General features: G+C 39.8%; 2 protein-coding genes across 2 annotated transcripts; one reads left to right on the forward strand and one right to left on the reverse strand.

Annotated features, from left to right (window-relative positions):
* Positions 1 to 29,052: 29,052 nt before the first annotated feature.
* Positions 29,053 to 30,191, reverse strand: LOC111911988 (uncharacterized). The gene is made up of 4 exons (XM_023907754.1): positions 29,944 to 30,191; positions 29,588 to 29,844; positions 29,297 to 29,514; positions 29,053 to 29,178 (listed from the first exon to the last, which is right to left on the reverse strand). The coding sequence occupies exons 1-4, from the start codon at positions 30,189 to 30,191 to the stop codon at positions 29,053 to 29,055; spliced, it is 849 nt and encodes a 282-aa protein (XP_023763522.1).
* Positions 30,192 to 52,113: 21,922 nt separating this feature from the next.
* On the forward strand, positions 52,114 to 52,965 carry LOC111911989 (2S seed storage protein). The gene has a single exon (XM_023907755.1). The coding sequence runs from the start codon at positions 52,114 to 52,116 to the stop codon at positions 52,963 to 52,965; it is 852 nt and encodes a 283-aa protein (XP_023763523.1).
* The last annotated feature ends 19,124 nt before the right edge of the window (positions 52,966 to 72,089 follow it).

A 72,089-nucleotide genomic window follows, 5' to 3' on the forward strand; every position in this document is an offset into this window, starting at 1 on the left:
AGATAAAAATATACTTTTGTATACATAGTTTAAAGAAAACCTGTATAGCATGCTTTAATCAACACATATATCACATAACAGATGAGGCATACACACATAACACATATCTCATAAAGAAATAAGCAGATCTATAAGATAGAAGAGAGTGAATACTCATTCACACATAACACAACCAAATATATACACATAGCACGTATTTTTATATAAAATACTTCGTATTATTGTATTAGAAAGAAAATAACTACACACTCACTTGATCAGAAGATGATCGGACAACACTACGGCTTATAGAAGTAGTAATCCTCAGCAGATCTGGAAGATCTCCTCGAAAATCGAACTTCTCGCGGGCAGAGCTTCGACTCGGGAACCGCACTTCTCGGGATCTTCGGGATCTCGGGACTTGCCTCGAGGCTAGAGTATGATACCGGGACTTCGGGATAGCTTCGGGGGTTTTTGCGCAGAGCTTCGACACGAAAATGAGAGGAAATTGGCAAAAGAACCCGGAACCCTCGCATCCTATTTATAGGAGGCTGGAAGCCTCAATTACGCGGGGCGTACAGCAGTACGCAGCGCGTACTGCTTCAAGTTCGTAAGCGCATGCGTCATCCGAAGCCACTTGCTGCGATGTCGACACCCTCGGAGTACGCGGGGCGTACTCGAGTACGCGGCGCGTACCTCGAATCAGATCAATGACTCGTTTCGGATAATGCTTCCGAATTTTGATTTAAATATAAATACAAAATGATTAATAAACTTCGAAAATTCATAACTTCTTCATACAAACTCCGTTTTCGACGTTCTTTATATCCACGGAAAGGTGAGACCACGCTCTACGACTTCTGTTTAGACTCCGTCGACTAATTTTGACTTTATTTTTATTAATTATTTTTAATAGGCCGGGACAGAAACTTTCGTTATAAATTCATAACTTCTTCGTTTGACGTCCGTTCTCGCCTAACTTTTTATCGTTTCGATACCAACAATGAGATCTTCGATTCTCATTTAGATTGCTTCGGCTAACAACCGCTCGATCTCAAATCGAGTAAAACAGACTGTATACCGCTAAGCCGGAACTTCGATAAATCATAACTTCCTCATACGAAGTCAGATTTGGGCGTTCTTTTTATTGACGCTCTTATCTTAACATATTCTACAACTTTATCCAATGATATCAAGTTTATTTTAAACTTAAATTTCGACGCTTATTTTTATTTTTAATTAATCAAACCACATAATTAAGCAATTAAGCACAAAACACATAATACTCAAATAATACATTATTATTATTTCAAAACGGGTTACAAAGTTAACCTAGACTATTACATTGCTAAAAGTGGCAAGCCCGGAAACACAGGCGTTACAATTCTCTCCACCTTAGAATGATTTCGTCCCCGGAATCACACATCGACAAACAAATGCGGATAGCGACTCAACATGTCACTCTCCGTCTCCCAGGTGAGAATCGGCCCATTCGTGTGTTTCCATCGGACAAGCACTAACCCAACCATTTTGCGTCGCAACTTCTTAGTCTTTCGGTCAACAATTGCCTCTGGTTCTTCAATCAACCTTTTGTTCTCATCAATCCTCAATTCAGAAATTGGAATTATATCGGGAACTTCTCCCGTGAACTTCCTCAAATAACACACATGAAAAGTGTTGTGAATTCCATTCAGTTCCTCGGGTAATTCGAGCTTGTAAGCTTGATTCCCAATCCTCTGAAGGACTTTAAACGGTCCAATAAACCTTGGACTCAACTTTCCCCTTTTACCAAATCTTATAAGTCCCTTCCACGGCGAGACTTTAAGCAAAACCGAATCCCCAACCTCAAAAGTTATCGGTCTTCGCTTCTTGTCAGCATAGCTCTTTTGACGATCTTGAGCTGCTAACATTCTTTCCCTAATTATTTTCAACTTTTCAGCAGTTTGATGAACCATCTCCGGTCCCATAAACTGCTTTTCCCCAGCCTCAAGCCAACAAGACGGCGTACGACACTTCTGTCCATACAAAGCTTGATAAGGTGTCATCTTAATGCTCGAGTGAAAACTATTATTATAGGAAAATTCTACCAACGGTAAATGTTCATCCCAATTACCTAGGAATTCCAAGGTACATGCTCTCAGCATATCTTCAAGTGTTTGTATTGTTCTTTCACTCTGACCATCAGTCTGCGGATGGTAAGCTGTGCTTAAACATAACTTGGTACCCATTTCCTCTTGTAGACATTTCCAAAACCTTGAGGTGAAACGACTATCACGATCCGATACAATCGTTAACGGAACACCGTGAAGCCTCACAATTTCCTTCACGTAAGAATTCGCAAGCTTTTCCATAGACCATTTCTCCCTGGCCGCTATGAAATGCGCACTCTTAGTGAATCGATCAACGACCACCCAAATCATGTCGTGACCATTCTTTGTTCTGGGCAGTTTAGTGACAAAATCCATAGCAATGTCTTCCCACTTACCCATAGGCACAGGCAAAGGTTCTAAACTCCCGTAAGGTTTCTGATGTTGTGTCTTCACTCTCGCACAAGTCACACACTCGGCCACATACTTTGCAACATCAAGCTTCATCGTCGGCCACCAGTAGTAAGGTTTCAGGTCCCTATACATTTTAGTGCTACCAGGATGAATTGAGTACATGGTTTTGTGAGCTTCTTCCATCAGAAGATCCCTAATTCCTCCTGACTTACGTACCCAAATACGATCTTGGAATACCTTCAGTCCATGACCGTTAGTACCAAACACCAACGTTTTACCCAAATGTTCCTCCTTTCGGTCATTTTTCTTAGAAGCTTCCTCTTGAGCTTTCTTTATACTTTCCACAATAGTCGAGACAACTTCAATTCTCAACGCTCTTGGCCTCTTCCTTTCAAGATTGACTTTCTGACTGAGAGCATCAGCAACAACATTAGCTTTACCGGGGTGGTAAAGTATCTCGCAGTCGTAGTCTTTAAGTAATTCTAGCCAACGTCGTTGCCTCATATTCAATTCTTTCTGATTAAAGAGGTATTGGAGACTCTTATGATCAGTGAAAAGTTTGCACTTCGTGCCATAGAGGTAATGCCTCCATACTTTCAGAGCGAAAACTACCGCTGCCAACTCCAAATCATGAGTCGGGTAATTCTTTTCATGCTCTTTCAGCTGTCGAGACGCATATGCTATCACCTTTTCTCTTTGGGTCAAAACACAACCCAATCCAACACCAGACGCATCGCTATAAACAGCGAAGTCTTCAACTCCATCGGGTAGAGAAAGTATCGGTGCCTCGCATAGCTTCTTCTTTAACTTCTCGAATGCTTCTTTATGCTTCTCACTCCAAGCATAAGTAGCTCCTTTGTGGGTCAAAGCTGTCAATGGAGTAGCAATCGAAGAAAAGCCTTGGATAAACCTGCGGTAATATCCGGCTAATCCCAAAAAGCTTCGAATCTCCGTGGGACTTTTCGGTTGTTCCCACTTCGTCACAGCTTCGATCTTCGCTGGATCAACCATTATCCCTTCTTGGTTGACCACGTGACCCAAGAATTGGACCTCACGAATCCAAAAATCACATTTGGAGAACTTTGCATAAAGCTTCTCCTCCTTCAAAACTTCTAACACTTCTCGCAAGTGTCTGCCATGCTCCTCCTGGCTTTTCGAGTAGATCAGAATGTCGTCTATGAACACTATCACGGATTTATCAAGGAAAGGATTACAAACCCTATTCATCAAATCCATGAACGCTGCTGGAGCATTGGTTAGTCCAAACGACATAACCAAGAACTCGTAGTGTCCATATCTAGTTCTGAATGCAGTCTTCTCGATATCTTGCTCTCTTACTTTCAGCTGATGATATCCTGACCTTAGGTCGATCTTCGAGAAATAGCTCGAACCTTGCAATTGATCAAACAGGTCATCAATCCTCGGCAACGGATATCTATTCTTTATTGTTGCCTTGTTCAGCTCTCTGTAATCGATGCACATTCTCATACTTCCATCTTTCTTCTTCACAAATAACACCGGAGCTCCCCAGGGCGATGAACTAGGTCTAATGAAACCTTTGTCCAACAACTCCTGAAGTTGCATCATTAACTCCTTCATCTCCGTCGGTGCTAATCGATAAGGTGCTTTTGCTATTGGCGTGGTTCCTGGTAACAAGTCTATTCTGAACTCCACTTGTCTATTAGGTGGTAATCCAGGAAGATCTTCGGGAAATACTTCCGGATAATCACACACCACTGGAATGCTCTGCATCACCTTCTTTTCTTTCTTAGCATCAACCACAAATGCTAAATATGATGTACATCCCTTAGTCAAACACTTTCTGGCTTTCATTAGAGAAATGATCCCAGAATTCACTCTGCGTTTGTCCCTATACACCATAAACGAATCTTTCCTAGGCGGGTTTATTTTAACTATCTTCTTCTTGCATAAAATTTCGGCATCATTGGCGCTAAGCCAATCCATTCCCAAGACGATGTCGAAACCATTAAGTTCGATAGGCAATAACGCCTCGTGAAACTTATTCCCATTAAGGTCGATCAAGACGTTTTTCATACGATGGCTAACAGGTACAAACTTGCCACTAGCTACTTCGACTAACAAAGCATTATCTAGTCTATCAATAGGCAAGGCTAGCTTTCTACCAAACTCATGCGAAATAAAGGAGTAGTTGGCTCCAGAATCAAACAAAATTTGAGCAGGTAATTCATTTACGAGAAAGGTACCTGAAGCGACATCAGCTTCATCTTTCGCAGCCTCAAGTGTCATCTGGAAGGCTCTCGCCTTCGGCTTTGGTGGAATGTTGGGCTTTGCTGCCTCCTTCTTCCTCGGACAGTCCTTCAAAATGTGCCCCTCTTCATTACACCCAAAACACATTCTTTTTTTGTTCGGACATTCATTGGCAAAATGTCCAACCTTTCCACACTTGTAGCAGGTCACATCCTCGCTACATTTCCCAAAGTGCTTTTTCTTACACTTATCACACCACTTTGCTTCGCCTCTTTTTCCTCCGAACTTTTTCGAATCAGATTTCGAAAATTTTCCTTTCTTACCGGAACCAGATGTTCCTTTAAACTTTCTTTTCTCACCAACCTCAACTTTGACGGTGGTTCTTCCCTTTATCATGTTTTCAACAGACTTGGCAGCCCAGATAGCTGCCTCTAGAGTAAGTGCCTGACGTACTGGCACCTCGTACTCCCATGGAAGTCCCTTCGCATACCGATCCACCTTTGTCAGCTCATCTGGAACGATACGCAAGGCAAACTCCATCTTATCGGTGAAGTTATTGGTGTATTCATCAACTGACATGCTACCTTTCGTCAATGTCAAAAACTTATTCTCCAACTCCAACAGATTTTGAGCCGAACAAAACTTGCGCTTGAACTGCACCAAGAATTCTGCCCATGTCAATTGCAGTGGCTCATTAGGGCTTAAGGTCTTCCCTAGAGTTTTCCACCAACGAACGGCTCCACCTCGGAATTGACGCACGACATAGATAGTTTGCAACTTACCTCTGCAGCCACAAGTCATGAAGGCTAGCTCCATTTCGGAGATCCAATCCATAACCCCAATCGGATCCTCCTTTCCATTGAAGGTCGATGGTTTGCAAGTCAAAAAGTCCTTGTACTTGCATCCCATTCCATCATTCCTTCCTTCATGGTTATCTTGCCTAACTATCGGTGGGTTGGCTGGACCAACAGACCCACTGAAGTTTCCACCTTCCGAGTGCCCTTCATTTAATTCAGGCTCTTCCACATGAATCGACAGTTCTTCACGATTTTGTTGAAGCAACCGTCTAGTTTCATCCATCTGATGATCCAACATCGTTTGAATCATCAATTGCACACCAGCCATGGTTATTGGCTCAGGCGCTGCTGCTACAACAGGTATTGGCTCAATCACTGGTGGTTGATTCCTGTTTTCGTCAGCATTTCCAACTCCACTTCTTGTTCTCACCATTTTGATCTACACACCGAATAAGGTGAAATTAGATCCTCAATCATGATAGATAATCAAATCATCCTTATCACTCCGAAACGTTTACATGCTAGTTCTAATATCGTAGACGTACGCTTAGAATCCTACACACATAAGGTTTCTAGATCCGGTCGGCAACAGACCATAGATCCGAACAAATAATATCATATATGGCAACATATAACATTTAGCACATAAAGCATTTTAGGCAACTTTCCTAAAATAAACTAGTGCTCGTGCCTAAATCACAACAGACACACATCTCAAAACTTCACTTAGCATTCTAAGTTTAAGTCTAGAAATCCTACAAATTCCTAGTTCGCTTAAACTAATGCTCTGATACCAACTGTGACATCCCCAAAATCTCGGCCAGAAAAGACCGATTTTCATTTATGCTTTTAAATATTTTCAGAGTAAATCCTTTTGATTTGAAAGAGTTGCGGAATTTGTTCCCAAAAACAAAACATGATAAAACATTGTTTACCGAAGCATTTCATAAAAGAAATGTATTTTCATTATAATCAAAACTCGGGGTGTCATGTTCCGATACAGACCAATAAGCATAAACGAATACATTACAAGTCATATAACAAATATAAACATATGCAGACTTGTAAACAAAACAACTTGATGGTTCGTCCATCTCATGCCCTTCCGCCACTACCTGTAATATAATTTAAAACTGAGTGGGTCAGGCTTGGGAGCCTGGTGAGCATATAGGGTTTTCAACCCACAATAAATATCATATTTAATTTTCACCAACCAACAATAACCCAATTACCCATTCCCGTTATTCTCACTTTAATGTCCCTAAAACAACTAACATAAGGGACCTAGTCTAAGAATATTTCATCGGGGCGACAACACATGCTTCGGGGGTACCTCAACAATATAAGTCAAATAAGGCAACCATGAGGGGGATGGAGTACAGCGAATGAACACCCAAGTTCATTAACACCTACAGGTGGCGAACCTGCTAATGTTTCCACAAGACTGTCTAGAATAGCCAGTGGTCGTCATCTAAACTCCGCTAGATGACTCAATCAAACAACAACGAGGCCTCTCATCTGTTTATTACACACCAACTGTCTACCCATGTTCTACCCAACATATTAGTAGATAAAAATATACTTTTGTATACATAGTTTAAAGAAAACCTGTATAGCATGCTTTAATCAACACATATATCACATAACAGATGAGGCACACACACATAACACATATCTCATAAAGAAATAAGCAGATCTATAAGATAGAAGAGAGTGAATACTCATTCACACATAACACAACCAAATATATACACATAGCACGTATTTTTATATAAAATACTTCGTATTATTGTATTAGAAAGAAAATAACTACACACTCACTTGATCAGAAGATGATCGGACAGCACTACGGCTTATAGAAGTAGTATTCCTCAGCAGATCTGGAAGATCTCCTCGAAAATCGAACTTCTCGCGGGCAGAGCTTCGACTCGGGAACCGCACTTCTCGGGATCTTCGGGATCTCGGGACTTGCCTCGGGGCTAGAGTATGATACCGGGACTTCGGGATAGCTTCGGGGGGTTTTGCGCAGAGCTTCGACATGAAAATAAGAGGAAATTGGCAAAAGAACCCGGAACCCTCGCATCCTATTTATAGGAGGCTGGAAGCCTCAATTACGCGGGGCGTACAGCAGTACGCAGCGCGTACTGCTTCAAGTTCGTAAGCGCATGCGTCATCCGAAGCCACTTGCTGCGATGTCGACACCCTCGGAGTACGCGGGGCGTACTCGAGTACGCGACGCGTACCTCGGATCAGATCAATGACTCGTTTCGGATAATGCTTCCGAATTTTGATTTAAATATAAATACAAAATGATTAATAAACTTCGGAAATTCATAACTTCTTCATACAAACTCCGTTTTCGACGTTCTTTATATCCACGGAAAGGTGAGACCACGGTCTACGACTTCCGTTTAGACTCCGTCGGCTAATTTCGACTTTATTTTTATTAATTATTTTTAATAGGCCGGGACAGAAACTTTCGTTATAAATTCATAACTTCTTCGTTTGACGTCCGTTCTCGCCTAACTTTTTATCGTTTCGATACCAACAATGAGATCTTCGATTCTCATTTAGATTGCTTCGGCTAACAACCGCTCGATCTCAAATCGAGTAAAACAGGCTGTATACCGCTATGCCGGAACTTCGATAAATCATAACTTCCTCATACGAAGTTAGATTTGGGCGTTCTTTTTATTGACGCTCTTATCTTAACATATTCTACAACTTTATCCAATGATATCAAGTTTATTTTAAACTTAAATTTCGACGCTTATTTTTATTCTTAATTAATCAAACCACATAATTAAGCAATTAAGCACAAAACACATAATACTCAAATAATACATTATTATTATTTCAAAACGGGTTACAAAGTTAACCTAGACTATTACATTGCTAAAAGTGGCAAGCCCGGAAACACAGGCGTTACACCTGTCATCAGGGAGTGACTGAAGAACCAAGTCAACAGCCAGCTACCTCGAGACTTCGACACCCGACTCTCCCGACTTGTCAAAATGTGGCTTAATCCCCAAGACCTAAGCACATATAGACTTTGCTTGCCAATAGGGATTGAGTGACTAAGAACTTATCAAGTCTTAAAACTTGTGGGATAGGGAGATTTATTGGAGGAGGTGGATGAAGTGAAGTATGATTTCTAGTCCCACAAATGCCGAACAGAGGGATTGATCTTTCACCTTCATTGCCATTTGGGATATCATCTTCATTAGGAAGCTTGTTCCTAAGGATTTGGGAAGACCATAGCTGTCTAAACTAGACATCTATAATGGGAGAAATTCAAGTTAGTTGATTTAAAGTCCTTAATATAACACCCAATATGAAATATTAAGGCTAGGACCCAACAACCTATTTATAACTGGAAGAGGGATGCCGTAATCCAAATTATAAAATAGTTGAAGGTAGGTAAATGACGATTTACCAATTTCCACCATGAAAAAGAAATATTTTATTATTAGGTTTTATTGGTTTTGAAACTCCTAGATCTTTTGAGATACATTGAACTTTTCAATGGCATGTTTGAATCTCGATTGTGCCCTCTCAAATTTGTGACTGGGATGCCGAGGATCACAAACAAGGTGTGAATAACCATACAAATTGACTTGGTACCCTTAACAATATTACCTAATCGATGTGCCGGTTAACCACACACGCTCCACCGATCTATAATAAAGTCAAGTTACCCTTTGCCACTCTTACTAGTCCATGTTAGTGTGTCGGTTAACCACACACGCTCCACTAACGACTTGGTAAGGTACAAAGTGTAATTTTATGGGCTAGCACCTTTTCACATTTTCCTAAGTAACTAAGATTGGGAATTTATAAGTGTTTAGTTACTTAGTATTTTTCATTATACTTTTAATGAAGGGAGAATTATAGTCCATTCCTACCCATTCGGCTAACGACCCGCCACCAGTCAAGGAAGCGGTGGGTGAGAGTGGACACCATTAAACTGCCATTTTATAGGCAGTAACCTTATACCCCCCTTATAGACCGGCTTCGTGAATGAGGCCTACTAACGGTAAGATTGACTTCCTCTTATACATATCTATATAATTAAAATTATAATAATAGTATAAGGGTTGAATTTTAAACTTTTTAAAATTTCAATGTTCAATTTGGAATTAAAGTATACATGAGGAGTAACTTTTCAAATTCCAAAACTTGAGGGCAAGTTTTGAAACTATTTCAAGACTCTTTAAATCATAACTTATGAGTTTAATGGTTCATTAAAATGAAGGTTCATTAAAATGAAGACTCTTCATTTTAATGTAACCCCTTATTCTTTAAAAACACCTTAAAGAAGTGTCTTTTCAACACCCATAACTTTAGGACAAGTTATGGAGTCATTAAACTATTTAATGGAAAAAAAATCTTACATTTTATGTAACCTATAAAACTTTTAAGAGTTTTTAAGATTCATAAATATGACTTTTCACATAACTTGAAGACAAGTTACAAAAACATATTTTATGAACTTCTTTTAGACTAATATGGATTGAAAACAACTAAAACATAATTTTTTCATTATCAATCTAAACTAACTCATAAATCAAGGAAACATAAAATTCTTGAAAATTCATAACTTGAGGACAACTTATGAACTCCATACAATTTTCAACAAGATCATGAATTATATCAACAAACAATTTGCACACAATTCCTATGATCTAGCAAAACTCATAAGCATGATCATTCATAATCAACAATTTTCAAGAATAACATGAACACATATAAACTTGAAACTTTTATTATAGCATTGAAATTGGTTTAACATAATCATTACTACATTCAAAACAAGTTTTATAAGCCCAAAACAGTCAAAGGTAATGATTCTAGACCAATTCCAGCACCAAAACTCGAAGATATGCTGTCTGGGGATCCAACTCATCGAGTGCATGACAAACTCGGCGAGTTGGATGCATTTTGCCTTGGACTCGTCGAGTCCCTTCATGGACTCGGCGAGTCTGCTGGGCAGACAGCACCAAAAGTCAATTTTAAGCAGTTTAAGCAAGTACAACAAGAAAACAAGCCTAGGCTCTGATACCACTGTTGGGTTTTGAGCAATCTAACACTCCTAAGTGTACATGCAACCCTAAATACATTGGATCTATGTTTTCTCTATTATACATGCAAATATCAACTTTCCAAGGTATTGTTCTATTCTAGCATACAAAACATTGAATAACACAAGTTAGAATAACATACCTTTTGTTGGTGCTTGTCTTCATGAAGCTTGAGTGCCTAATGCCCCAAGTGTGACACCTCAAATGGTTCACACAACACCATAAGCACTTGGAATAACTTAGAGAGAGATTAGAACACTTCAAGAATCGGCTTGCCCTCTATGCATATCCTAGTCGCCGATTTTCCCAAGAAAGAGATCATTATATAGTGTGTTACAATTGGGGTAAACCCTAATTGTCATGGCTATCCATTTCCATGGATCCATGGGTTCAAATACACCATGGAGCATCCAATGGGTTTGAGCCCAACTTGATAATCCATGGAGCATTCGCCTACTATATAAGTATGGATGATTTACACAATCAACCCATATATTTAATTTGTCTTATTCTGATCACATAATTAATTCTAAATTAATTATTGATCAATACTAATTAACTAATCTTATTAATATATTAGAACTTATAATATATTAATAAACCTTAAGTGTTATTTCTCTCATTTTAGTCTATCCAAGTGCATGATGCCATGCAACCCAAATGGACCATGCCGGGTCGGGTCAAGTCTTACCAATTATAGTTATGGACTTAGACATTAATCCAACAGTTTTCCCTATTGAGTATTGACCCAAAAGCATCACCATTGGTTTGGCATTAAAATCATTGTTTGTCTACAAAAACATATTAACATGGTAAGTTTCTAACAAAATATATAACAAGGGTCTTCAAAAAAGGACAACATACAAATTAGGAGTTGTTATAAAGTAAAATTGCAAATATATATTTCAGGATAAGGGAATTATAATTCTTGATTTGTTAGATCAACTGAAATAGTTAATGATGCTATATTTTCTGTTTCATTGTGATACAGATGAATATTTTCATGAGTAGCTGTGGTTTAGGAAATTTTGAGGGACAGAGAGAGCAACAGTAACAGAAACAGACACCATTAATAATGACAATGAGATTGCTAATAACATGGAACAGGGAAAGAGAAAGTACCCTAAAAGATGCTTCCCCTGTATACGGTAATTTGTATTTTCTTTAAAGATATGGTTTTTAGAAGGCTAAAACAAAAGGACTTCAACAGCTCTTTCAGCATTATCTTTATAATTGATTGTAGTAGGCATTTACTGGATGTTGTGGTAGTTATAGTTAGTTAAAGTTGATCTACATTGACTTCACTCAAGTCTTTAGTAGTTTAGTTCTACAACCTCCGAAAAATAAAGAAAGTAATCTACACCCTAAATCTTAAATGAGTTAACACATGTATGCTAATATGAAACTTTTACTATCATTATATTAGAGATCGATCGACTTTTAGCCGACACAACCTAAACGAGAATCGAAGATCTTGACAATAGTATTGCAATGGTAAAAAGACAGACAAAAACGGACGTCGGATGAAGAAGTTATGAATTTTTAATCGACTTTTCTTGTCCTCGCCTGTTAAAAATGTAATTTTAAAAATAAAAGTCAAAATTAGCCGATGAAGTCTAAACAAGAGTTGTAGAGTATATTCTCACCTACGCGTGGATATAAAGAACGTCAAAATCGGAACTCGTATGCGAGAGATATGAATTTCCGAAGTTCGGGACAAGAAACCCCACACTGTCAGACGACTCACGACGTGAGCCAGTGATGGATGGGTTCTAGAGTCGGGCTGTCAGAAGTCGAGTCAGCGGATGGATAAGATTGAACTCACGACGTGAGCCACTCCATGCTCACGATGTCAGCTCCAAAATTACTCCCTATAAATAGAAACCGAAGGTCTCGGGTTTAGGCTGCTCAACTCTACTTCCCTTTCTACTTTTACTCTGTGTTAAGCATCCCGAGACAACCCCAACGCCCCGGTATCATATCCAAGCTCTGAAGGAAGTTCGAAGCCCTGAGATTTCCGAGAAAATGACTTCTTTCTGGTCGATGTGCTGCCTGAGCAAAGTATCATTTTCACCAAATCGTCACTTCTACCAAGTGACTTCATACCCCTATCACTACACTTTCAAATGCTTTTAAATAATTTTAAACACTTTTAAAAGGGGGAATACAAGTAAATACACGGTTAAACTCGTGTGGAAACATCAATCTTTTGCTATACTTTTCATACTGTTGTTATAACTATCTTACAAAAATGTTAGCATGCAAAACATCTTACGACACCACTTTACCCTCTCGGTATGAAATGTGTTTACAAATAATAACATGCTTTATTAATATGTTTCCATAACATATCATGACAAGAGTAACCATTTCAACTATAACATTATGTATAGATAAGAAAATACATATCATTATTATACCTTTATCAACACTGTAAAAAGGGTAATCATTTCAGACATAAACATACACATTTCAAAATACGTGACTTAATTGAGAATATGTGAGTTATTCGTCTTCATCGTACCTATCAAGGTATACAAGAAAGCCATGTTTTATAAACGGAGTCTTCGTCCGGAGAATGTGATAAGTGTGTATAGATCTATACGAGACTGATGATCCCGCACCCTGACTGTTAGGTACAGTTCGCGGGATGACAAATATCATAACACTTCGATGCCTGAAGTGATGGGTTTTACACAAAAGAACTTTCCTATGTGCACATGTAAACCCTAATACTTGGATCTAGGTTTCTCTATTGTACATGCAATTCATCCAAGATTTATAACTCTAGAACTAGCATACATATTACAAAAAATAATGTAATTGATGAGATCTAGATGATTACCTCTTCAAGAACTCTTGATCTTTCTTCTTCCTTGAGCTTAGAGTCACAAGTGTAACTCCTCTAATGGCTTTCAAACACCAACAAGCAAGAGGTTAGTATTTGAGAGAGGGAGGAGGAGGCACACAAATTCGGCTCTAGGGTTCTAAGAAAAAACAGTGGCCGAAAATTGCATGCATATAGTCCTATTTATACTGTGGCTAGCTAGGGTTTCAGTGAAAACCCTAATGGACAACTTAAACCCTAAGCAGCCCATGGAACCTTCTGGAATACAGTCCATGGACGAAAATATGATGGGCTCCCATCATAATTTCGTTCACTCCTTTAATCCATTAGGTTTCCCAGCCCAAAATTCAACTGTCACACATTTGACAATTTAAGTCCCCTTTATTTAATTAATCTCTTTTAGTCACAAAATTAATTACTAATTAATTTATGACTAATATTAATTAAATAATATGATTTCTCTTTTAATATATTATTCTTATAATATATTAATAAACCATAATATCTTCTCTCTCTCTCTCTCTCTCTCTCCATAAATCACCCTGTCAAGTTGTTATGGTGAAGGCAACCCAAAAGGACCATGCACAACCGGGTCAAGTACTTACAAAATATAGTTACGGGCTTAGACACTAATCCAACAATCTCAAACTTTGATAAGTCTAGTAACTACAAATGTCAGCACAATCCGATTAGCAATCGTAGCTCTCAAAGATGCTGTCAGACTCTGATCTTATCAATAACCTGTCCTTTAGATAAGGGATCGTATAGTCCTCTATTCTAGATACCGTGCGGACAATTACATGGAACATAGTCATACTTATTGTCCAGTAGTTTGTTTCTCGATCTCTAATTAGTTTGACATAGAACTTAATTAAACATATCAATTTAGTCCTGACTGGGCCCGACACATAAGTCAAACCAAATCATCGAGGGGCCCTAACATCGCTTTTACCCTCTTAGGATAAAAGGAAAAGATAAACTTCGACTTATATGCATTTCTTATTCACTAACCATATATCTAGGTTTTAAGACCATATGATATTATCGTCTTGCGATCACTCGAGATAAATTCCATGAAGTGATTCCAGCAAGCATGGGTTTATTCCAATGCTCAAATCAAAGTCATAAGCACTCATGAACGTTGTAGCAAACTTTTGCTATGTATAATACATTTTAGACAATCTACACACCAATTCATGACAGTCTTCATTCATACCTACTTCCAACATATGAACGACTGTGGACGGTTCGAATAATTCTTATTATTCAGGAAGTCAAAACATGCAAATTGAAACAATAGGTAAACAATTAACATAAGACAGTAACGTTACTAATAAATAATACTCTTTTATTTAATCATCAAATGTTAATTACAGTTTAATCTGTTACACGTTTCTAAACTATCTAATCTAAACTAATATCGTCATTGATGCTTCGCTCGCTGTAATGTACTCTGATTCACGTGATAAATCATCCACGGTCTCTTGCTTGGAACTTTTCCAAGTCACTGATCCTCCATTAAGGGTAAAGACCCAGCCCGACTGCGAACGGTAGTTGTCCCTGTCGGTCTGAAAACTGGCGTCACTGTACCCTCGCACCTTTAAGTCAACACTCCCACCAAGGACTAGAAACCATTCCTTGGTCCTCCGAAGGTACTTAAGAATGTTCTTGACCACGGTCCAATGCGCTTTGCCAGGGTTCCCTTGATATCTGCTGACCATGCTCAAAGCGAAGGCCACATCATAGCGAGTACAAGTCATAGCAGACATAATCGAGACAACTGCGGAAGCGTATGGTACTCGGCTCATTTCTGCTATCTCGACTTCGGTACTCGGACTCTGAGTCTTACTCAACTTGGCATTACTTTAGATTGGTAACTCCCCCTTCTTTTAACTCTCCATACTAAAATGTTTTAGTACCTTGTCCAAGTAAGTATTCTGACTAAGTCCTATTAGTCTCTTATTTCTGTCTCTCACTATTCTTATTCCCAAAATATAGGAAGCCTCTCTGAGGTCCTTCATAGCGAAGCACTTCCCGAGCCTAGACTTAACCTCTTGCAGTGTCGGGATGTTGTTTCCTATGAGTAGTATGTCATCGACATACAATATGAGGAATCTAACTATACTCCCACTAGCTTTGACATATACACATGATTCATCCTTGCTTCGTAGAAAACCAAACTCTTTGACTTTCTCTTCGAAACAAAGATTCTATCTGCGAGACGCATGCTTAAGTCCATAAATGGACTTCTAAAGCTTGCACACTCTATTGGGATGCTTTGCATTGACAAAACCCTCTGGCTGAGCCATGTAAACATCCTCAGCCAACTTCCCATTAAGTAAAGCGGTTTTGACATCCATCAGCCCTATTTCATAATCATGAAATGTAGCAATGGGCAGCATCACCCTAATAGATTTTATCTTGGCAACTGGTGAGAAGGTTTCATCATAGTCAACTCTGGGAGTTTGAGTGAAACCCTTCACAACCAATCGCGCCTTATGTGTGTGCACATTCTCATCCATGTTGGTCTTATTCTTGAAGATCCACTTTCACCCGACCGTCTTACGCCCGAGCACATGGTCAACCAAATTCCAAACTTCGTTGTCATACATGGACTGAATCTCACTGTCCATCGCCTCTTTCCACTTCACAGACTCCGGGCCTGCCATGGCTTCCTTATAGCTAGTAGGTTCGTCTAGATTCACTAGTGTACTATCACTAATGAACGTATCCCCTTCGGTAGTAATATGAAAACCATAAAACTAGGGTTGAACCCTAACTATATCGGAACGTCTAAGTGGTAAGGACTCATCAATCGGTTCAACCGGAGTTTCCTCCTCGGGTTGAGCGCCAGCGTTAGAGGTTCCTTATGTTGGATATAGTGTCTAAGTCCATAACTATATTTGGTATGTACTTGACCCGACCTGGCATGGTCCATTTGGGTTGCACTTCACCCGAACAAATTATGGATAATCTGTTGAGAATAGTACAAGTTATGATTTATTAATATATTATAAGTTCTAATATATAAATATAAGATCATATTATTTAATTAGTATTGATCTATAATTAATCTAGGATTAATTTAGAGATCAAAGATATTACTAATTAAATATGGGCTTCTATATTTATATAGTGTGGGCTAAGGCTTATTTGGAATGGGCTAGGCTTGCATGGAAAAGTCCATGGATACTCCATGGAGCTTTAACCCATGGATCTCATGGAAATGAAGAGACATGGGTATTAGGGTTTACATGGATGTAACCCTAATCCACCACACTATATAAAGAAGGCTTTGGTTCTTGAAATCACACTAGTTGACACTTGTTGAGGTGAGGGCCGATTTCAAGATAGTAGTGACTGCTCTCTCAAAGTTCCAAGTTTGTGGTGATTTGTGATTTCCATTTGAGGCATCCACACTATTGGTGCTAGGCTCTAAAACTCCAAGGAATCAACTACAACTACAAGGTAAGTATTTCTACTAGCTTTATTTGATTCAAGTTCCCCATGCCATGCTAGTTAGGATATGAACCTTGGAAAAATAATTATTTGCATGTATCTTAGACAAACATAGATCCAAGGTTTATTAGGGTTTCATGTACACTTAGGAAGTGTTAGAATGCTCATAATCCATCAGTGGTATCAGAGCCTAGGCTTGTTTGTTTGATACTTGATGCAAAATAGTTGAAAAAGTCGAAAAACTTGTTGTCTGCCTGATGAACTCGCCGAGTCCATGTGGGGACTCGCCAAGTTCATGTGTATCTTCAACCTACTCGCCGAGTAGGTTCATGCACTCGGCGAGTAGAAGCCACAGAGTGCAGATTTTCGACTTTAGTTGCTGGAAATGGACTAGAAACATTACCCTAAACTGTTTTGGTACTTGAAAACTTGTTTTAGATGGTGTAATGTCTTTGCTAATCCATTTACAACAACTTGTTATAAAAATTACAAAGTTTTATGTGTAATTTTTGATTCATGAAAGTGTTCATATTCATGTTCTTGATCTTATGATGTTTAGATGATCATAGGAATTATTTGTAACCTATGTGGTAGTTTAATTCTTGATCATAATGTGTTTTAATGGAGTCCATAACTTGTCCTCAAGTTATGGAAAACCAAAAGTCACTTGAATTAAAAAACCATTAAAAGAACACAAGAGTTAGAAAAATGAAGAGTCTTCATTTTTATTACTCTATTAAACTCATAAGTTACAAGAAATGAAAAGTTTTGAAAGTTTACAAAACTTGCCCTCAAGTTTTGGAACAAGTAAAGTCATATTAAAAACTTTAGTTCCAACCCTTAGAATTTTAAAAGTTAAAATTCAACCCTTATACTTATAATATTATAAGTTAATATATATATATATATATATATATATATATATATATATATATATATATGTGTGTGTGTGTGTGTGTGTGTGTATAAGATTAAAGTCGTCTTACCGCTAGTACGCGCCTCATTCACGAAGCCGGTCTATAAGGTGGGTATAAGGTTGTTGCCTATAAAATGGCAACTTAATGGGTGTCCACTCTCACCCACCGCTTGCTTGATTGGTGGAGGGTCGTTAGCCGAACAGGTAAGACAAGGACTTATAAATTCTCATTAAAAGTATGATGAATATTATAAAGTAACTAAATGTTTTATTAAATTCCCAATCTTAGTTACTTTAGGAAAAATGTGAATAAGGTGCTAATCCATGAAATTACACTTTACACTTTGTCTAAGTCGTTAGTGGAGCGTGTGTGGTTAACAGACACACTAACTTGGACTTAACAAGGTAGGTAAAGGGTGACTTAATATTTATCATAGTATCGATGGAGCGTGTGTGGTTAACCGGCACATTGATTGAGGGGTAATTTATTAAGGGTACCAAGTAATTTGCATGGTTACTTCACACCTCGTTTTGTGATCCTCGGCATCCCAGTCACAAAACTTGGAGGGCACACTCGAGATTGAAACATGCCTTTGAAAAGTTCATTGAATCTCAAAAGAATCTAGGAGTTTCTAAGAATCAAATTAAATATTTTAATATTTCGACTTTGGTGGAAATTGGTGAATCGTCATTCACCTACCTTTCAAATATGTTATTACTTAGATTACGACATACCTCTTCTAAGTATAATATATTGTGATTGGGTCCTAGCCTTAATATTACATTTGGGTGTTTTATTAAGGACTATCTCTATATCTAAACTAATTCTTTCTTTCTTCTCTTACTAGATGTCTGCAAACAACGCTGCTTCTGGCTCTAATCCTAGTGGCTCCTTTTCTCTTATGAACTTGTGTGGGAAAGTCACTTTTGATGGATCCAACTTTAATGAATGGATCAGAAACATCAGAATGATTACTCACTACGAGGACAAGGAATATGTCCTCGATAAGGAGCTTAAGGAGATTGATCAGACAGTTGCTACTCCTCTAGAGATCGCTGAGTTTAGGGCACATGAAAGGGATGCCACCAAAGTGGCATGCATCATGATGGCCACTATGACAGCCGATCTCCAAAAATCCTATGAAGATTTCTACCCCTATGAGATGCACCAAGACTTGATGGAAAGATACCATCAAAGTGCTCGTCAAGAGAGGTATGAAATCATCTCCTCCATGATAACAACTCGCATGAAGGATGGTGAACCCATCACGGGCCACATGCAGAAAATGCAAAGATTTGTGGACCGTTTGCTGAAGCTTAATGTGAACTTCCTGGAGGAGCTAGCAATAGATATTATTTTGCACTCCTTACCTTCATGTTATGATCAATTCCGCATGACATACCACATGACCAAGGAAGAGGTCACACTCAGCAAACTTCAAGGACTCTTAAAGACCACATAAAGTGGTCTTAAGGGTAAGGCGGTTGTTACTACACCTACTCCTACCAACTCTGCCCCTGTCTTGGCAATCGGGAAAGGACGAGGGAAGAAGAGAAAGAGTTCTTCGAAGGGTACCAAGGTTAGGACCCTTGATGGCTCTTCTTCAAGTGGAACCAAGAAAGGTTTCATCACTCCTTCTTCTGACCCAAAAGAGGCTGAATGCTTCTATTGTCATGAAAAGGCACATTGGAAGCGGAACTGCCCAAAATACCAGCAAGATGTGAAGGATGGGAAAGTTAAACCCAACCATGCAGGTACTTACACTATCTTACCTAATAACTCACCCCATTCTAATTCTTGGGTCCTTGATACCGGTTGTGGTATTCATATCTGTTCTGATTTACAAGGACTAAGAAGAAGTGAGAATGTGGAGCAAGGAAGAATAAACTTGATCATGGGAAACAGGAAAGCTTCACCTGTCACCAAGATTGGAGTTTATACTTTATCGCTAAGTAGTGGGTTTAGTTTAGATTTGAATGAGTGTTGTTATTCGCCAGAAATGGCAAGAAATATTATTTCCTTTCATGCATTGTATAAACAAGGTTTCACCTTTTCATTTGATAATGAAGTTGGTTCGATTAATGCTTTCTTTAATAATGTTCTTTATTTTAAAGCATTACCTTGTGATGGCGTGTATGAAACAGTATATGTGGTTGATAACTTAGGAAATAATGTATTATGTATTGATTCTGTTAATAATAATAACTTGGATAAAGCATCATTATGGCATTGTCGTCTTGGACATATAAGCAAGAAACGCATAGGCCAACTCCAAAAGGATGGAGTCTTGGAGTCATTTGACCTAAAGTCAGATGATAGTTGCGAATCATGCTTACTTGGGAAAATGACAAAGTCACCCTTCACAGGTTCTTGTGAGAGGGGTGAAGGTTTCTTGGACCTTGTACACACAGATGTGTGTGGACCATTCAAACATGCCACAAGGGATGCTAATCGTTATTATTTGACTTTTACTGATGATTACAGTAGATATGGATATGTCTACTTGACCAAGCATAAGTCAGAGACTTTTGAACGGTTAAAGGAATTTAAACAGGAAGTTGAGAATCAATTGGGCAGGAACATTAAGATGCTTCGATCCGATCGAGGTGGTGAGTATCTTAGTTCAGATTTCCTCGACTATCTTAGGGAATGTGGGATTGTCTCACAATTGACACCTCCCAGGACACCACAGTTGAATGGTGTAGCTGAGAGGCGTAATCGAACCTTGTTGGATATGGTTCGTTCCATGATGAGTCGAGCTTCGCTACCAATCTCATTCTGTGGGTATGCCTTAGAGACTGCCACCCATATTCTTAATCTAGTCCCTACAAAGAAAGTTGCCAAAACTCCTCACGAGATGTGGACTGGTAAAGTACCCAACCTAGACCACATCAAGATTTGGGGGTGCGAGGCTTTTGTGAGGCGCGAGACTCATGACAAGCTAGAACCCCGAAGCGAGAGGTGTATTTTCATCGGCTACCCACAAAGATCCTTTGGTTACCTCTTCTACAGACCTAGTGATAATGTGGTCTTTGTAGCAAGAAGAGGAGTCTTTCGAGAGAGAGAGAGTTTATAAGCCAAGGAGACAGTGGGAGGCAAATTGATCTTGAAGAAATTCAAGAGTCAAGTGGTGAAGGAACTTCAAACGCTAGCCCTCAACTTGAGGAGGAAACTCCTGTTGAGCCAATTGACGAATCTGTACCTCTGAGGCGTTCCACAAGAGTTAGGAATGCACCTGAGCATTACTATGGTTTCCATATTACTGCGGAAGGTGAGACACTTATTAGTGATGAGACACTAGTAGGTCTGGATGAGCCTAACAGCTACACGGAAGCCATGGCAGGCCCTGAGCTAACTTTTACATACTAGAAACACGATTTTCAAGAAGTCACTTTCATATACAAGAACAAACGAACATTTTAACACGTAAATCTGTTTTTATACCATGGTTTGTGAGACATTAACTTCACATACGTTCGAGTACACATTTCAAGTCCTGTATTATATACCAGAATCCCTTGGAGGGGGAGCATGGTGTTTGTGTATAGATCTATACGGGCTTGACAACTCGCGCCTTGACTGTTAGCTACAGTCCACCATTTGGGGTGACAAACGTCATAACATTCCAACGCCTGAAGAACGTTGTGTATAGGCATTCCGAGTCAATAGTATGGTTATAAAACTCACATGGGGTATTAAAAATACATTGATTTACGAGGTTTTCAATCATATTGGTTATTTTAAACTTACATACATTTTTAGAAACAAACATTGGTCTTGAGAGAACGCTACTTTTATACTAGCAGAAAATATAGGATTTTCTAGAAACAAACAAACAAGGACAAAACATTTTATTTCATACAAACATTGTCATTTAATACTTATGAAACTCACCAGCTTAAATGCTGATCTACTCTTGCAAAATTTCTTGTATGTCCCAGGGATTCAGTAATTTCAGGTATTAATATGCTTTTGAAGAAGGGATGCTGCGGCGCCAGTTTAATCTCATATTTTGACATCATATTGTAATTGGTTTTGAACATGTAACTTTTGACAAATGTAAACTTTCAATTATATATATGATGGTTGTATTGCTTTCTTTACTATGTATTCATTTGTTACGTTACCACATGAAGTCATCCGCCCCCGAACGTTTCTGCCGTTCAGGTTTGGGGGTGTGACACTATATGGCTAAAGAACTTCATCGGAGACCTTGGAGTTGTACCAACTATAAAAGAGCCAGTGGAGATTTTCTTTGACAGCAATAGTGCGGTTGCCTTAGCCAAGGAACCAAGAGATCATGGGAGATCCAGGCACATTGACAGAAAATATCACTTCATCAGACATCGAATAGAAGAAGGAATCCTCGTGGCAAAGAGGGTATCATCGGATGAGAACCCAGCAGATCCCCTCACGAAGGGACTGAGTAGGGTTAAGCATCTCCAGCATGCTCGAAGCATAGGGCTGAAGGATGATATAAGTTTTAGTAGTTAGATAAATTATGAAATTTGTAAAGTGTAATTGACATTAGATGATGAATAAAAGGTGTTTTATTTATTAGTAAAGTGTTGCTATCTCTTGTCGATCGTTTACTATATTTCTTTTGCATGTTTTGACTTCCAGAATACTTATGTTTGGTATATCATATTATTCAAACCTCCACAGTCGGTCATATGTCGGAAGTAGGTATGAATCAAGACTGTCATGATTGGTTGCAGAGGTCTAAGGTGTTGGACATGGCTACAACAATCATGAGTGCTCATAAGTTCTGAGCATTGGACTCAACCCACGCTCACTGGAATCACTTCATGGAATTTTATCTCGAATGATCGTGAGACGGTAATATCATATAAGTCTTCAAACCTAGAGATATGATTTGTTACTTATGAGTTGGTTATGCATTGATTGTACGAAAACGCATTGGTAACTCGATGTTATAAAACGTGCCTTTGTGTATAATTCAATGAGTGGTAGAATAAACATATGAGTCGAAGTTTATCTGTTCCTTCTTGGATTAGAAGCTGATATCTGGGCCCCTCGATGATTTTGTTTTGACCTATGTACCGGCCCCGGTCAGAACTAAATTGATGTGTTCAGTTAAGTTCTATGTCAAACAAATCGAAAATCGGGAAACAAATGCTGGGCAATAAGTAAGACCATGTTCCATGTATTTGTCCGGCTGATATCTAGAACAGAGGATTATATGATCACTTATCTAAAATGGCGCGTTCTAGTTCAACAGAGTTTAAAGAGCTACGATTGTTGATCGGTTCCTGAAATCATACTTGCAACTATAGTTATTAGACTTATCCAAGTGGGAGACTGTTGGATATAGTGTCTAAGTCCATAACTATATTTGGTATGTACTTGACCCGACCCGGCATGGTCCATTTGGGTTGCACTTCACCCGAACAATTTATGGATAATCTGTTGAGAATAGTACAAGTTATGATTTATTAATATATTATAAGTTCTAATATATTAATATAAGATCATATTATTTAATTAGTATTGATCTATAATTAATCTAGGATTAATTTAGAGATCAAAGATATTACTAATTAAATATGGGCTTCTATATTTATATAGTGTGGGCTAAGGCTTATTTGGAATGGGCTAGGCTTGCATGGAAAAGTCCATGGATACTCCATGGAGCTTTAACCCATGGATCTCATGGAAATGAAGAGACATGGGTATTAGGGTTTACATGGATGTAACCCTAATCCACCACACTATATAAAGAAGGCTTTGGTTCTTGAAATCACACTAGTTGACACTTGTTGAGGTGAGGGCCGATTTCAAGATAGTAGTGACTGCTCTCTCAAAGTTCCAAATTTGTGGTGATTTGTGATTTCCATTTGAGCCATCCACACTATTGGTGCTAGGCTCTAAAACTCCAAGGAATCAACTACAACTACAAGGTAAGTATTTCTACTAGCTTTATTTGATTCAAGTTCCCCATGCCATGCTAGTTAGGATATGAACCTTGGAAAAATAATTATTTGCATGTATCTTAGACAAACATAGATCCAATGTTTATTAGGGTTGCATGTACACTTAGGAAGTGTTAGAATGCTCAAAACCCATCACCTTATTCGCTCGAATCTTGAATCTCTTCAAGATCGATTTGCCTCCCACTGTCCCCTTGGCTTATGAGTTCTCGCTCTCGGAAAACCCCTCTCCTCGCAACGAAGAAAAAATTGTCACACGGTCTATAGAAGAGATATCCAAAGGATTTCTGCGGGTAGCCGATGAAAATACACCGCTCACTACGAGGTTCGAGTTTGTCGTGAGTCTCTCGTCTTACAAAAGCCTCGCAACCCCAAACCTTGATATGTGCCAACGAGGGAGCCTTCCCTGTCCATATCTCACGAGGTGTTTTGGCAACCTTCTTTGTAGGGAATAAGTTAAGGATATGGAGGCAGTCTCTAAGGCATACCCCCAAAATGAGATAGGTAGTGAAGCATGACTCATCATAGAACGAACCATGTCCAACAAGGTTCAATTATGCCTCTCAGCCACACCGTTCAACCGCGGTGTCCTAGGTGGCATCAATTGCAAAACGATTCCGCACTCCTTAAGATAGTCGTGGCATTCAAGACTTAGGTACTCTCCTCCTCGATCGGATCGATCCTCATGATTTTCCTTCCCAAATGATTCTCCACTTCTTGTTTAAACTCTTTGAACTTTTCAAAGGTTTCTGACTTGTGTTGATTAAGTAGATATACCCATATCTACTATAATCATCGGTAAAAGTCACATAGAAGCGACTCGCATCCCTTGTGGTTGATCTAAAGGGCCCACACACATCGGTGTGTATGAGATCCAATAGACCCTCACCCCTCTCACAACTGCTAGTGAAGGGTGACTTGGTCATCTTTCCAAGCAAACAAGACTCGCATGCATCATCGTCCCTAAGGTCGAATGACTCCAACACTCCATTCTTTTGGAGTTGGGCTATGCGTTTTTTGTTGACATGTCCAAGAAGGAAAATGCCACAAGCATGCTTTATCCAAACCATTGGATGAATCAATACGCAACACATCAGTTCCTAAGTTATCTACATCCATCACAGTTTCATATATTCCATTACAAGGCAATGCTTCAAAATAAAATACACCATTAAGATAAGCATTAATAGAACCCTTTTCATTATCAAATGATTATCTAAATCCTTGTCTATATAAACCATGAAATGAAATGATTTTTCTTTCCATATCTGGCGAATAGCAACAATTGTCTAAATCTAATCGTAATCTACTACTGAGCAATAAAGAGAAAATTTGGATCTTGGTGACAGGCGACGATCTTCTGTTCCCCATGATCAAATTTATCTTTCCATGCTCCACATCCCTATCTCTTCTAAGGCCCTGAAAATTAGAACAAATGTGAAAAACACATCCTATATCAAGTACCCAAGAAATGGAATGTGGTGAATCATTAGATTTAATTGTGCAAATACCTGCGTAGGATGGCTTGATCTTTCCATCCTTAATGGCCTGCAGATATTCTGGGCAGCTTCTCTTCTAATGCCCTATATTGTGGCAATAGTGGCACTCTGCCTCCTTTGGGTTAGAGTTGGGTTTAGCAGAACCCACTTTGGTTCCACTAGAAGAGGTACCATCTTGGTATTTTCCCTTGTGGTGGCTCGTTGAGGGAGCCTTCCTCTTCTTACCCTTCCCTTTCCTAATAGCCAAAACAGGGGCAGCAAATGGATCGGGACTTGATGCAACAGACTTATCCTTGAGATTACTCTCAACAGTCCTAAGCAATCCTTGAAGCTTGCTCAAGGTGACTGGTTGTAGCAGGGAGGCAGGGAGGCAGGGAGTGAAGGATGATGTCAATCGGAACTGGTTGTAGCAGGGAGGCAGGGAGTGAAGATGATGTCAATCGCCAGCTCTTCATCAAATTTAACATTCAACTTTAGCAGACGATCAACATATCTCTGCATTTTTTTACAAATGAGCGGTAAGGGACTCTCCACTACCCATTCGGGTAGTGATCATTGAAGTGATGATCTCATACCTCTCTTGCATCGCACTTTGGTAGTACCGGTCCAGCAAGTCTTGATGCATCTCATAGGGATACATGTCCTCATAGAACTTTTGGAGTTCGGAAGTCATTGTCGCTAGCATGATGCAATGGACTTTCGTGGCATCACGCTTGTGGGCCTTAAAGACAGCGATCTCTTCGGGAGTGGCAGTGTTCATGTCGATCTCCTTCAACTCTTTGTCAAGTACATACTCTTTGTCCTCATAACGTGTGACCATTCTTATGTTACGAATCCAATCGTTGAAATTGTTTCCGTCGAATATCACCCTCCCACACAAGTTCATGAGTGAGAATGAGTCGGAGGAACTCGAGCCAAAAGCGTTGTTGTTGTTCATGTTCGACATCTGAAAAGGAAGAGAACAAAGTTTGATTAGAAATGAATCCCTAATTAAACACCCAAATCAGAAATTAGGGCTAGGATCCAACAACATTATCTACATATTAGAAGAGGGATGTCGTAATCTAACATGTAAATAACTTGAAGCTAGGTAAGTAAATGACGATTCATTAATTCTCCACCATGAAAAACGAAAAAAAGATTAAGTTTTAAATGTATTGAAAAACTCCTAAATCTTTTTGAGATTCATTAAAGTTTTCAATGTCATGTTTAAATCTCGATATGCCCCTCAAGTTTGTGACAGGGATGTCAAGGATCACAAACAAAGTGTGAATAACTATGCAAATGTACATGGTGGACTCATTGTTACAGTCACCTATTCGATGTGCTGGTTAACCACACACGCTCCATCGAACTATGACAAACATTGAGTCACCCTTTGCTACCTTTGCTTAGAACTCAATTAGTGTGCCGGTTAACCACACATGCTCCACTAACATCTTAGCAAGGGTACAAAGTGTAATTTCCTGGAATGGCATCAATTCACTTTTCCTAAAGTAACTAAGATTAGAAATTTTGTAAAAAAATTAGTTACTTTTATAATTCATTATACTTATTAATGAGAAAGGGCTGCCCTATCATACCCGTTCAGCTAACGATCCTCCACCAATCAAGGAAGTGGTGGGTGAGAGTGGACACCCATTAAATGGCCATTTTATAGGTCATAACCTTATACCACCTTAGAGATTGGCTTCGTGAATGAGGCCTACTAATGGTAAGACTAGCATTTTAGGTTATATATATATATATATATATATATATATATATATATATATATTATAATATTATAAAGTAAGAGATTGAATTTTAAACTTGTAAAATTCTAGGGTTTGAAATTTAAATAGTTCAAATTTAAAATTTTAATCACAAATTTAAATTTCAAAAGTTGAGGACAAGTTTTGAACTTTTCAAAACACAAAGGATCATATAGCAAATAATTTTAAATTAAACAATTAATTTAACGATTATCTAAATTTGATCTAATCCATTTTATTTACAAGATAATTTACCAAATAATTTAAATAATCAACTTTTATCATATAACGAAATTATTATTCAAATAATTAGAAATTGTCTTTTGTTTTGGTAAGGATAATCACATAGAAACAATAAAATTCGGATTTTATTATAAGAAAACAATCTTAGCAATTATTCTTCATCAAAACAGCAATAAATCCCGAAATATCCTATGCCTGACTCTCGGACTCGCCGAGTCACTACCTGGACTCGCCGAATCGGATCGGGCAGAGGCCAGAAACTCGATTTTTAGCAGATAAACAAGCATTGCATCACATATAACAGAAACCAATCAAGTCTCTGATACCATTGATGGGTTTTACACAAAAAAAAACTTTCCTATATGCACATGTAAACCCTAATACTTAGATCTAGGATTCTCGATAGTAAATGCAATTCAACCAAGATTTATACAACAAAGTTAGGGTATCATCATCATAATAATCACCGTCAACAAAGTACGTATCATCATTATCAAAAACTGTCGTCATTAGGGTTTCTTTGTACCCCATTTGGTATAACATCTCCATGATGGTAGTGTTTGAGATGGAATCTAGGTCTACCATATCAGTGGTCTGAGCAAGCCCTAGCAAGGAGAAAAATCAGGACTTGGCGACTGAGGTTTTCTGATTGTGAACTTCAAACATGATCAGCTGCTCTTCTTTGATGTAGGAAGCAGTGGAATAAGCTTTCCACAGAAAAGACATCAGAATGATTTCTGATGTGGTTAACGCTTTGACAAGTGGTGAGTATTTCAAGCATTCAACGTTTGGCAACATGTAGTTGTCGTGCTTGAGAGGATCGAGATCGATAATTAGGTTTTGGTTTTGCTTGATGGTTAGAAGGAATGACTGCCCAGTGTGTTCTTTAACAGAAGGAGTTTCAGAAGATCCCGCCATTGATGAGTTCTTAAGGATGAATATGATGAACAATTGAGAGTATTTCGATTGCGGATATTCATTGAGAGTATTTGTGAGTGGTAAGGAGAGAGGTAGCGTCAAAAACTCTTTATACCATTTGTTTGGTGAGATAAATTCGGAGAGAGATTATATCGAGTACTGAAACGTCGCCTGCAAAAGTGTGATTTGACAGCTGTGACATCAGAAACGCATGTCAGGTGGCGGAAAAGTAGCTCCGGTTCAAATTTTCACGTGCCCATTTGAATTCTTATCCATTAAAGTGTCGCTTCAGTTTCTCCCCTTTCTCTTTTGAGTGTATATCACCTTTCCCACCGAAAACAAACGTTCACTTTTATATTAACTTCAGTTGAACTGGGAAACTAAAAATAGAGTAAGTACCACGACCCATACTTTTGGAAAATCACAAGGATCTTCGTGCTAGAGAGTGCCAAAGATAAAGAAATAAATCAAAGTATATGTGTGGGATTTCAGTGATGTCTATTTTAAGACACGAAACTATGGGTCCTGGGAAAATATATCTTCCTTCAAAGTCAAGAGAGACTAAGGTGCCATTTGTTTTTCCGAAGTGAAACTATTTGAAGTCTGCGGACCACTTCTACAGACCTCTTCAGCAGAAGAGGTGGACCAAAGTGTTGCAGACTGTAATGAGAAGCATGTTTATTTTTTTAACGTCTGCAGGCTGTTGCAAATATTTAAAAATTTAAAATAAAGTAATTTAATAAACCGAAAATAGGTTTTTAATAACAAAAATTTAATAATTGTAGTATTAAAACATTGAAATAAAATTCAAACAACCAAATTAGTCTTACAATAACATTTTTAAATAAAATTCATACAACCAAACTTGAATAATTCTCATTCCATATTTTGCATCAATTGTTCGGCAATTTCATCCCATAACTGGGTCATATATTCACGATCCGCTGCAGTACCATGTGTTGGAATCTCATCTTCATCATTATCAACGACTGCATTGTTATTCTGGACAGAGACATTTGGTTCATCACATCGTGCAAAATACTCATCATATAGTCCCTCTCTTTTTATAAAATTATGAAGCGCAAAACATGCTAGGGTAATGTTTCGTTGTGTAACCAACGAGAATGGTTCCATCCTCTTCAGTATAGGGAATCGTGCTTCCAAGACACCAAGCACGCTCAATGACATTCCGAAGTTTTGCGTGCGCATGGTTAAATTTTTCTTTATTCGTTAAAGCACGTCTTCGACGGAAATCTCCAAGCCAATACCTTACATTACGGTACGATGCCATAAAACGTCGAATGTTCGCATAGGCGACATCACAAAGATAATATTTATCTGTAAAAAAAACAAAAAAAAGTCATTTATTTTTCAAACTAAGATAAAACTATTTAAATAACCATAAATTTACCTGGTGGTGGAAGCGGGAATGGTGCATGTGGATTTGTTAATGCTTCTGATAAAATTCTAGAATCGTGTGCTATCCCTTCCCAACCGGCCACAACAAACGTAAACAACATGTTGAAGTCACATATTGCCAATACGTTTTGGTAACATTCGCCTTTTCCACTACTTCTATATAAATCATGTTTGTTTGTAGGGACAACAACATGTATCAAAGTGCCATCAAGTGCACCAACTGCTCCCTTGAACACCCGTCGTAGCCTCCTATTATGTTCCGGAATGTTTGGATTCGGATTAAAAGAAGTTTGTAATATAATTTAATGTGTGAAAAGCAACATTTTGTCCAGCACTTCATGAAAAAACTTATGAATTGTTTGCTTTGAGTATTGAAATCTCCGCTTGATAATCACATAACGTTGGTTATGACCGATCATCATCAAAAACAAAACCATCTTCTCCTCAACCGACACATGTTTGCTATCCTTTAACACGTAGTTTACTCTAAAATGAGCACATAGTCGGACAAATGATTCACGGGACAAGCGTAGCACTTCAAGACATTGTAGAGGATTACGGTGAAGTAACTCTAACGTAAATTCATGTCCCGTCATTTCCGAATCGTTGTCTCGCACTCGTTTGACACCCCTCTTCCAAAAGTAGCGGACGTACAAGTACATAAGAATTATGAGTAGTATCTTTTTTTTGTGATCCATTACAAACCTATTAATCAACAAAACATATAATAACATAAGATAATAACATAACATAAGATTCAAGTACCAAAAAACATAACATAAATCTCAAGTACCAAAAAAACATAACATAACATCTCAAGTACCAAATACTACAAATAACATTCAAGTAGCAAATAACCAAAAAACATAACCATATAGTTCCAAAACATGCAATTAAAACGTAAACAACTCAAACGAATAAACTTAACGAAAAATCTTTCCATCATTTAAAACTCCTAAACTTGTAGTTGTCATCTCGATCCATCTTCTTAATATTTGTGGATCATTTGGCAAATTTACCCACATCTCTCTTATATTCATGGTCCCTCCAAAAATGTGATATGCAACAAATCGTAGAGGGTCTACTGGGTCCAACTCGAGAAACTCAAGCTTCTCTAAACATTGGGGAATTGTTGGCCCTTGAGTCAAATGGCGTAGAGCTTTTTGCATCTCCATTGCTAAATCATCAGCAGTAATAGAAGCTTTAGACGAGGCACAAGAAGGTGGATCAGGTGAGGCACTAGGAGCTCGAGGTCTAGGAGTTGAGGGTTTAGCCCTTTTGTTGGGGTTACCAGAAGGTGAAGCAGCAGAAGGTGGAGGCTGAGTAAAATGCTCACTAGTATGACTGGAAAATAAATAATCCTCGTCTACGTTAACAGAAGGGGCATCCATAAGCTGTAGTGGTGCACCATGGAAAGAAGATGATCCATGTCCCGATGGTGTTTGGGATATGGCATAGCTGAGACTACCAGATGCACTGTTTCCATCAAAGAGTTCTACACAAAGCTCTAGAAACACTAATGGGACGGTTTTCAAAGAAGCAGCTTTCAGATGTCCCTAAACGCAATCAATGTAACAAAAGTAATATAAGAATAAATGTCAACTATATAAACAAAATACATATAAATATGTGTGTGTGTGTGTGTGAATATATATATATATATATATATATATATATATACCTTTTTAAAGTCCTCCCACTCCTTATTTGTTAAGTTAAAAGTATTTGTTTGTGGATTGTAAAGGTTTCTAGTAAATTGCTTTCTAGACACTAGGCTAGGCTTAATAATTTGCATCCTATTTACATAGAAAATAATCAGACTATCATATTTATAGAATGAGTTTTTCTTTTTGGTTAAGTTCCTGAACCATCAGCATAATCTTATATGGAGATTTAAGAATTGTTGAAAAAAAAGTTTGAATTTTATTTGTTCATCACCGATTCACTGGTGTCCTCTAAGAAATCAGCAGTTGTACTCAATTGCATAAGAAATCAGAAAAAAATTACCTGATGTTGAAGACGATGGTAGCAAAGTTCATGGTGTTGAAGACGATGGCGGCAGCAGCAGCAGCGACCGCGTGAGGGAGGGTGAACCGCCACCGGCGACGGGCTAGGGAGAGGCAGCGGTGAAGAGAATGGGAAGAGGTTTTTGAACCCGAAGTCTGCAAAAAAAAATAAACTGCTGCGAACTTAAAAGTGTTGCGTGTGTGCTGCGCCACGCAGCACTAAGAGGTTAGAAAATCTTTTTTAAAAAAAACAAACACAACCTAAGAAGTGTATGTGTAGTTTCCCCTTAAATTACGGTCACATGTTTATTGATAAACAGTGAAAGGCATCTTTTCTTTAGGCTATAAAGGTAGCTATTTCTTCAACCAAATTCCAAAACTAGATATAAGTACGAACATTCGGAGGAAGTACTCGTGTGACCAGTGTAGTCAGTTGAACGATGTGACATCCCTAAAATCTCGGTCAGAAAAGACCGATTTCATTTATGATTTTTAAAATAATTTCAGAGTAAATCCTTTCGATTTAAAAGAGTTGCGGAATATTTTCCCAAAACAAAATATGATAAAATAATATTTATCAAAGCATTTCATCAAGAGATGCATTTTCATTATATAATCAAAACTCGGGATGTCATGTTCCGATACAGACCATAAAGCATAGACGATAACATTACAAGTCATTCAACAAATATATACATATACAGACTTGTAAACAAAACAACTTGATGATTCATCCATCTTATGCCCTTGCGCCACTTCCTGTAATACAAATAAAACTGACTGGGCAGGCTTGGGAGCCTGGTGAGCATATAGGGTTTTCAACCCACAATAAATAAATTATATTTAATTTCACCAACCAACCATAACCCGATTACCCATTCCCGTTATCCTCACTTTACGTCCCTAAAAAAACATCTATCTCAAGTGACCTAATCTTGGATTTTCATCAGGACGGGCATTACTGCTAAGGGGTTTCCTCAACAATAGATATCCTAAAGGCAACCATGAGAGGGATAGAGTACACCGGTGAACACATCGTTCACAACACCTACAGGTTATGAACCTGCTAGCGTTCCATTGGACTGTCTAGAAAGAGTCTGTGGTCGTTATCCATACTCCGCTGAATAACTAGATCAACAACAACAACATCGAGGCCTCTCATCTGTTCATCACACATCAACTATCTACCCATGTTCTACCCAACATATTAGTAGATAAAATATATATTTTTATACATAGTTTAAAACCTGTATAGCATGTTCAATCAATATATATTCCACATAACAGATGAGGCACACCCACATAACACGTATTTCATAGAAAATAAATAAGATCTATGAGATAAAAGAGAGTGAATATACATTCACACACATAACAACAAAATTATACACATAACACGTATTTCGTATAAAATACTTCATAATTATGCGTTAGAAGAAAGTAACTACACACTCACACCAAACATATACTTAATACATTCAAACAATACTTGTATTAAAATCGTGTTTATGAAAGGGACTCTACACCCACACATATAAACAACTTTATATTATACATATAGCGCGTATTTCATAGCAAATACTTAATATTTATGCGTTAAAAGAAAGTAACCACACACTCACTTGATCAGAAGATGATCAGACAACACTACGACGTGCAGAAGTAGTGTTTCTCCGTAGATCTGGAAGATCTTCACAAAAAATCAAACTCCTCGCGGGCAGAGCTTCGGCTCGGGGATCACACCTCTCGGGATCTCGGGAGCGTAAAACTTCCTTCTTAACTTGGATATATGATCCGGGGTGTCGGGATGGCTTCGGGGGTTTACACGCAGAGCTTCGGCACGAAAAAGAGAGGAACTGAGCAAATATGCCCGGAACCCTCGCATCCTATTTATAGGAGGCTGAAGCCTCGCAGTACGCTGGGCGTACATGCGTACGCGGGGTGTACGCGTCCGAATTCGTCATTGCATGCGTCATCCGAAGAACTCGAGTGCGAGGCGTGTCATGCTTCGCTATACACTGGGCGTACGCCAGTACGCTGGGTGTACTTCGGATCAGATCGGTGACTCCTTCGGATATACATTCGAATTAAAGATTAAATTTATATATTTTAATTATTTAATAAACTTCAAAAATTCATATCTTCTTCATACGAACTCCGTTTTCGATGTTCTTTATATCCACGCGTAGGTGAGACTATGCTCTACGACTTTCGCTTAGACTCCGTTGGCTAATTTTGAATTTTATTTTTATTATTTATTTTTAGTAGGCTGGGACAGGAAAACTTTGTTATAAATTCATAACTTCTTCGTCCGGCATCCGTTCTCGCCTAACTTTTCATCGTTTCGCTACTAACAACGAGATCTTCGATTCTCGTTTAGATTGTTTCGACTAAAAACCGCTCGATCTCAAATCGAGTATTCAGGCTGCATACCGCTAACTCGAAACTTCAGAAAATCATAAATTCCTCATACGAAGTCAGATTTGGGCGTTCTATATATATTCGGAAACCTCGTTTCGGCCATTACAACTTTATGTAAAGATATCGAGTTTATTTTATACTTAAATTTTGACGCTTATTTTTATTCTTAAATCAAATCACATAATTAAGCAATTAAGCACAAAACACATAATACTCAAATAATACACTCCTATTATTTCAAAACGGGTTACAAAGGTTAACCTAGACTATTATATCAACATTAATGACAAGCCCAGAAACACAGGCGTTACAATTCTCTCCACCTTAGAATGATTCCGTCCCCGGAATCACACATCAACAAACAAATGCGGATAGCGACCCATCATGTCACTCTCCGTCTCCCATGTGAGATTCGGCCCATTCGTGTGTTTCCATCGAACAATCACTAACTCGACCATCTTGCGTCGCAACTTCTTAGTCTTTCGGTCAAGTATTGCCTCTGGTTCTTCAATCAACCTTTTGTTCTCATCGATTCTCAACTCCGAAAGTGAAATCATGTCGGGAGCTTCTCCCGTGAACTTCCTCAAATAACACACATGAAAAGTGTTATGAATTCCATTAAGTTCTTTTGGTAGTTCGAGCTTGTAAGCTTGGTTCCCAATCCTCTGAAGAACTTTAAACGGTCCAATAAACCTTGGACTTAATTTTCCCTTTTACCAAATCTTATAAGTCCCTTCCACGGCGAGACTTTAAGCAAAACCGAATCTCCAACTTCAAAAGTCATCGGTCTTCGCTTGTTGTTAGCATAGCTCTTTTGACGATCCTGAGCTGCTAACATTCTTTCCCTAATTATTTTCAACTTTTCAGCAGTTTGATGGACTATCTCCGGTCCCATAAACTGCTTTTCCCCAACCTCAAGCCAACAAGACGGCGTACGTCACTTATTTCCGTACAAAGCTTGATAAGGTGCCATCTTTATGCTCGAGTGGAAACTATTATTATAGGAAAATTCTAACAACGGTAAATGTTCATCCCAATTACCTTGGAATTCCAGGGTACATGCTCTCAGCATATCTTCAAGTGTTTGTATTGTTCGTTCGCTCTGACCATCAGTTTGCGGATGGTAAGCTGTACTTAAACACAACTTGGTACCTAATTCCTCTTGTAGACTTTTCCAAAATTGCAAGGTTGTGACAACCCGAAGTTCGTTCCGTCGTCGTAACCCGATACGTCATTAAAAATTTGTCGTCTTAAATTGTTTCCGTTCGTTTTTAAATTAAGTCATTTATTTTAAGTTTGTTATTATGACTTAATAATTGTCCAAATACGTTAAAAATCCATGGAAACGCTTCAATTTATTAATTTGAAAAATAATTGTTTTATTCCGTCAAGTTATAAAAACGACTTAATCGGCTGCGACCAAAAGCCCCATTTAACGTCGGTATCGAGTAGAATTCCACCGTGTCCCGAACTTAGGACCTACTTAAAGCTCAAAAGACTTCATTTGAAGCCTTTCCTCTCTCTCTCTCTCTCATTACTCACTCTCTAACCTCTCTCCTCAAACTCAAGATTAAGGTCCAAAAACATCAAATTTAAGCTCCAAATCACCAAGGTAACTACCCTGACTCCTAGTATAGCATCTTAGACCTTCAAATTTGAGTTCAAATCATGGAATAGGACCATATTCATGATTTTACGGCCCTAGAACAGTCCTAGGCCGTGAACTCATATAAATTGGGTTTTGGAGCCCAAAAACCCTTCCAATCGACCTTTGGAGCTTAGATATGACTTAGGGGCTTACCAAAATGGACTTAGAACACCTTGAACTTAATTTTTGGAGAGTAAACATGAGTTTCCTGCCCAAGAACATGCTTGGGCCGTAAACTCCATATCATGGGGAGTAATCTCATTTTGAAGTGTTAAAATGCCATTTAAACACACCAATAGTCTTGGAATAAATTCTAGAATCAACCACAAACGAATTAGAAGCCTTAAACTCAATGAAAACCCCTCCCTTAGGAGTTCACGGCCGTAAACCCCCCAAGGATGGGTTCCTGGGCCGTAAACTCCTATAACCTAAGCAAATGATCCCCAAAATTCCATCCAAGGCTTGTAAAATGAGTTTAAATCACATGTGATTGTCCTAGCACCATCAAAACACATAAGGAATGAGTATGGGGGAGTTTACGGCCGTAAACTCCTAGTTTACTGCCATAAACTCCATTAAATGGTCCATAAGTGAGTTAAATCCATTCCTATGCCCTAAATTTGATCCTAGCTAATTTTCCCAAGTCATATAAGGCCATTTAGCACTATAAAACCCTCACCCATGAGTTCACGGCCGTGACCTCATGTGGAGTTGGTCTTAGGGCCGAAAACTCCATAAGGATTTTACTCTTGAAGAGTAACACATTATCCAAGCCATATACGACCTTAGATGTCACCCGGGTCACTCCAAACACTTGATTTGAAGTGTTTTCGCGTCTTGGAGTGTATAATCGTATCTAATTAGTGATATAAGGTCTAATTAGATACATTTATATATCATTTCATATTACATAGGAACCTCGTGCGTTATCAAGCCCAGAAACGACACTTAGCATCCAATCCGACACGTTTCTCGACCGGTGAGTTCATACCCCTACCCTTTTTCAAATGTTTTCAGGGGGAATACAAGCAAAAGTACAAGGAAATCTTGTACTCAAACTTAATGTTTTCAGTTTAAATGTCTATATTCTGTATGTTTTTAATATTGAAAACTGTGTTAAATCAAATAGTTCGAATTACGAAGTTAGCTTTCAGACTAATCATAGATTTCTTGATAAAGTGTTACAATTTAAATTATATTTCGTAATCTACGAATAATTCATACTAAAAAATACAACTAGGAACAGAATGAATACAAAAGTACAACTAGGAACAGAATGAATACGAAAGTATAACTAGGAATAGAACGAATAGGAATACTAAAGTAATAATGCGAAGATAATAATGTGAATACGAATACGAATACGAATAGGATTAGGAATAGGACTAGGAATACGAATACGAATGCGAATACGAATACGAATAGGACTACAAATATAAATACGAATACAAATATAAAATACGAATATGAATATGATTAAGAATAAGAATACGAATATGAAGGCACGCATCTAGGTACATTCAAGTGTAACACAATTAGGATATCAGAATATCTAGCTAATATAACAAGTATGATAGACAATCAAGCATTACAATTGGGATTCAATAACTAAACTTACTTTTAGGAAAATATAGGATTTTCCTGGGATAAAAATTGTTCATAACAAGAATTGTGTAATAAAACAGTTAATCAAACTTTACATATAAGAAAATATAGGATTTTCTTGGATAACAACCTTTTCGGAAAACCAAAGGGAACTTGTACATTTTCAGAAAACATACATCTTATGAACTCACCAGCTTTGTGCTGATTTTCAAACTGCTTGTATTCTCAGGTCCATTTTAGACAGGTACCCAACGATCCTTTTTGGAGAAGACGGAGTGTTCAGAAGACTCGTCATACTTTTGTCTATATATTTATATACATATGTATCATCACTTGTAACACTTTACTTTTGAACAGATGTAAATTCTAATATGTAACGTAATGGTTGTTTATTTGCTTACTATGTGCATTGGATTTGATACTCAATGAGGAGTCCGCCCCGGAAATGTTTCCGCCTTCGGTTTTCGGGGTGTGACAGAAGTGAAACGGCTATCACGATCTGACACAATCGTTAACGGGACACTGTGAATCCTCACAATTTTCTTCACGTAAGAATTCGCAAGCTTTTCCATAGACCATTTCTCCTTGGCTGCTATGAAATGCGCACTCTTAGTGAATCGATCAACGACCACCCAAATCATGTCGTGACCACTTTTTGTTTTGGGCAGTTTAGTGACAAAATCCATAGCAATGTCTTCCCACTTACCCATAGGCACAGGCAATGGTTCTAAACTCCTGTACGGTTTCTGATGTTGTGTCTTGACTCTCGCACAAGTCACACACTCGGCCACATACTTTGCAACATCAAGCTTCATCGTCGGCCACTAGTTGTAGGGTTTCAGGTCCCTATACATTTTAGTGCTATCGGGATGAATCGAGTACATGGTCTTGTGAGCTTCTTCCATCAGAAGATCTCTGATTCCTCCTGTCTTAGGTATCCAAATCCGATCTTGGAACACCTTCAGTCCATGACTGTTTATACCGAACACCAACGTTTTGCCCAAACGTTCCTCCTTTCGGTCATTCTTCTCAGAAGCTTCCTCTTGATCTTTCTTTATACTTTCCACAATTGTCGAGACAACTTCAATTCTCAATGCTCTTGGCCTTTTCCTTTCAAGATTGACTTTCCGACTGAGAGCATCAGCAACAACATTAGCTTTACCGGGGTGGTAAAGTATCTCACAGTCGTAGTCCTTAAGTAACTCTAGCCAGCGTTGTTGCCTCATATTCAATTCTTTCTAATTAAAGAGATATTGGAGACTCTTATGATCAGTGAAAAGTTTGCATTTCATGCCATAGAGGTAATGCCTCCATATTTTCAGAGCGAAAACTACCGCTACCAACTCCAAATCATGAGTCGGGTAGTTCTTTTCATGCTCTTTCAATTGTTAAGACGCATATGCGATCACCTTATCCCTTTGGGTCAAAACACAACCCAATCCAACCCCAGACGCATCGCTATATACAGCGAAGTCTTCAACTCCATCGGGTAGAGAAAGTATCGGTGCCTCACATAGCTTTTTCTTTAGCTTCTCGAACGCTTCTTTATGCTTATTACTCCAAGCATAAGCAGCTCCTTTGTGGGTCAAAGCTGTTAATGGACTAGCGATTGAAGAAAAGCCTTGGATAAACCTTCGATAATATCCGGCTAATCCTAAAAAGCTTCGGATTTCCGTGGGACTTTTTGGTTGTTCCCACTTCATTACAGCTTCAATCTTTGCTGTATCAACCATTATCCCTTCTTGCTTGACCACGTGACCCAAGAATTGGACTTCTCGAATCCAAAAATCACATTTGGAGAACTTTGCATACAACTTCTCCTTCTTCAAGACTTCCAACACTTCTCGCGAGTGTCTGAAATGCTCTTCTTGGCTTTTTGAATAAATCAGAATGTCATCAATGAACACTATCACGGATTTATCAAGGAACAGATTACAAACCCTATTCATCAAATCCATGAATGTTGTTGGAGCATTGTCGTAGTGTCCATACGTGTTCTGAATGCAGTCTTCTCTATATCATGCTCTCTTACTTTCAGCTGATGAAATCCTGACCTCAGGTCGATCTTTGAAAAATAACTTGAACCTTGTAGTTGATCGAACAGGTCATCAATCCTCGGCAACGGGTATCTATTCTTTATTGTTGCTTTATTCAGCTCTCTGTAATCAATGCACATCCTCATACTTCCATCTTTCTTCTTTACGAATAACACAGGAGCTCCCCAGGGCGATGAACTAGGTCTAATGAAACCTTTGTCCAATAACTCCTGAAGTTGCATCATCAACTCCTTTATCTCCGTCGGTGCTAATCGATAAGGTGCTTTTACTATTGGCGTCATCCCTGGCAACAAGTCTATTCTAAACGCCACTTGTCTATCAGGCGGTAATCCGGGAAGATCTTCGGGAAATACTTCCGGATAATCACACACGACAGGAATGCTCTGCATCACCTTTTTCTCCTTTTTAGCATCGATCACAAATGCTAGATACGACGTACATCCTTTAGCCAAACACTTTCTGGCTTTCATCAATGAAATGATTCCAAAATTTACTCTGCGTTTATCTCCATACACCATAAACGATTCTTTCCCAGGTGGGTTTACCTTAACTATCTTCTTTCTGCACAATATCTCGGCTCATTTGTGCTAAGCCAATCCATTCCCAACACGATGTCGAAACCATTAAGTTCTATAGGCAATAATTCCTCGTGGAACTTATTCCCATTCAAGTCAAGTAAGATGTTTTTCATACGATGACTAACAGGTACAAACTTGCCACTAGCAACTTCGACTAATAAAGCATTATCTAGTCTATCAACAGGCAAAGCTAGCTTTCTACCAAATTTATGCGATATAAAGGAGTAGTTGGCTCCAGAATCAAATAAAATTTGGGCAGGCAATTTGTTTACGAGAAAGGTAACTGAAGCGACATCAGCTTCATCTTTGGCAGCTTCCAGTGTCATCTAGAATGCTCTCGCCTTCGGCTTTGGCGGAATGTTGGGTCTAGCTGCCTCTTTCTTCTTCGGGCAGTCCCTCGACATGTGTCTCTCCTGACCACCACCATAACAAACTTTCTTAGTGAGGGTACATTCATTGGCATAGTGCCCTGGCTTTCCACACTTGTAGCACGTGGCCACTACCTCACATTTTCCATGATGCTTCTTCTTACATTTGTCGCACCATTTCGCTTCCTCTCCTCCTCCTCTCGAACTAGACTTCGAGAACTTGTTTTTCTTGTTGGACCCTGAAGTTCCATCGAACTTCCTCTTTTCACCAACATCTATCCTTTCCAGACCCTTTTCCTTCTGCTGGGCCTCCACATTCTTAGCTACACGAACAGTTGTTTTCAGAGTAGTTGCCATCTTGACTGTCGGACCAAAGTTGGCAGGCAGTCCATTAGCAAACCTCCCAATCTTGGAGAGTTCTGTTGGCACTAGGTACGGAAATAACTTCATTTTCTCAGTGAATGCAGTAGCATAGTCATCTATGCTCATCCTCCCCTTCTTCAAGTTTTGGAACTCATTGTTCAGATCAATCAGATCTATCTCTGAACAGTATTGTACCCTTAACTGTTCGAAGAACTCCTCCCATGACATTTTCAGGGCTTCTCCTCGTGGCATAGTATCTGCCAACAACTTCCACCAACTCAAGACTCCAGTCTTCAGTTGTCTAACTGCAAAGACAATCTTTTGTTTGTTGCTACAGTCGCAACTTTCAAATACTATCTCCATTTCGGAGATCCAATCCATAATCTCAACAGGCTTCGGGCTTCCAGAAAGACTTGACGGCTTGGCGCTCAAGAAGTTCTTGTACATACGCCCATCCTTGTTGTTTCTCCTTTTCGGATCGTTCCTTCGTTCTCCTTGAGTCCCAACTTGACTCACCATGCGACTATTGTTCCCTTCCTCTGATTGCTCGGGAATCAATTCGGGTTCCTCAATAGGTATGATAGGTTCATCCCTATTATCATGCAACATCTGTCGTATTTCCTCCCTTTGTTCGGCTAACATAGCCCGAATCATGGCTTGCACCCCAGCCATCGTTATTGGTTCTGGTGCTGCTGCTACAACAGGTATTTGCTCAATCACTAGCGGTTGATTCCGGTTTTCATCCGCGTTTCCAACGCCACTCCTTGTTCTCACCATTTTTGATCTACACACCGAATAAGGCGAAATTAGATCCTCTTTCATGATAAAATTTCAATTCACCCTTATTACTCCAAACGATTACATGTTAGTTCTAATACCGTAGACGTACGCTTAGAATCCTACACACATAAGGTTTCCAGATCTGGTCGGCAATAGACCATAGATCCGAACAAATAATATCATGTATGGCAACATATAACATTTAGCACATAAAAGCATTTTAGGCAGCTTCCTAAAATATACTAGTGCTCGTGTCTATAATATATCAGACACACATCTCACAATCTCCACTTAGCATTCTAAGTTTAAGTCTAGAAATCCTACAAATTCCTAGTTCGCTTAAGGTAATGCTCTGATACCAACTGTGACATCCCCAAAATCTCGGCCAGAAAAGACCGATTTCATTTATGCTTTTTAAAATAATTTCAGAGTAAATCCTTTTGATTTAAAAGAGTTGAGGAATTTGTTCCCAAAACAAAATATGATAAAATAATATTTATCAAAGCATTTCATCAAGAGATGCATTTTCATTATATAATCAAAACTCGGGATGTCATGTTCCGATACAGACCATAAAGCATAAACGATAACATTACAAGTCATTCAACAAATATATACATATACAGACTTGTAAACAAAACAACTCGATGATTCATCCATCTTATGCCCTTGCGCCACTTCCTGTAATACAAATAAAACTGAGTGGGTCAGGCTTGGGAGCCTGGTGAGCATATAGGGTTTTCAACCCACAATAAATAAATTATATTTAATTTCACCAACCAACGATAACCCGATTACCCATTCCCGTTATCCTCACTTTACGTCCCTAAAACAACATCTATCTCAAGGGACCTAATCTAGGATTTTCATCGGGACGGACATTACTGCTAAGGGGTTTCCTCAACAATAGATATCCTAAAGGCAACCATGAGGGGGTTAGAGTACACCGGTGAACACTTCAAAAATTCACATCTTCTTCATACGAACTCCGTTTTCTACGTTCTTTATATCCACGCGTAGGTGAGACTACGCCCTACGACTTTCGCTTAGACTCCGTCGACTAATTTTGAATTTTATTTTTATTATTTATTTTTAGTAGGCCGGGATAGGAAAACTTTGTTATAAATTCATAACTTCTTTGTCCGGCATCCGTTCTCGCCTAACTTTTCATCATTTCGCTACTAACAACGAGATCTTCGATTCTCGTTTAGATTGTTTCGGCTAAAAACTGCTCGATCTGAAATCGAGTATTCGGGCTGCATACCGCTAAGTCGAAACTTCAGAAAATCATAACTTCCTCATACGAAGTCAGATTTGGGCGTTCTATATATATTCGGAAACCTCGTTTCGGCCATTACAACTTTATGTAAAGATATCGAGTTTATTTTATACTTAAATTTTGACGCTTATTTTTATTCTTAATTAATCAAATCACATAATTAAGCAATTAAGCATAAAACACATAATACTCAAATAATACACTCCTATTATTTCAAAACGGGTTACAAAGGTTAACCTAGACTATTATATCAACATTAATAACAAGCCCAGAAACACAAACATTACAAACGAGTAGCTTTGAAATTGTTTTAGTGACTTGAATAAATATAGAAATCTCAAACAAATAAAAAAAATGGATTTATTGGGTAGAAATGTCTTAGGTCTAGAACATTTCATTAAGATCTCGCAAAAGAAAAAGAGATTTCTTGGTACAAACCACGAAAGCGGAGTTTCGTTAATTCCATGGTGAAATATCTAGAACATATAATTGTTCACCGTCAATCCATAAAAGTGTGTTGAATTTTGGGTTTCACTCAGTTTGTGGTGTAAAAACTAAGATCATCAACACAAATGTTATGTAACCATAAACCTTAGTGGTAATGTATGAGAGTCTCAAGGGTTACAATCATGAAAGCGAAAGAGATGGAGAAAAGTAGGAAGTGGTTCCAAAGAAACGAATGTACCTCTGCTATGCAAAAGTGACCAAGCAGAAAACTATTTACTCATTGTGAGAAGAGTAAGGTAGCTCATGACTTATTTGAATTCGTAGCCTAACTGGGAAGAAACGATTAGTATTATCGATTAATTAAGGCTTCAACATAGAGTGGTTAAGGCCTTAGACAACATGCGGTAGCATGTTTCTAGGGACACTTAGCTAGTACATAGATAAAGAAATGTATACATACCCCCATCATTTGTGTTTAAAGGTAAAGATTTTGCCTTCAAATCTACATTAAAAAAAACTTGAACAAAACATTTTGAATTTTGAGTTTTTTTGAAAACGAAATAAAAAGAAATAAGTTGTTTTATATTTTGAAAATTTTGAAATAAGTAAAATGATAGAGGGAAAGAAAATTAAAAGTAAAGAAAATGTTTTTGTATTTTTGATTTTCTTAAAAAAATAATGAAAAAATAAATAAATAAATAATAAATAAATATAGAGAAAATGAAAATAAAAATATACATAACATACAAAAGGATATAAAACTCAATAAACCACAAGCGAACAGTGGACCATGAGAAATGTAGAGCATTCACATGAAGACTTAGGATAAACAGGGATGCGAATTACTGCGAGTGTTCGCACCAATTCGCATGAAAAAAGATGATTGTGAATTACTACGAGCGTTCGCACCAATTCGCATGACCTACTCTAAACCGAGAGAACGAAAGTACAACCAAAAATGAAAGTATCATTATGAAAGCGAAAGTGGTTTTGGAACAAATTCAGCTTCTATCATTCTAAAGCCTTGAAGTATTCGTTTGAAGGTAGGTTCTGGTAAGGCTTTCTTGAATATGTCAGCTAACTGATTAGCAGATCTAACGAAGTGTATTTCAACATAACCATCTTCCACATGATCCTTAATAAAGAGATACCTTAATGCGATGTGTTTCATTTTTTGAGTGTTGCACTGGATTGTGACAGATGTGAATGACACTTTCAGAGTCACAGTATAAGGGGATTTGTTTTATATTCAAACCATAGTCACGAAGTTGGCTTTGAATCCAAATGACATGTGCAAAAGTTCGAGTGACTCAATGACTTTCGTATTCACTATCTTTGGATGGCTTTTCATGCTTTTCTTTCCCATTTCGCATGCAGCACAAAGATGATCCTTGTCGTACTTTAGGAGAGGAAGCCCTCACACATGATCACCAAGGACAAGCTTGTTGATATCTTTGAAGTTAAGATGCGAAAGTCTTCTGTGCCATAGCCAACTATCGTCTGTAGGAGCTTTCGTTAGAAGGAAAATGGTTGGCTTCCCTCGTATCAGATTTAAGTTCAACGAATACATCTCGCCTTTACATTCAGACTTTAGAAGGATTCTTTTGGTTTTCTTTTCTATGATTTCAGAACCTTCGTCGTCAAATGAGACTTTTAATCATGTACCAACGCCCAACTGCGAAACACTTATAAGATTGTGTTGCAGAAACTTGACATAAGCAACTTTACGAATTGAGAAGTCGCCATTTGTTATCATCCTATAACCTTTTATCTCTCCAAGTGAGTTATTCCCAAACTTCACTCTTCCACCATTCTTTAGTTCCCTATACTCTCGCAGTTCTTCCTTCCAGCCTATCATGTGATGTGGACAACCGTTGTCGATATACCATTCAGTGTCAAACTGTTTGTCATGAATAACCTGCAAAAATTAAGCAGATCTAGGAACCCAAAGTTGTTTGGGTCCTCGTGAGCCTTTTACATCAAGAGAGAAAGTAATTGAAAGATCAACCATATAGGTTCGTTTTATTAAGGTGGTGTTATCTTTCTTTGTGATTTTAGAAACCTTAATCCTTTTGTCTTTTAAGTTATCATCTTTTGAAGATGATGGATTCTGATTTTTGTTTTGTCTTTTTAGAAACCCTTTTTCACTTTTCTTTATGTTATTTTTGGGCTTCTTGACAGGAGCTATATGATCCAAAACCATCTTTCCTTTTCATTTAACATCTTTCGATGTCTTGTGAGGATGCGAAGCATTTTTGGTTTGTGAGTTGTGAGGTTTTTCATTCTCTACAGGGCATTTTGGCTTTGAAAGAATGGGCTTTTGAAAAACTTTTTGTTTAGTATCCTGTGGACTACGAAAATGATTTCGTGAAAAGCTCTTTGGATTTTCTTTTGGTACCACTTTCACATTTTAATTGAGAGGTTTCTCTATGTGAACAAAGTTGGGTTTTCTGGATTGCCAGAACTGTTTTCTTTCCTTGAGATTTTTGTTGTATATGGCGTTCCTTTGATGTTTCTGCGATGCGAACTGTTCTGAAGATTTGTGAATGTTAGCTTTCGCTCATGGCTTTCTTGCTGGAGTTTCGTTTTGCACAGAAGATGTGTCACTAGGAACATTCTTAGTTCCACTGGGACTTCCTTTCTTGTAGCTGGAATTGACCTTGTTTAAAGGTTCTGCTACAGATCTTCCTTTTACTCTCCAAGAGGTCCTTTCTAAAAGACAAAATGTTTCGTCAACATTGTCGATCGGAGTTGACCAAAAATGCTCATCACTTCCATCGTCGTTGTCTTTGTCAACTATAGACGTTAATTCGACTTTTTCATCCTTATTTACCCCATTTATTTTGAAAACCTGGTTGGCGGCAGTTTGGACTTTTGGAAAAATAGTCACAATTTGTTTTAAAACATTTGGATTATTTTCAGAAAGACGTGCAAACTCAATGAACTTTTTAGAAATTGGGACTTTCACAACACAAGGTTCGTTTTTAACAAACTCTGAGCAGTCAACCTCATCCTCTACAAATATTTCACTCATATCACTGCCATCGTCAAATTCAGATGTGTTATCAACATTAGTTTTGTTATCTGAACTCAACTTTTTACTCAATGAGTCAAACTTCTGCATAGTATCAGATTTAATTCGTTTTTTGTCGTTTTTTGTCATTTTCCAGTCCAATTCTATAAGCTTCTGAAGTTTCATCAGATGAGATGATTGATTCGCACTTATAACAGTCAGGATCAATTTCGTCTTCCTTTATTTCAAGGAATGGCAAAACCATCTTATGGATTTTTTGACCAATCTCACAATCAAGATGCAATTGTGTAATATTATGATAAAGCCTTTTTGCAATTAAACAAAAAATATTACGTTGTTTCAAAAAACATTAAATTGTCTCGTTGAAAATAAATTAACTCATCCTTAGACTTTGCTAAATCATACTCAATCTTCTTTATCCATATGCGTCTCTCCTCACTCTTTGACGAAACACTACTGATTTGATCGGTTAGGTTAGAATTTATCAAGCGAGTTTGTGTTAAACTGTTACTGATACTAGAAAATGTGAATTTTATTTCATTTAGTTCAGTTTCGTATCGTGACACAGGAATATTGTAACGTCCCAAAATTCAAGACTAAAAATTTCTTTTAATTAAAACATTACGTCAAGCAAATTCATCATTTCAAAACATAAACAAAGTATTAGTTTCCAAAATACATATTCGTTATCAGAGTAAACATTCCTAGGCTATCTAAACTATGGTGTGTGCCATGCGATCACCCCGAGCTCTTCCCTCCGCTACCAGAAGTACCTGAAAACAAAACTGAAAACCGTAAGCACGAAGCTTAGTGAGTTCCCCACCCTACCACATACCATGCGTAACCACATACTGCACATACCGGGCCACGCCCGCTATCCTGGGCCTCGCCCCTACCTCGGGCCTCGCCCGCTACAACGGCCTCGCCGCCCCATGCCCCGCCTGGCTTCGAGCCCCGCTCGGATACAGATCTGTTTCACTTAGGCCTTGCCTGTCACAGGGCCCCGCCCACTATCATATAATAGCACATAAACATATCACATCACATCACCTAAGCCAAATACATACTAACGGATCTTGTTCTAAGGCCTCGTCTATCTCTGGGCCCCGCCCATGTCCTGCTACTGATGAGTCATGGAACCCCGTCCATACTCCTGCTGATAGTGAGATATGGGCCCAGCCCACCCTCACTCCTTCCCTAACTTGGGTCTCGCCCCTGATCTGCTGCTACTGAGATATGGAACACCATCCACACTCTGCTATTGGTGAGATACGGGACTTCGCCCACACTCACCTCCCTACCCGGCACATACAAGTATCACACAGACAACAAGTATAAACTATCATTTAAACCATTCCTTGGGCACCCGCCCTCTATCATTGGACCTCGTCCCGAATATCATATTAGCATACTGGGCCTAGGGCTAACCCCTGGGTCTTCTACTCATAACTACATGGGCCGGAATTGTGGCCGTAGACCCATTCATACACAGGGAAACTCACCTGATACTGCTGAACTGCTGCTGCTAATCCCTTTGACCGCTACCTGGCCACTGACTCCGGACTGCTGCTCCACTAGCTCCCCGAGCTACCAATATCAACATAACACTTAGTCTAACTGACCTTCAAAGGTCAACTAAGTCAACTCTTGCCAAAGTCAAAGTCCTAGTCAAAGTCAACCTTCCAGGTCAACCCTACTCGCCGAGTCCACTTACTAACTCGCCGAGTCCCTATGCTCAAAGTCCTTCCAATCACGAGTTGACTCGTCGAGTCAGCCCTTGACTCGCCGAGTCTACTGATTCCCGGATCCTGTCCTGTCCAACTCACTGATTCCTTGCTCGACTCACTGACTCGATTCTTAACTCGAAGGGTTTGGGACTACGCGACCTGATTCGCCGAGTCTAAGAACAGACTCGCCGAGCACAAGGCAATCTTCATCCAACTCGCCGAGTTGTTTATCCAACTCGCCGAGTTGTTTATCCAACTCGCCGAGTTCATGCCCATCTTCATCCGACTCGACGAGCTGTTCATCCCACTCGTCGAGTTCCTCCTTATCTTCATGCTACTCGCCGAGTCCACTCGAAGGACTCGCCGAGTCCATTCGGATCTACTTACATGCAGAGGACTTTCTAGTCATGCATGGACTCCAAACTGTAGATCTACCCTTCCCAAGCCTATTCCCCACGTAAAGTTGCCAACTTTACGTGTAGAGAAGGAGATCTAGGGACAATCCACCATAAACTAGGGTTTAAGGCCAAAGGGGCTCCAAAATCGACTCAAGGGCTGATACTTTATGCTTCCCCAGCTCATAACACACTTGGATCTGAAGTAGCAACTCCAGATCCGGCTTCTAGCTCACTTGGGTGGCAAACCATGGCTTAAAAGCCCCCAAATCTCACAACCATAGAAGGTCTAAAAGAGAGAAACAACTTATTACCTTCAGATACTCAGAAATGTTCCCCAAATCTTCAGATCCATGACCACTTCTTGAAGCCTCAATGATTCCCCTTCTTCTTCTTCCTTCAAATCACTCAATATAGCTTGGGAGCTTGAATGGGCAACAATGGGGTTTGGGGGTTCGATGCTCTGGGTGCAAGAGGCAGTAATGGGACCCTAGGAAGGAGGTTAAGGCGTTTATAAAGGCTCTAAGTCCCGAATTTAGGGTTTTCCTCACACAGACCAAACTCGCCGAGTCACCTTGGCCGACTCGCCGAGTCGGTCACTTACTCCTCGACTCGGATCCCGCTCGGACTCGCCGTGTCCCTCCTTGGACTCGCCGAGTCGACCCCTAAACTTAGGGTTTTCCTTCCTTTCTTGGCCTTCAAAACTTTGGGTGTTACAACTCTCCCCCACTTAAATTAAACTTCGTCCTCGAAGTTTTCCATGGCCCACCGCCTGCGATCCGCCTCCAATACCCACCAATTATCCCAACACCAGCCGCCTACCTGCGCTGGTCTTCCACCTAGTTATTCTGACTAACATAAACCTCGCGGTTAAACCTCGGGTCAAACCTGATCCTGAACAACTTAGAAACATAACTTACTCAACCGAAAATCCTCCTGGTACTCACCTAGTACTGCACTGAACCCATAGAGGTTCTCCACTTCCTTCCTTCTACGATTTCCTTGCCTCCCCAAGGCAATGCTCCATAACCAACTATTCCCTCTGTCACTGCGAAGACCCTGTCTTCACCGATTCTATTACTCCCGCTACTTCCAGTACGGGTCATTATCGCCAGTATCCACTGGGCATTTCTTTCTACTACAATTTGGTGTCGAGCACCACACGATCAGCTAACTGAATTCCACCATACACTGCATACTCGCACTGCCACTGACTGGCAATTCTGCTATTCCTCGTCTGACTTCCTAATGAACTGAGACCACCCTGGTCCCTACCAACCTATCAATGACTGGATTACCGGCTCCCACCGGTAGCTAGTCCCAACACCACCACTAGTCGCTCCCAGCGACTTCCAAAGAACTTCGATCACCTATAACTGCTCAATCTACTCTGCCATTCAGGCACTACAAACCTGGGATTCTCGATCCCCTAACTTGACACTAAGGTCCCTACCAGGTCCCACCTGTGCTGCTAAAACTCACGGGCCTCGCCCACGGGTCCCACCCGCATCTATCCTTCTATTCCCACTAGTCTAATCACTCTCGCTCGGGCCTCGCCCACGGGTCTCACCCAACCATACTACTGAGCAACCCTGCTCCCAGGTCTCATCTACACTGCTAATCTCATACGGGCCTCGCCCACGGGTCTCACCCGACTATATCCTGGAGCGGCCTCTCCCAAGGTCTCACCTCTCTAGGGCTATACAGGAAAACTCCATATCATTCTCGTCCACTACCCATTCCTGATCCCTATCTGATCACTAGGAGATAAGGGCCTCGCCCCCAACTCCGCTAACAAAACTACTAAGGAATGCTACGGCTTACCCGTAGTCTTACATCACCATCCATTGTGACTGCTAGAACGAAGGCACCCATGTGCCATTAGCTCTCAAGATCCTCATTCCGACTCCCCCGAGTCCTACGGGCGATCCACAACCTGAATTCTCAACCATAACTAACCATTACCGACACACGCACTAGCTGATGGGGAGTTTCTCAAACTCCCAACCCTGAAATCCTCAATCCATCAAACGCTGAACTACTTCTCTTCCTTCTCGGGGGTTACGTACTTATTCTGGGTCTGCGTGCTCCTCTCTGGGCACACCCGGAGGATTCTCCCCCACTTCGATCCTGCTTACCCCTTGCTGCTCAATACTCAAAAGAGATCCCGATCTTTGCTACCATCCCATAACCCATCTACTGAGGAACCCAAGCCCGCCATAGCTAGGGATTTAGCCAATCCATCACAATCGTTGTACCACTCCGAACTTAGCGAGACGTACCAAATCTCTCCCAAGCATGCTACAGTTACTGCATCCTTCGAAACCTTCTTCAATAGAGCACATCTCCTAACTACCATACAAATATCCAAGGTATGCAGATGGCATATAACTCGATCACAATCAACCACTCAAAATAAAATACTTTTACCGATAATGATGCAGAACCATAACAATAAAATCATGCACAAATAAAAGAACTGAAAATGGGAAATTGCATACCAGAATCGGCGTGAAGGGGTGAAGGCATCAGAGGGTGTTCTTGTGCTACCGATAAAAAGAGGGGGGGGGGGGGGGGGGGGGTCACCAGAATCTGGGTTTGTTCTAGGATTCATCATAATTGTTAGGTTTTATTTTGGTTTTGGATTTGAGTTACAAGCTTGTTTTTATATGTAAAGCTAGTGTATTGAGTTTTGGGTAATTTATGTGGTATTGGATCTATGGTTGGGGATGATGACCGAAGCTGGTGCCCGTGGCCGGAGCTGGATTAAGCTGGGATATGTCATTTTTCCAGCAATATGTTAATAATTTAATTTAAATTATTAAATAATAACTAAAATAATATAAAAAGAATTAACAACATAAAAAAAAGAATTAACAAAATAAAAATAGTCATTAAGGGCAAAGTAGTCTTTTTAGGTCGGATATGGACCAAACACGCAACAAAAAGATGTAATATGGACCTTCCGAGTTAAAAAAAGTTGTTAAAGACCAAGCGCGCAGATTACCCCAAACCACAGGGACCATCTGTGTAATTTACCCTTGATTTATTGATGCGAAAATGTTTTAATGATTGCACCAAAAAAAAACCTCATCACACTAAAAAAATATGTTGTGTACTAGTGTAAGTAGAGGTAGCTAGATAAGAAGCATTTAACCATTAACTCTAAAAATCAAAACTAGAAAGAACATATTTTTTTCTATTTTTTTTCAAGAACATTTAAAAAATTAGTTATTTGTTTCTTTTAATTCACAATGTTTTATTTCTTAAGAATTCTAAAATATAAGTTTTTATCTTTTAGATAAAATAAAAAACCCAAGTTAATTTTTGGCTTAGTTTGATTTGTATCTAAACCCAATATATCAAATTTCGTTCAACCATTTTTATATTTATAGATCTTAATGATCTAAGACTACAAACGGGTGCAGACATGCTAAACCTAATATTATTACGCTAAACTAACCATGTTATGTTAGTTAACTCAAACCGTCAAACGAACTCATTAGCTTTGATTAGACTACTTCTCATAGTACCAATAAGAGAGAACGTGGCTAACTAAAAATTAATTATATATATGAAATATGAAATAAATTATATATTATTCCAAATCCATCTAACAGAATAGACACGTACCTAGTATAAAACCTTTCAAAAAAGCACTTCCACTTGTTACATTTGAGATGTGAAAACTCGTACGTGTTGCTCGACAGTATTCAACTTCGCCACCTATTACAACCAGCTCTCCACGTGTGCAGCCACATGTACCATAAATACCCACCACCACAACCATCGATTCACAACCATCCCACAATGGCAAAGCTCATAGCACTAGCACTTGCTTTCACAGCCCTTGTAGCCTTTGCTTCCGCCCACAGCACCATCATCACCACCACCATCGAGGAGGAAAGCACATTCTCGAAGCAGCAGTGCAGCCGACAGCTCCAGGGTCAAAGATTGAATCAGTGCCAGAGGTATCTCGCGCAGGGCCAGAGTTTGTATGAAGAAGACGACCGGAGTCAGAAACAGGGCGGCCTCCAGTTGTGCTGCCAAGAGCTCCAATTCGTCGACGAGCAGTGCCAGTGTGAGGCTGTGAAGGAAGCATTCCGGGAAGCCCAGAAGATGCAACAACAACAACAGGGACAACAAGGCGGAAGCTTCGGTTCCAAGCAGATCAGACAAATGATGCAGAAGGCTCAGAACCTTCCTAACCAATGCAAACTCCAAACTAGACAATGCCAAGTCGGAAAAATCTCAATCACCACCTTCACCACTATCACCGAGGACACCACCTACAGCCGCCGTGGCTCGCAACAGCAGTGTGAGCACATCCGAAGCCGACAATTCAACCAGTGCCAAAACTTCATCCAACGACAAATGGGTTCCTATGCAACCCTTCTGATGAGCGTCAGCAGGCAAGGTCAACAGCCACAAGGTCTCGAACAATGCTGCAATGAGCTTCAGAACGTGGAGGAAGAATGCCAGTGCGAGGCCATGCAGGAGGTGTACAGGCAAGCCCAGAGGCAGCAGCAACAAGGGAGCCAACAACGTAGCCGACGTGGTGGACAGCCTCAGACCCAAGACTTGCAGCAGATTGTTCAAAGTCTGCCCAACCAATGCAAACTAGAAGTGCAGCAATGCCGAATCCCATCTACCATGTTCTAAGGTGGAGATTAATTAATGATCCAGGAATAAATGTCATTCGCATCTCTAATCAGGTTTTACGGTTTTGAATTTTGAGATGGGAGTAGTTGCAAAAATAAGTAGGCTCATGGAGAGATGAGTATCTATAAATCTCATGTAATCGCTCTTTCATCTTTTTTATGAATAAATAAAATGATGGCTGCGTCTTTTATTCCATGAAGATAGAGAAACATTTATAACCAACTTAATTACTCATTTCGTCTAAAAATTATAAAAATTATTGTTCATAGACAAAAAAAAACACACAGATTAAGGAAAAGATTAATTACACTAACTTTATACTAATTTTATACAATAAAATGACAATTTTGTCCTTATTTGCATTTAATGTCCCATTAAATGTTTAGTTGGTTAACTAATAATGAATGATACTGTGGTAAAAATATTATTTATAAGAAGAAAATGGATCTGACCGTCTTAATTTATTTGGTGTTTACCACCTTAATTTGGATATAGTCTTTTGGGCAATCTCAGTTGTGGCTGAGTTGGACAACTTATATTTGGCCATGTAGGACTCGTAGGTAGGTCTTTAGCATGCCATAAAATTCCATTGTAGGCCTCTTTAGATTATTCATATTAAATTTCTAAATGAACTCACATTTAATTGATTGTATTAACTCGGCAACGAATTTAGAATTATATTTGTAACTAACTCCTACAGTATCAGCAAACATAATCCCAAAGCTAATCAATGTATACCTTTCATAAAATATTATTACAAAAAGTATTACAAAAAGTAATTTAGAATATATATTTAAGAATTCAAAACTTTCCTTTTTTCTATTGAATTTAGTGACCATTGAACTTTAAATCCATTGAAATTGAATGTCAATGTGGCATGATAGAGTTTCATCTATTGAATGACACCTAGGTTTGTCATCTCATTCAACTCTCCTATTAAACTCACCATTGTAGAGGCTCTAAAGAACATATACCGACACTCCCACCTTCCTATAACTTGCAACCCATGAGAGGTTTCACAGTGTCAAACTGTTATTTCGTAGTTTGTACTTGGAACATTTCCTTAAGCTTCACTGCAAGGATCGAGCCCTATGCAGACAACAATTCTAGACACTGTATCGTCGGTAAAGGTTATACAGACGACATTTCGTCTGTAAAAAGTCGTCGGCATAGCTCCGTCGGTAAAAGTCGAAAATATCATCGGGACAGGAGTCGTCGGTACAGATCAACCAATCCAGACGACGTGTCGTCATCAAAGGGTTGTCGGGATTGATTTTCAAGGAAATAAGAAAAAGTTTTATTCGGACTCTATACCGATGACTTGTCGTCGGGAAAAGTTTGAGCAATACCGACGACTTGTCGTCGGGAAATGTTTGAGCAATATCGACGACTTGTCGTTGGGAAAAGTAGGTGTCAGCCAACTTCCATTCTAGTAATACCGACGACTTGTCGTCGGGATTGGTAAAATCGATTTTACAGTTATAAAGCTATAACGAGACAGGTCGTCGGTATAACATTTTTTTTATATATTTTTCACAAGTTTTGTAATATATGCCAAATCTGTTTTTTAAAACAAATCCAAAAAGGATATTTGCAGAATAATATAAAACACTTAATAAGCATAACACACCATTAAAATTCAAATTCAAATGTTACTACATAACAAAATAACAAAAAAACAAGTTTTTAACAAACATTGTTCTCATTATCATTCTAGATCTCCTCCTCCTCCTCATCATCATCATCATCATCATCCTCGAGGCCATTGGTTGTTTCAGGGTTATTTTGTGAAAACATATTGGGATTAAACTGGAATTGTGGCATTAGTTGTGGTTAGATGTTAGGAATGATGGATACGAAAGTGTTATTATATATTTGTTGCATTTGTAGCATTTGTTGTTGCATTATTTACATTTGTTGGGTTAATACAAAAACTTGGGGATTATCTGAAGATTGGGATGTGGAAGCTTTGGAACGTTTGGTATGTTCATTTGGAAATAAATTATTGTTTATGTTTGGTTTCCTTCCAACACCGTGATTATGCATACGTCTCTCACCGAGGGCACGAGCGAGACAATGTTCTTCATTTAACTTTTCGTTCTCCCTGAGCTCTGATTGCATCAACAACTTCTCTCATTGAATGTTTTCCTAAAATAAAGAAAACAATAAAAATACATTACCTAAAGCAAATAACTAAATTTATACACTAAAATAATAATAATATACCTTAAACTAACTATATTAATAACCATAACATATTTATCAAATAACTTATTAACTTTGTTTATTACTTACCCAAACTACTTCTGCTTGCGGTGTACACCAACCCCGATTTATTTAAATCGCATCTGTCTTCAACCTTCTATATGTTGCGGGTCTTATCCTTTTTCTCTCTATAATAAACGAAAAACAATTAATATATTTATATAAGTGTTATTAAAAATTTTATATAATACAAATCAATTTAATTACATCCTCACGTCACCTGTCTGCATATGTTCTACTTCCATGAGAACTCGTAAATGGAAGTTTGGACCTACTATCTTTACCTTTTTCTCACTGCTTCCTATAACCCTCATCCAAAAAAAGAAGATCAATCATCTTATCCCAAGCTTCGTTGTCTATATCATCCGATGGATATTGTCTCGCACCTTCCACATCCTTATATCCACCAACCCTATCAAAATAATTTTTCACTTGATATTTATGATCTTTATAAGCTCATTGGCAGTCGCTCTGTACAGCCGCTTGAATGACTTCCCACATATATGTACCCTGATACATATCAAGATGAAAAAATGTTTGCAGTAAAAAAAACAAATTTAAGTAGTAAAAAAATATTTAAAAAGTATAAAACTTTTCACATATAAAAAGTATTTTGTACTTATTTCAATCTCAAGATACATAGCTTCATAGTAATGGAAAGGAACACGTCTCCAAGTCCTATAATGGAGTGGTACATGATCTGCCACAAAGCTTGAGATAAACCTTGGCAACATTTTGCCATTTGCATTTATGAATCTATAGGTCCCCCCGATGCTATCAACTTCCACAGGTAAAGGTTTCTGACCACTGACATTGAACTTTTTTCCCATATTTAAGCATCTTCCCTTTCCACACCGACGCATCGGGTTTGCTACATTGACACATAGAATTGAAAATTTAGAAATTTAAAACTTTAAAAATATATCCAGTATATTTAAGAATTTCATGTAACTTACAAGATTGACAAACCGTCGGTATCTTTCCTGCGCGCTCATGTGGAGGTCGTTCCCCGCCGTCTCCTCCATGCCCCCCTCGCAACATGTGTAGCCATCAGTTTAACAAATATTAGAAAATATACTAAACATACTTTTAAAAAAAACTAATAAACAATTTTAAGCAATCAAAATATATAATAACCGTAACATACCATCAATCAGAATCATCAGTAGAACAATATACATGTAATACATCATCATTAATGAATTCATCAACGTTTATGAAATCATCATCATTATCTGAAGAGTACGTATCACCACCGTCATCGTCATCATTAAAGAAACTGTCATCGTTTATAGTAGGAGCCACACTTGATTCACTATCGCCATCATTATCTAAAAAGTACATATCATCACCGTCAACTGAGTATGTATCATCATTATCAGAAACGGTCATCATTAGGGTTTCTTTGTACCCCATTTGGTAGAACATCTCCATGATGGTAGCATTTGAGATGGAATTAGGGTCTACCATATCAGCGGTCTGAGCAAGCCCTAGCAAGGAGCAAAATCGGGACTTGGTGATTGAGGTTTTCTGATTGTGAACTTCAAACGTGATCCACAGTTCTTCTGGATGTAGCAAGCAGTGGAGTAAGCTTTCGACATAAGAGACATCGGAACGATTTATGATGTGGTTAACGCTTTGACCAGTGTGAGTATTTCAAGCATTCAACGATTGGCAACATGTAGCTCTCATACTTGAGTGGATCGAGATCAAGAATTAGGTTTTGGTTTTTGTAACAACCCAATATTTCAAGTCAATGTAATGACCTAAAGTCAAGTATTGTAACCTATTTTGAGATGATAATAAAAATAGCGACAAAATGAAATGTTCAAAAATCTCAATGTGAATGTACTAAGTGGTAGATATCATAACAAGGTTTTCAAAAATATAAAGAACACTAAAATCCGAGTTATAACGAAGAAGTTATGACCAGTCGAAGATCCGCAACAAAACCGGTAAAACATTGATAAGCATAAAACGCGAAATTTCAATGAAATGCTTTTTAGCCTTAGGTATCTAAATCAAAGTCATAGATATCATTAAACCATGAACATATATAAAAAGAATGTCAAAGTCTAACTTCGTATGAGGAAGTTTTAATTTTTCTAAGTTTCGAATATAGCAGTAGACAGCTAAAAACTCAAATTAAAGATCGAGGGACTTTTATCCAACACAACCTAAACGACAATCGAAGATCTCGACAATAGTAGTACAACGGTAAAAAGACAGACAAAAAACGGATGTCGGATGAAGAAGTTATGAATTTTTAACGGACTTTTCCTGTCCTGGCCTGTTAAAAATGTAATATTAAAAATAAAAGTCAAAAATAGCCGACGAAGTCTAAACAAGAGTTGTATAGTATATTCTCTCCTACGCGTGGATATAAAGAACGTCAAAATCGGAACGCGTTTGCGAGAGATATGAATTTCCGAAGTTCAGGACACGAAACCCCACACTGTTAGAGGACTCACGACGTGAGCCAGTAATGGATGGGTTCCACAGTCGAGCTGTCACAAGTCGAGTCAGCGGATGGATAAGATCGAACTCACAACGTGAGCTCCAAAATTACTCCCTATAAATAGAAACCGAAGGTCTCGGGTTTAGGCTCCTCAACTCTACTTCCCTTTCTACTTTTACTCTGTGTTAAGCATCCTGAGACTACCCCGACACCTCGGTTTCATATCCAAGCTCTGATGAAAGTTTGAAGCCCCGAGATTTCTGAGAAAACGACTTCTTTCCAGTCGAAGTGCTGCCCGAGCAAAGTATCGTTTTCATCAAATCGTCACTTCTACCAAGTGAGTTCATACCCTTATCACTACACTTTCAAATGCTTTTAAACACTTTTAAAAGGGAGGAATTGTAACGACCAAAAATTTCAACCAATTTAAAATTTTCGAAAACAACCTGATTCCATTAAAGTTATTACAAAAAGGTTTCAATACAATTTATTTTAAGTATTCCTAGAATCTCATCACAACATAAACACGAGGAGCAGTACGATCATGCCTTCGCCTTGCCACGGTCTCCTGAAGAACCTGAAAAACATAAAACCACAACTGTAAGCCCGAAAGCTTAGTGAGATATCCCCAAAATACCAACCACATATACCATACACGCATAACATGCCATAACATATCCGATCACAGAACAGCCATGTACTTCGGGTCTACTGTGGGACTGGTCCGCCGCACTGGCCAACAGTCCACCTGGTCCACCCTCCGAGTCTAGCCATATACCTCGAGCCAACAATGTGATTGGTCCGCCCGCACCGGGCCTTCAATCCACCTGGTCCACTATCCGAATCTAACCACATACATCGAGTCTGCAGTGTGATTGGTCCGCCCGCACCGGGCCTTCAATCCACATGGTCCACTCTCTGAGTCTACAGTATGACTGGTCCGCCCGCACCGGGCCTTCAGTCGGCCTGGTCCACTCTCCGAGCCTTGGCACGTCTGGTCCGCCCTCTTGGGGCCTACAGCCTATCCGGACCGCTCGCGGGGCCTTCGGGACAACCGGTCCGCCCTGGGTATCTTGGCCTACAGCACAAAGCAGGACCCGCCTCAACCCAACTCCAGTCAAAACAACCATGTGCACATATACATACAATCATATAGCAATTCACAGTCAACAAGCAGATCAAACAGATCACATAACATATCATCATCCTAACCAGGATACCGACCTAACCGGTCACTAGCATAGCATCACCTTATCTCTCAGGATACCGATCTCAATCTGGTCTCTAACATATACCATCCTAGCTACCAGGATGCAAACATATCAAGGCAACAACATAACAACAACTACCCGGATCTCAATCCGATAAGGGTCGGCCTTGGTGCCGTAGACCCTGTTGATATAGTGAGGATAACTCACATCGAAACTGTCGGCTGAAAGGATAAGATCCCGCTACTCCAAACTCTGACACGAACTCCTCCACTGAACAACAACAAAGCACTGAACTCATTAAATACCCATAATTACCAAAATACCCCTGGAAGGCAACTGGTCAACCTTTGGACAAAGTCAAAGTCAACCCCTGACTGACTCTACTCGCCGAGTCAACCTGATGACTCGCCGAGTCCCCAAGCTTAGAACTTCCCTCAATCCGCGACCTGACTCGCCGAGTCACCCCGAGACTCGCCGAGTCCAAAAACTCTGAGTCCACTCGCACACAGCTCACCGAGTCATCCCTTGACTCACCAATTCTCGACTCAACCAGAAAATATTGGGACTCTTCGACAAGACTCGCCGAGTCCAAGAACAGACTCGTCGAGTCTAAGGCTATCTTCAACCTACTCACCGAGTTGTTCTTCCAACTCGTCGAGTTCCAGGCCATCTTCATCCAAGTCGTCGAGTTGTTTTTCCAACTCGTCGAGTTCCAGCTCATCTTCAAGCAACTCGTCGAGTCTACCCATGTGACTCGCCGAGTACCACCGGTCTAAATCCATACATAAGCACTCCAGGCCATGCAATTGATCCAAAACATAGATCTAGCCTCCTACAACCCATCCATCACGTAAAGTGGCAAACTTTACGTGAATCCAAAGAGATCTAGGCCTTTTACACTTTAGGGCTAGGGTTTGGGACATGATAGCTTCACTACACACTCAAACACAGGGACTTTTAGGCATTCCAACCCTTCTCCATTCCAGATCTGAGGTAGCAACCTCAGATCTAACCTCTAAACTCCAAAACACCAAAAGATATGATCTCTAACACCCCCAAAATGAAGAATCTAGACAATCGCCGCTCAAACAATGAAATGATACCTCAAAAGGAAGATCCAAGAGAAGATTAACCCGAATCCTTGCAAAGCTCTTTGATCCAAGTCTCTTTTCCTTCAAGATCTCTTCAACAACCACCTCTCCAAGCTCCAATTCACTTAACAATGGGGGTTTCCTCACGAAATTAGGGTTTCTGGAACTCAAGGGATGATAAGGAGGCTGGGGAGGAAACATAATGTTCTTTATATAGGGCTCAACCTCCAGATTTAGGGTTTTCTCCATCCAGCGCCTACTCGCCGAGTCCATCTTACTGACTCGCCGAGTCGGCCACCTAACACGCGACCAAGTCGCGACTCTACTCGCCGAGTCCCCCCATGGACTCGTCGAGTTCCCCTTCCAATTTCACTCTTTTAGCCCTTCAACTATACTCTTGCTATTCTGGGATGTTACAATTCTCCCCCGCTTACATTAGGTTTCGTCCTCGAAGCTTGCGGCAACTCAATTCCAGAAATACCCCCGCCACGCACCACCTGGCATTAACCCGACCAGGTTCCTCAAAACACAACCATAGAAACCAGAAGCTCACTTTCTCCTTTCGTACGGTGTCCTAACCACTGACTCAAGCCGGCCACCGACTTTACCCTCTGATAACACCACTTAACTACTGAGTACTACTCACGATGCAACACTGCTCCAAATCACAACCATCACTCGACCCATATGAGCTAGAAGATAACCATGAACCACCGGATTACCGATCTGAAGCCCACTCTAATCATTCCGCTGACAGAAAGACACATTCTTCAGAACAACTCCCATGAGTTCTCCTCTTGCAATCACATACACATGTTGAACTAGCTCTAGCACCCTCAGGTTGGGAAGACCCGATACACTTATGACATCTCCAAACATCCCCCAGGATGAACCACTACTACATACACACTTCCCTGGTCAGAATCGCACTGAGAGCCCGAGACTCCCTCCCTGCCTCCCTTCCGAGCCTCTTGGCTCTACACCCGCGGAATTCCTTCCGCGATCAGCAGACATCCCAAACCGGATGTGATTCCATTCCACTGCCACAAACACGCTGCTCAATGACCATACTCGGATCACTCTAATCATAACTCTGCTCTGCCGTTTTCACTTCCGTGAACTTGCACTCCCTCTCGGAGTTACACTCCTCTCTCATTCCTTTACCAAGGAATCCACTTGGCCGCTTTGTCACTCCGACAAGTGCCACGGTGCTCGCCCAACGTTACACCACTCCTTCATAGCGTAACCGCTATCCACCCAACACACATGCTCTGGCTCTGGTCGCAGGGACTCTCAAGCCCATGCACTATCTCAACTAATCAAGATCACTACCCGGGGCCAGACCTTCAAATGCTATCACACCGCAACATACACAAACCATATCCTCGAACCGATCCAACAATACCTGCAGAGTCTTCAGCATGACTGGACCGCCTCACCAGGCCTTCAGTCAATCTGGACCACTCTCAGAACCTTCAGCCAATTTGGACCGCCCTCCAGTACCTTCAGTCTGGCTGGACCGTTCTCTGAGCCTTCGGCCTGACTGGTACGTCTGCCGGCCTTCAGTCTATCTGGACCGCTCAACTAGCATTCCTCATTCCAAGCTATCTCTCCGGGAAATCTTCCCATGCATACTGTTCTAGCCCTCTAGGGGTTCTGAACTCTATCTCCATCACACAACTAAATCCCGGCCTGATCCCAGACCCTCCGCAAATAAGTACCCTTGTTCTGTATTCCGCCCCGCATGCTTGCCACTTACTCATGTCAGCCTACGCTCTTGGCTGACAGAACACTGTTGAATCCCAGACAGCTCAACAATCTCACATACTCATCGATCATCTGGAGAATTTTCCAATTCTCCCCCACTTAAGGCACTGACTATCAGCCACCGGTCGCTATCACCGACCTCCCAAAACAACCCTGCACAACACCACACTTACACGCGGACTGATACTAGCACTAGCAACCTTCACAAAATCACATTTCCACACTGATTCTTCCGTTCAAAAGAAACTCAATTTGTAGCTAACCACTCCTCAGAAGGCGGATGCTACCTGACATTCAGACCAACGCCAGATTTCCACTAACAACCCCATGAATGATAACCAACGAAATTTCCAACACTAACCCATATTCACGCCATAACTCTCAAAAACAACAAATATCACACCAAGAATCACACAAAGATACTAGAACATAAACAATACTCCATAATAATCATAAGATAACAATACATAAAGGAAGAAACATACCCGCAGCTGCATCCGACACTGCTCCAACCTCCTCTGCTGCAAGCTGAAAAGCACGACCCTGAGCCCTTGGGGGCTCCGCTCCACCCTGACCTCCACCTGTGATCCTCAAAGTGGCCGGTGCTGGAGCCTGCACCGTTCCTGCAGCGAGCTGTGGACAGTTGACCCTCAAATGTCCAACCTGATGACAATGGTAACAAATCCTCAAATCTCGAACCAGCGCTATCTGCCGACAATCCCTTGCATAGTGCCCTTCCTTTCCGTACTTGCGGCATGCACCACCGGACCTACAAACTCCGGTGTGACTCCTTCCACACTTCCCACAAGTGTGGCTACTCAGATCCCCCACTCTAGAATCAACGGTCTTGGACCGTTTTGGCGCCGATTGCAACTGCACTGGAGCCTGCCTCAACTCACGCATCTGCAACTCAATCTTTAACTCGCGCCGCCTGGCCTCCTGCAACTCCAACAAGGTCTCACACCTCTGTGTAGACACAAACTGTCTGATATCCCTCTTGAGCACGCTCAGATATCGAGACATATGAGCCTGCTCCGAAGCGAACTCAGGGCAGAACATCGCCTTCTCAGTGAACATCCTGGTGATCTCAGTCACCGACTCCGAATCCTGCTTCAGCTCAAGGAACTCCTGAGCCAATCTCTCCCTCTCAACTCGCGGAACATAGCGAGTGCTGAACATCTCCATGAACTGATCCCATGAAACCGCAGCCCTCTGCGCATCAGAATATGACCCCGTGGTCAACCTCCACCAATCCTTCGCCCCGAGCCTCAACAGGTTCAGAGCACACCTCACCCTCTGATCAGCAGGGCATGAACACGTGAAGAAACACCCCTCCACGTCCGATAACCATCTCATAGCAACAATCAGGTCCTGAACTCCATCAAAGGTGGGAGGCTTCGTATTATCGAAGTCCCGATACTGAAAGCCCCGACCAGCTCCTCCCCCCGCCGCTGCTACAACTGATGTAGCCACCGCGGCAGCCGTCTCTGTGAGAGCCGCATAGCGCTCATCAAAATACTCAAACATGGCGGTCTTGATCGACCCAAACAGCTCCGGCAACTCAGCTCGAAACAACTCAGCAATCTCATCACGCAGGATCTCACGAATCCTCGCATCCAACTCGCACGTGCTCATCTGACCGATAACCTCAGGCAGTACTGACCCGCCCGGAACTCCCTCTCCTGCTCCCGATCCTGATCCGGATCCACTCTTATCATGACTCGGAATCTCCATACTGAAAAACACCACACAAAATCTCAGACTCTTCCCACTATCCTGGGATCCAACTCTCTCAACCCAACCCTAGAGGTCATGGTTTCCCTGATACGCGTATGGGTCCTGTGCTTTCAGTAGTACGGGACCATACTACCTTCCACACCTACCCATATTTGTATGAAGTACTACCACCATACCCTAGAGAAACATGCATAACAACGCTCAACCCTCACAACTAGAGGAACACTGGAAATCTCTCACAAGGAAACCCTAGGCTACAGGCATCACAAATCAGGCAACATTATCATGAAATTCTGATGTTCCCTAGCCTAGCACTAGCATGCTGTTCTAACAAAGCTCAAAAACAGATATCATGTATGATATTTTGGGGTTACTTACTGGCTCCGGCTGATCGTACCTCCGCGTCCTCCTTTACTCATTTTGAAAACTATTTTAAATACTCTTTTCAAAACTCTCCTCGATTTGAGACTGGAGTCACACGAGTGTTCCTCCAATTCACTCAAACCAAGGCTCTGATACCAACTTGTAACGACCAAAAATTTCAACCAATTTAAAATTTTCGAAAACAACCCGATTCCATTAAAGTTATTACAAAAAGGTTTTCAATACAATTTATTTTAAGTATTCCCAGAATCTCATCACAACATAAACACGAGGAGCGGTACGATCACGTCTTCGCCTTGCCACGGTCTCCTGAAGAACCTGAAAAACATAAAACCACAACTGTAAGCCCGAAAGCTTAGTGAGATACCCCCAAAATACAAACCACATATACCATACACGCATAACATTCTAAAACATATCCGATCACAGAACAGCCATGCACTTCGGGTCTACTGTGGGACTGGTCCGCCGCACCGGCTAACGGTCCACCTGGTCCACCCTCCAAGTCTAGCCATATACCTCAAGTCTACAGTGTGATTGGTCTGCCCGCAGCGGGCCTTCAATCCACCTGGTCCACTCTCTGAATCTAACCACATACATCGAGTCTGCAGTGTGATTGGTCCGCCCGCACCGGGCCTTCAATCCACATGGTCCACTCTCTGAGTCTACAGTATGACTGGTCCGCCCGCACCGGGCCTTCAATCGGCCCGGTCCACTCTCCGAGCCTTGGCACGTCTGGTCTGCCCTCTTGGGGCCTACAGCCTATCCGAACCGCTCGTTGGGCCTTCGGGACAACCGGTCCGCCCTGGGTATCTTGGCCTACAGCACAAAGCAGGACCCGCCTCAACCCAACTCCAGTCCAAACAACCATGTGCACATATACATACAATCATATAGCAATTCATAGTCAACAAGCAGATCAAACAGATCACATAACATATAATCATCCTAACCAGGATACCGACCTAACCGATCACTAGCATAGCATCACCTTATCTCTCAGGATACCGATCTCAATCAGGTCTCTAACATATACCATCTTAGCTACCAGGATGCAAACATATCAAGGCAACAACATAACAACAACTACCCGGATCTCAATCCGATAAGGGTCGGCCTTGGTACCGTAGACCCTGTTGATATAGTGAGGATAACTCACCTCGAAACTGTCGGCTGAAAGGATAAGATCCCGCTACTCCAAACTCTGACACGAACTCCTCCACTGAACAACAACAAAGCACTGAACTCATTAAATACCTATAATTACCAAAATACCCCTGGAAGGCAACTGGTCAACCCTTGGACAAATTCAAAGTCAACCCCTGACTGACTCTACTCGCCGAGTCAACCCGATGACTCGCCGAGTCCCCAAGCTTAGAACTTCCCTCAATCCGCGACCTGACTCGCCGAGTCACCCCGAGACTCGCCGAGTCCAACAACTCTGAGTCCACTCGCACACAGCTCACCGAGTCATCCCTTGACTCATCGATTCTCGACTCAACCAGAAAATATTGGGACTCTTCGACAAGACTCGCCGAGTCCAAGAACAGACTCGTCGAGTCTAAGGCTATCTTCAACCTACTCGCCGAGTTGTTCTTCCAACTCTTCGAGTTCCAGGCCATCTTCATCCAACTCGTCGAGTTGTTCTTCCAACTCGTCGAGTTCCAGCTCATCTTCAAGCAACTCGTCGAGTCTACCCATGTGACTCGCCGAGTACCACCGGTTTGAATCCATACAGAAGCATTCCAGGCCATGCAATTGATCCAAAACATAGATCTAGCCTCCTACAACCCATCCATCACGTAAAGTGGCAAACTTTACGTGAATCCAAAGAGATCTAGGCCTTTTACACTTTAGGGCTAGGGTTTGGGACATGATAGCTTCACTACACACTCAAACACAGGGACTTTCAGGCATTCCAACCCTTCTCCATTCCAGATCTGAGGTAGCAACCTCAGATCTAACCTCTAAACTCCAAAACACCAAAAGATATGATCTCTAACACCCCCAAAATGAAGAATCTAGACAATCACAGCTCAAACAATGAAATGATACCTCAAAAGGAAGCTCCAAGAGAAGATTAACCCGAATCCTTGCAAAGCCCTTTGATCCAAGTCTCTTTTCCTTCAAGATCTCTTCAACAACCACCTCTCCAAGCTCCAATTCACTCAACAATGGGAGTTTCCTCACGAAATTAGGGTTTCTGGAACTCAAGGGATGATAAGGAGGCTGGGGAGGAAACCTAATGTTCTTTATATAGGGCTCAACCTCCGGATTTAGGGTTTTCTCCATCCAGCGCCTACTCGCCGAGTCCATCTTACTGACTCGCCGAGTCGGCCACTTAACACGCGACCAAGTCGCGACTCTACTCGCCGAGTCCCCCCATGGACTCGCCGAGTTCGCCTTCTAATTTCACTCTTTTAGCCCTTCTACTATACTCTTGCTATTCCGGGATGTTACGGGAATACAAGTAAACACATAGATAAACTCGTGTGGAAACATCAATCTTTTGCTATACTTTTCATATTGTTGTTATAACTATCATACAAAAATGTTGGCATGCAAAACATCTTACGACACCACTTTACCCTCTCGGGATGAAATGTATAAATAATAATATGCTTTGTTAATATGTTTGCATAACATATCACGACAAGAGTAACCATTTCAACTATAACATTATGTATAGATAATAAAATACATATCATTATTATGCCTTTATAAACACTGTAAAATGGGTAATCATTTCGGACATAAACATACACATTTCAAAATACATGACTTAATTGAGAATATGTGAGTCATTCGTCTTCTTTGTACCTATCAAGGTATACAAGAAAGCCCTGTTTTATAAACAGGGTCTCTGTCCGGAGAATGTGATAAGTGTGTATAGATCTGTAAGGGATTGATGATCCCACACCCTGACTGTTAGCTACAGTCCGCGGGGTGACAAATATCATAACGCTTCGATGCCTTAAGTGATGGGTTTTACACAAAAGAACCTTCCTATGTGCACATGTAAACCCTAATACTTGGATCTAGGTTTCTCTATTGTACATGCAATTCACCCATGATTTATAACTCTGGATCTAGCATACATATTACAAAAAAAATAATGTAATTGATGAGATCTAGATGATTACCTCTTCAAGAACTCTTGATGTTTCTTCTTCCTTGAGCTTAGAGTCACTAGTGTAACTCCTCTAATGGCTTACAAACACCAACAAGCAAGATGGTAGTAATTGATAGAGGGAGGAGGCACACAAAGCCAGCTCTAGGGTTCTAAGAAAAAACAGTGGCCGAAAATTGCATGCATAGGGTCCTATTTATATTGTGGGCCGCTAGGGTTTCAGTCAAAACCCTAATGGACAGCTTAAACCCTAAGCAGCCCATGGAACCTTCTGGAATACAGGCCATGGACAAAAATATAATGGGCTCCCATCATAATTTCGTTCACCCCTTTAATCCATTAGGTTTCCCAGCCCAAAATTCAAATATCACACATTTGACAGTTTAAGTCCCCTTTATTCAATTAATCTCTTTTAGTCACCAAATTAATTCCTGATTAATTTATGACCAATATTAATTAAATAATATGATTTCTCTTTTAATACATTATTCTTATAATATATTAATAAACCATAATATCTTCTCTCTCCCCATAAATCACCCTGTCAAGTTGCTATGGTGAAGGCAACCCAAAAGAACCATGCACAACCGGGTCAAGTACTTACTAAATATAGTTACGGGCTTAGACACTAATCCAACAGTCTCCCACTTGGATAAGTATAGTAACTACAAATGTCAGCACAATCTGACCGCAATCGTAGCTCTCAAAGATGTTGTCAAACTCTAATCTTATCAGTAACTTGTCCTTTAGATAAGGGATCGTATAGTCCTCCATTCTAGATACCGTGCGGACAATTACATGGAACATAGTCATACTTATTGTCCAATAGTTTGTTTCTCGATATCTGATTCGTTTGACATAGAACTTAATTGAACACATCAATTTAGTCCTGCCCGGGCCGGACACATAAGTCAAACCAAATCATCGAGGGGCCCTGATATCGCTTTTACCCTTTTAGGATAAAAGGAACAAATAAACTTCGACTTATATACATTTATTATTCACTAACCAAATCATACACAACAATGCATTTTATAACATCAAGTTACTGATGCAGTTACGCATTATCAATGCATAACTAATTAGCAAACAATAAACCATATATCTAGGTTTTAAGACCATATGATATTATCGTCTTGCGATCACTCGAGATAAATTCCATGAAGTGATTCCAGCAAGCGTAGGTTTATTCCAATGCTCAAATCAAAACCATAAGCACTCATGAACGTTGTAGCAAACTTTTGAAATGTCTAATACATTTTAGACAATCTACACACCAATTCATAATAGTCTTCATTCATAACTACTTCTAACATATGAACGACTGTGGAAGGTTCGAATAATTCTTATTATTCAGGAAGTCAAAACATGCAAATTGAAACAATAGGTAAACAATTAACATAAGACAATAACATTACTAATAAATAATACTCTTTTATTTAATCATCAAATGTTAATTACAGTTTTATCTATTACACGTTTCTAAACTATCTAATCTAAACTAATATCATCCTTCAGCCCAATGCTCCTAGCGTGCTGCAAGTGCTTAACCCTGCTTAGTCCCTTCGTAAGCGGATCTGTTGGGTTATCCTCTGACGATACCCTCTTAACTACGAGGAGTCCTTCCACCCGATGTCGAATAAAGTGATATTTTATGTCGATATGTCGAGATCTACCGTGATCCCTCGGTTCCTTGGTCAAGGCAACCGCTCCTTCATTATAACATAAAATTTACATGGGCTCCTTTATAGATGGCACAACTCCAAGGTCTCCAATGAAGTTCTTCAACCATATTGCCTCCTTTGACGCTTCGCTCGCTGCAATGTACTCTGATTCGCATGTTGAATCAGCCACGGTCTCTTGCTTGGAACTTTTCCAAGTCAATGCTCCTCCATTAAGGGTAAAGACCCAGCCCGACTGTGAACGATAGTTGTCCCTGTCGGTCTGAAAACTAGCGTCACTGTACCCTCGCACCTTTAATTCATCACTCCCACCGAGGACTAGAAACCATTCCTTGATCCTCCGAAGGTACTTAAGAATGTTCTTGACTGCAGTCCAATGCGCTTTGCCAGGGTTCCCTTGATATCTACTGACCATGCTCAAAGCGAAGGCCACATCAGGGCAAGTACAAGTCATAGCATATGAAGGGTCTAGTTAGTGGTTTGGTCTAGGCTTTCATTATAATAAGTTCTTTTGAGTCTTTATCATTTTTTGGTAGGTTGTTAGGGTGTTTACGGCCCACTAGTGAGTTTACGGCCTTAAACTAGTTTACGGCCGTAAACTACTTTAGGGCCTTAAACCCAGTTTCCGGCCCAATTCCACTATATATAGGGGTTGTTTAGGTCATTATTGGTTGTTGATGCTAGACAGTTCACGGCCAAGTGTAAACTAGTTGTACCCGAAGTTTCAAGTAATAAATGTGTGCAAGCTTGTTTCAACTATTCTTCTACTTATATTCTTGTTTCTGTGATTGTGTGATTGCTTGATCATTGGTAAAGATCCGTTTTAGGACCTTACAATTGGTATCAGAGCAAGACCGATGTCAAAGCATCATTCAATTGAGTTTTCAGCCGTTTAAACTCATATTTTTATTGTTCGAGATTAGAGTTTGGTGTTTTCATTGCTAAAGGGGTTAAATCTGCCTCAAACTTGTGTTTATTGAGATTTCTGGAAGTTTACTACCAAGAGATTACGACCGTAAACCCTATTTACAGCCGTAAACTCAAGAACATTCAATAGTCGTACACTGTGTTCTTGGACTGTAATCAGTGCTTCTTAATCGACTGTAAACTGCCCGACCGTAATCACCCCGACCGTAAACTGCCTGACTGTAAACTTAGTTTACGGTCGTAAACACACCTGACCTTATAATAAAATTTTGACATTTTTTAATTTTACTTTAATTTTTAAAAATTAATAAATGGATTCTCAAAGTCAAACACATCATCATGAGTTGGATTCTGTCATGGGCACAACTACATGCATTCCAAGACTACTGTCTGCAGATGGTTTTCCTGAATGGAAATACCGGATTGAAAAGCACATTAAAATGAAGGACTTCAAGATCTAGAGAAGCATCATCAAGAATCCTGTCAGAATTACCACCACTATTACAGGACAGATAGTTGACAAAGCGGTTGAAAATTATACAGATGAAGATTTTGAGAAAGTGGAAGAACAGGAAAGGGCTTTGGCCACTCTGACCATGGCTTTATCTCCTGATATAGCTCAAGGTTTCAGAGAGTATACTTCAGCTAAGGCTTTGTGGGAAGCCTTGATTGAGGTATATGAAGGAAATGAAGACATGAAGGAAACTCGCCAGGACATGCTGCGCCAGAAATTCAACATGTTCAATTATATTCCTGGAGAAACCCTAGAGGCACAGTTACAGTGATTCACAACTCTCACTACTGAGATGAATATATATGGGATCTTCTTGACCAAGTCTGAAATAAATAAAAAGCTATTGAATGCTCTTCCGAAGTCATGGGACATGAATGTATCTATTATTAAGAAAACCAAGGATCTGAATCGCCTTACTCTTGCTGAAACAATGGCAATCATCAAGGCTTGTGATATTGATGACAAATAGCGAGAGCTTAATCATGTGAATTCCTATTCAACGGCAAATCTTCGGATTTCCTCTAATAATGCTCTTTCATCTTTCACCTTTCCCTCTCTAGTTCAACCTTTTGTTGCTTAACAAGCTCAGACTCAATCATTTTCCACTTCATCAGCAACTTCAATTCCTGCTGCATCATCCATGCCTTTTTCTCAGAATCAATCGTCTGTTGCTCCACAAGTTGCTCTTTCCTCAAATGTGGCTTCTTCCTCAAATTCTAAGGAAAGTGATGAAACAGGACTTGTTAACTGCTACAATGCTCTTGTAGCTCGAGATCTTCCACCATAATTGTCATTTGCTGATCTGGATCAGATTCATTCAGAAGATGTGGAAGAAATGGATATTACATGGCAAATTGCCATGGAAATGTTCAAGGTGAATCAGTTTGCTAAGAAGACAGGGAAGAATAATTGAGGGATGAACGCTGATAAAAAGGTGGGGCTTCCTTTCTCGTAGTTGGAATTGACCTTGTTTAAAGGTTCTGCTACGTATCTTCCTTTTACTCTCCAAGAGGTCCTTTCTGAGAGACCAACTGTTTCGTCAGCATTGTCGATCGGAGTTGACCAAAAATGCTCATCACTTCCATCTTCATTGTCTTTGTCAACTATGGACGTTAATTCGACTATTTGATCCTAATTTACCCTCATTTATTTTGAAAACCTATTTGGGGACAGTTTGGACTTTTGGAAAAACAGTTGCAATTTCTTTTAGAACATTTGGATTATTTTCAGAAATACATGCAAACTCAATGGAGTTTTTAGAAATTGGGACTTTCGCAACACAAGGTTCGTTTTTAACAAACTCTGAGCAGTCAACCTCATCCTCTACAGATATTTCGTTAATATTACTGTTATAGTCAAATTCAGAAGTGTTATCAACATTAATTTTGTTATCTGAACTCAACTTTGTACTCAATGAGTCAAACTTCTACATAGTATCAGATTTAATTCGCTTTTTGTCATTTTCGTCCAAAAGTTGTTTTAGCATGTTTTTGTGGTCTTTAGACTTAATAAAAGACTCAATTTTGTCCAGTCCAATTCTATAAGTTCTGAAGTTTCATCAGATGAGATGATTGATTCGCAGTTATAACAGTCAGCATCAATTTAGTCTTCCTTTAATTCAAGGGATGGCAAAATCATCTTAAGGAGTTTTTGACCAATCTCACAATCAAGATGCAATTTTGTAATATTATGATAAAGCCTTTTTGCAACCAAACAAAAAATATTATGTTGTTTCAAAAGCATTAAATTGTCTCGTTGCAAATAAATTAATTGATCCCCAAACTTTCCTAAATCATACTCAATCTTCTGTATCCATATGTGTCTCTCTTCACTCTTTGACGAAACCCTGTTGATTTGATCGGTTAGGTTAGAATTTGTCAAGCGAGTTTGTGTTAACATGTTACTGATACTAGAAAATGTGAATTTTAATTCATTTAGTTCAGTTTCATATCGTGACA

Source organism: Lactuca sativa, chromosome 7 (assembly GCF_002870075.4).
Source record: "Lactuca sativa cultivar Salinas chromosome 7, Lsat_Salinas_v11, whole genome shotgun sequence".
NCBI classification, from domain to species: Eukaryota; Viridiplantae; Streptophyta; class Magnoliopsida; order Asterales; family Asteraceae; genus Lactuca; species Lactuca sativa.

Bases quoted from the DNA above. Each gene is read 5' to 3' on its own strand.
- LOC111911988 (XM_023907754.1), bottom strand. From the start codon at position 30,191: ATGACGGGACATGAATTTACGTTAGAGTTACTTCACCGTAATCCTCTA. The intron at 29,845-29,943 runs GTTTTTTCATGA...GGAACATAATAG, and splicing joins TCAAAGCAAACAATTCATAA to GAGGCTACGACGGGTGTTCA. The intron at 29,515-29,587 runs GTAAATTTATGG...TTTTTTTTACAG, and splicing joins ATTCCCGCTTCCACCACCAG to ATAAATATTATCTTTGTGAT.
- LOC111911989 (XM_023907755.1), top strand. From the start codon at position 52,114: ATGGCAAAGCTCATAGCACTAGCACTTGCTTTCACAGCCCTTGTAGCC.